The 72089-nt window shown below is 32.7% G+C and overlaps 1 protein-coding gene across 1 annotated transcript; it reads right to left on the minus strand.

The window, feature by feature from the left end:
- Window positions 1–3360: 3360 nt before the first annotated feature.
- Window positions 3361–46743, minus strand: LOC143067941 (globin-3-like). Its single transcript, XM_076241588.1, has 3 exons — window positions 46442–46743; window positions 21637–21868; window positions 3361–6152 (listed from the first exon to the last, which is right to left on the minus strand). Exons 1-3 carry the CDS (start codon window positions 46660–46662, stop codon window positions 6006–6008), a joined length of 600 nt encoding a protein of 199 aa, XP_076097703.1. The 5' UTR covers window positions 46663–46743; the 3' UTR covers window positions 3361–6005.
- Between the last annotated feature and the right edge of the window lie 25346 nt (window positions 46744–72089).

Here is a 72089-nt window from a genome sequence, read left to right on the forward strand (position 1 = left end):
AGCTACCACTTAAATGACAACACTACATGACAGGAATACAGGACACACAAACGCAAGAATACTGAACACACAGAATTATATAAATGAATTATATTACAGTACATTCCAACATGAACCACAGAATAAAAATGGATATCTCACATGAATAACGACAGCACATAACACTACAAACTGTGCGTCACATAAATGGGCCAACGCCTTCTACCTTTTTTTACGCAACACAACAGCCTTTTTCATACCAATAACAAAAATAAAGATGTCGCTGTTTATCATATGTCTTGTTTTAAAGCTAATTAGGCCGTTAGTTTTCTTGTTTCTTGTTTGAATTATGTTACATTTTTCATTTAATGACATTTTATAGCTTACTATGTCGTATGATTTTTACTCACTGTTGTTGACCTTTGATAGTTCTTCTGTTTCAATTGGTGACCAGTAGAGAGTTGCCTTATTGGTATTCATACCATTTTCTTCTAATGTGTATATTTAGTGTAAACAAAAGAATTGCAGTGTCGACCTCATGCCAATCGTGTATTTACTAATGATACAACAAGCTATATTCTATATCATATTTTATTCGTCTCTTTTTTTATTTAAAGTAGAAGAAAACTGATAGAGAATTTTTCTTTATTTTCTGCTGTATGTGACCTCTCAATTTGTAACCTTTGATGTTCGAATCATTCGTTACTGATATTGCGATGTCATTACTGAACGTAATTGAATTATTTGTATGGTCTTTTTACTAGTAAAGCATGATCGAATTTATGTTTATATATGACTATACATAGATTCTGTATACGTTATTGGGTAAAACGTAATTACATTACTGATCTAAATCAAGATTTTCACTGCTTTGTCAGCAAGGGACTTCCTACATTCTAACGTTTATTCGCGTTCTTGTACAGCCGTTACTAAATATAGTTAATTGTTTATTACATTGATATTGAAAATTTTTTAGTTATACTTTTTTTAATGTACAATCTGCCACTCAGGGAAATTATTCTGAGGTACAACAGAATGACAAATCTGACGAGGCATATGTTCATAACGTCTAGATCTACCTACTAGTACTTCCTATTTCCACCAAAATCATACAGCAAATGTAATCAGCAATAAAGATCTACTCTATTATTAAATTGTGAGCAATTCAGGATCTTATGAGCGTCATGTTTTTTAATTTAACAATTAAACTTGTTTCTTGAAAAATATGCACCTATTTACACCGCATTAACAACGAGATGTAAAGATTATAATTTTTCAGCAGTTCATCAATATTTCGTCGAGTTTAAATGGTGGCGCTGGCAAGTTTTTTGGTACTTGTATGTTAATTACTGATATACAATGTGATATATAACATACAAATCTTGGTTACATAACCAATTATATACGTTGCACTAATGCATAAATTATCATTAGATACAGCAAATTGCATTACACTAGAGTAAGCGGGTTTATCTACCACGAATCAAATTTAGGATATTAAATGTTCCTTTTTTGTTACATTGCGTCCATTTTTTTCTTCTAGTAACACTTATTCACATCACTCTTGCTGTTAATCATGGTTTAATCATTTATGTACGTTTAAGTTCAATAAATCCCCCGTTAATGTTTAGATTGCAGTGGTAATTTATTGTCAAATTCTTTATTTATGTAACAATGATAGTCAGGTATGATGACCGTTTGAGTGATCCATTATTATTCTTTAGGCGGACAATAGATGCCCGAATTACTTAATTCTTGTGTACTTTGACCACCATTGATCTTTCTATCTCGCTTTCGGTGTATCCTTTTTTTATATAATGTTTTTTTTTTATTTTTATCATATTACCTATTTACAAATACTTGTTCAAACTATATCAATGTCACAGATTACCAAGGATATTTAGCAGTTGTAGCCACAGTCTGGTTATTTTCCCTCGTTCGTGACATTGCAGAATATCAAAGATATGTGTACCCCTGAAGCTGAAAATCTTGTACAAAATATCAACTGTGAATTTGTATCACCTTGCAGGAACAGCTCGTTCTCGCACGTCCTTGTCAAACGCCTAGAACCAACCAGAGAGAGAAAAAAATAACAAACATCTTAACTGACACAATTTATACCTCAAAACAGATAGAAACTGGGGAGAACTTTGATCCAGTTAACGACAGAGAGTTCAATTAAAATTGCAATATTTCTTTAACTTAACCAATACCTAAGTGCATCTGCACCTATATAGTCAAGTGATTATCCATCAGGGCAGCCATTGTGCGAGTAATTGTCTCTTTGGAACATGTCTTGGGTTCATACAAGTCAAAATAAGCAAAATCAATTACTTCTATAAAGAGTTTTTCGAACACCGATAATTTAATTTTTAAGTCTGCAACACCAGAAGTTTATATTCGACGATAGTAGCCAACATCAAAGTAAAGACCAATAGTTGATCAAAATCCGTTTTCAGCACTACAAGAAGTTGACAGTATATTCAAATTTGACCTCGGTCATTAAAAAAACGAAGCATTCATATAGCAGCACCATTATTATTTTGACCATATCACTATGAACGTGGTCATATCAAAAATGTGCAGCCGGGTTGTTCTGGATCGTTGCACCGGTAAATCTCTGAAGATTTTTTTTTTCACAGATATGTGAAATGCCATTAAGTCGGAAAAAAGACAAAATTAATTTTTAATCGATTCGTGTCTCACTTACCAAAAGTCCGATAAAATAGACACTTCCGTCTTTTAACGTTGGAGAAAGAGCGTTTACTACGGTTTTGACTCAATCCGGTAAAGTTGATCTGAGATGGATTTGACTATTGATTTTGGTCCTTTTTATCTTCATTGTTGCTCTTCTTTTTTTATACTGGTTTTCGAACATTCGGCGGCTTTTAGCATTCCAGATGAATATTAATACTAAAAAGCGTTTCGGACTCATAAAGATTTTTTGTCGAACATGGAAAGATATTGTTGTGTGTGATGATGCTTAAGGAAAGTAATTTAACAAGTTCCAATGTGTGGAATATGTCATTTACATATGAGTAAAGGAAAACAATGTTACACTGAAATCATTCACATTTTTCCTTGAATCTACAAATTGAAAATTTACATCTTTAGATAAAATATCAAGACCAGTGCAGACAATAAAAAAAATAAACAGTATGTCTAAAACGTACAGAGAAGAAAATACCACATCAGTATTTTCCATCTTCATCCTTTCCTTTTCCAAAACTAAAAATATTTCAATTATAACAACAAATAGTTGTTCCCTGACACACTTCAAACCAAACCAAACCAAACATGATATACACAAATCAGATGAAACCGTAAAATTGTGCTTATATTTTCATGAAATTGTTTGTTAGGTTAGAACAACAATAAAAAAAAACTAATGTACATTTAATTCTATTATAGTTCAAGTACATTATTCAAACATACAGTTTTCACAATTTTAATTGTTACTTCAAAACCAATAGCAACACAAATAAGTATTATTCATTCAAATATAAATACGTTGTATATATATTCATCTTCATATAATGTTTGTATAATATAATAATATGACACGAAAATGACATCAATTACGTTATAACGATAACCAAACGGAACTTATGATGAGATTTATAAATTAGAGAAAAATCATATAACTGAATATTCTAAGAAAGTGTATTTGCATTCATCACATCTGTATCTAGCAAAAAATGCCAAAATAATGCCAAATTTTATGAATTAAACTGCAATCATAGATTTCGACCAATGCCGTTTAAAAGATTCTTATGGCTGAATGATTATTGTTGTAACGGTGGTTATTGTACTTGTTTTTTTCGTGAACATTTTGCTTCCCATTGTTTCATTCAAATCATGCATTATTGAATTTGTTCTTTCGCTTATTGTCAAATCATTTGAATTTAAACTTACATTAAATGTGCTTAAAAAAAAACCAAGTTTAAAACAAGACAATCTTCCCAGAAATGTGTTGTCTATTACTCAAGCGATCTCAGTTGGGCTGTATTCTTGTACAAAATGCCAAATGTGTACTATATTATATTATTTACAATTGTTTCAATAAAATTATCCACCTTCTTTGAATTGGTGTACACATACTGTTTAATCTATCATGCTTTTAACAGTCATCAAAATAACAATAATATTGAAACTATTACAATGCATTAGTCTTATCCCATCTCATCATTACTAGTAGAAATGAAGACAAGTTTATAATGTACTTTTGTGGATTATTTCATAATCTTTCACTTATAGATCACGGAGGATAAAAACATTTTATTGAAGCTATTTAGATCAACAATTTTACGATGGTACATACATACAAGATCTGTCATCCAACGTTCCGATGATCAAGCTGTATTTCAATACAAAACATTGAATAGCTCCAGCTTACTTTTATAGAATATCAATTTCAGTCGAAACTTGCTAATTAAGCAAAGTAAACTTTTAAAAGACTAAGGTGAAAAATTGATTGCAGAAGCGATTTAGAAAAGATCGATTTGCTTCATTAAAGTTTAAATCGGTATCAAGTTTGCATCTTCGTATTATCCTTAAACAGAAAGATCAATTATGCGTTTCATTTTTGATGAATAATACACCATATAGCAGTAAAACTACTAAATTTTAAAACCATGAATGTATGAGCTGCATCGATCACGTGTCCTTATAACGGACACCATTTTAAGATGGCGTTCAATTAGTGAATGAATAAATGAATGAATGAAATAATGAATGACAGATTAATTACGCAATGGCAATCAAAATCAAAACGTACAGATATGACTCTTTAAATCTCTTAAACGATTAAAAACCGAATACTGATGACATACAACTTGAAGGTCACATGGTTGCCTATAATTACCTACATCAACTTTATTTGAACTCTGGTGGATAGTCTCATTGGCATCATACCACATCTCTTTATTTTCATTTTGTTAAGACACCTACCTATTACTGAAGAAAGTCTTGCCTTAGCTGTATATTCTTAATTTAACCGTACTTGTCGGTCTCTTGAAAGCATGTGCGCCTCTAGGAGGTCTTGGGATTTATCCCCGACAAGGCAAAGCAAATGACTTGAAAAATGCAATGTGCTACTTCTAAGCGCAACACGCAACAATTTGAAGTAAGAGGAAAACTGATCGGCTCTAATCATTAATTATGAGTTCGTGTGCCACGAAATTTCAATGTACACAAAGAATTTTAGGAGGTGATTATGATTCCAGAATATGTTTTTTTTTCAATTCCATGTAATGTTTGATTTAAGCTTCCGTGAATTTAAAAAAAAAAGATCTTATTGCTTTACATATTATTGCATAACTTTAGAAAGGCGTGATATTGGTAAACCCTCTCAATACTTTATTAAGATTAATTGAAGTTGTTACAATAATGTTGTGTGTTTATCCAGCGACCTTTCTATACATGATCAGGCATTAATAAAAACAAATGTAAAAGTTTAAAATTCAACCAAATTTTGACCGATATCATTCCTAATTAGTTTTATCAACTTCCTGACTGGTTAATTCCGTGAACAGATTTAATATGTCATGGATAGATGTAATAGCTTGGCAATTATTCAATAAATTTGTTTACAAGATGATTAAATTGATAGTTAATAAATAATGAATAAAAATTGACAATATTCACTTTTTCTTAATTTACACATTAAATATTCATCTACTAATAAGATAAATGCTTTTAAGTTTTCGATCAATATTAGGAATTCATTCTGTTGTTATGTTAAAACATAACAATTTACATATTTGAAAGATTTGTTTCTAAAATCTTTGATTTTAAAGTATTGCAATAGATACAACATTACCGTTGATATTAAGGCATCAACATTGGTTTGTTACAATTATCACATTAAATTAACAGCAGCGCCACCAACACCGATAAAGATTAGATTTAAGCATTCCTGTGTGATCTATAAGATTCTATGGCAATATGCACTGTCTGAAACGGACTTCAAGGAAATACTTGTATATCCGAATACATTCATCTGGTAAAAGGGAGAATATAATTTGTCAGGAAATCCCATTTGCTGATTCTGCTCCTTTTGTTAAATTTTCCAGTATAAACTTGATAGTTATTTTGTAGATGCCATCCATATTGTCTGTATATCTGTCACTTAGCGTTATTTTTACAGCATCTAAAAATGGTTTCTCAATAAACTGAAAAAATGAAAAGAAATAATTAATAGCTTATCAAATTACTATATATTTATATATATTATGTGCCAAGGTATACGTTTCTTTATATATATATATATATTTTATATAGAGTCTAAGATAATAGTACAATGGTTCTTGTTGTACCCATATTTATTACATGTATACCTATTATGTATTATTTTTGTTCACCCATCGGTGTCAATATACTGGAATTTTATGTTGCTGTCATACAAATGAGCGGTTTAGCTAGCTACAAAACCAGGTTTAATCAACCATTTTCTACATAAGAAAATGTCCGGATCCAAGCCAGGAGTATGACAGTTGTTATCCATTCGTTTGACGTTTTGGTTTTTTTTTTGCCTATTCGATTAAGGACTTTCCTTTTTGAATTTTCCTCGGAGTTCAGTATTTTTTGTGATTTTACTATCTATATATATATATATAATGAGATGTCTCGTGGTAACCAACCAAAAACAATCTAAGGCAGTACCATACAATTTTAACTATATATATATATATATATATATATATATATATATATAAAAGTCTATAAAAAGGACCAACCAGCAAATTTACTATGTACCGGATCGTCTAGAATAGGCGATACTATGCAGATAAGGAAAAAATTATATCAGTCTAAAGATTTGCACAACGGTACTGATATAAGGTGTTATTAAACGAAAATGTTGTTATAAAATCGTGTTGACAAATATTTCGGCTCAACAAATGGCCTTCTTCTTGTGTCACAAGTTTTAACAATACTGATACATAATGTATAAGGTGTGAAAATAGATCAGGTGATAATACAGGTAAGTTTTGGTCGATTGATTTTAATCCTGAATATCATAATTTAAACAAAACACTATAAATCAATATACGTGACTGTGTATATTAACAATAAAAATAAGTGAAAACAAAACTGTTAGTATTTCTTATTGATGCCGTTTGGGTGATGTACATTAAGTTCCTTTATCCAAAAGCTTTCCCGAACCTGTCGCTGTGCATCACTCCAGTGAATGTTCTGTTCAATCACTAGAATTTTCATGCGGTTAAAGTCATCAAGTTTGTGATCTGACTGTCTGAAGTGCTGAGAGACTGGAAGAAGTGGCTTCTTAGATATATCACTCCTATGGCCATTGAGGCGTTTGTGGAAAGGCTGCTTTGATTCACCAACATATTGGAGGCCACAAACCGAACATTCTAGTATGTAAATAACATTCATACTTTTGCAGGTAACATTGCAAAATATCTTATAGTTATTTTCGGTTGCCTTACTGTGAAATGTTGACGAATGCTGCATCTGTAAACAGCATTTGCAGCGTTTTTCTCCACACGAACGACATTCTCCAGAAGTACTTCTATTATCAGACACTTCAGCCCGCACTAGCAGGTTCCGTAGACTACTAGGTTGCCTAAAAGCTATCATTGGAGGCTCAGGGAAAATCTTGGACATTGAAAATCGTGAGCATTGGAAATCAGTTGAAAAGAATTCCAAACTGTCCAAGATTTTCCCTGAGCCTCCAATGATAGCTTTTTGTACATCACCCAAACGGCATCAATAAGAAATACTAACAGTTTTGTTTTCACTTATTTTTATTGTTAATATACACAGTCACGTATATTGATTTATAGTGTTTTGTTTAAATTATGATATTCAGGATTAAAATCAATCGACCAAAACTTACCTGTATTATCACCTGATCTATTTTCACACCTTATACATTATGTATCAGTATTGTTAAAACTTGTGACACAAGAAGAAGGCCATTTGTTGAGCCGAAATATTTGTCAACACGATTTTATAACAACATTTTCGTTTAATAACACCTTATATCAGTACCGTTGTGCAAATCTTTAGACTGATATATATATATATATATATATATATATATATATATATATATACTAGTATATAACTAAAATTGTATGTATATATCTTAACACTCACAATTGTAAAAAAGGAGGAAATTAATTTGAGCGAAAACCAGGCCATTTAAAAATTTTCAAGGTCCATATAAATTGGCTACATTATGGAAAATCTCTTACGACAGTTCTCGGGACAATATCTGTTAAAATGGTATGGTACTGCCTAAGATTGTTATTGTTTGGTTACCATGAGTCCTCTCATTTGAATGAAAACTTCGATACCAAAGTGTGTTTTGGTCAGCCAAACCTAAAACTGGATTTGACTGTCATTCAAATGAGAGGTATTGTATTAACATATATTGTTCAACCCAACAATTATAATCTTCCAATTAAAATTCACATTATCATTTTTTAATATTTACAAATCTTGTACAAAACCAATTATTTTTCCTATACCAGTGTAGTATTTTCAAAATAGGCTAAACATATTTTCTTCAGAACAGATCTCTCAGAAAAGTAAATAAAACATTGTCTAAGCCTACGTAGCAAAGATTCATAGACTCACGCCAATTACGCACGGACAAAAGTGCAGTTTAATCATTTCTCATTGAAAAAGTTGAAGCCTCAAATAAACTCAATAGTTCGTTATGATCAATTGTTTTATAAGATGGCTGGAACAAGTGCCAATTAGATATGCACAGGACTTTAGAAACCTCGATTGAAACCATATCAATTACCAATACAAAAATCGATTAACTAGGAATCAGTTATAATTTTCTTTTCTTTAATTGACAATAGTTCTACAACTGATTACAATACACATTGTCAAAACAAAAATATGCAGCCGATAAATTTCGAAAATAAAATTCACAAATAAGGGCCTGGTTTCTTTGAAATATAACACCATTATTTTTACAATAATTCTTCAGAAAAAAAACTACATTATATGGAGATGAATATGGCCTTTAATTTTATATCTCTATTGGAAGGCGGTGGTTACATTGTATTTAAGGCAAAGTGACGATTAAGTTTATCACATCTTGTTTTCTTATTTTCATAAAAGATTAAAGAGTATCCAGTGTACATATAATATAAAATTACAGGGACTTAGTCTCCTTTTTTGGGGGTTGTAAAATTGCATGTGAATATAACAATTGAATTTTAACTGTAAGTTTAAGTCCAGTATATACAGTTTTACATTGACAAACAAGAGTGTGTCCCCAGTACATGGATGCCCTATCTGCATTATCATTTTCTATGTTCAGTGGACCGTGAAAATGGCAGAAAATCTGTAATTTGGCATTAAAATTAGAAAGATCATATCACAGGGAACATGGGTACTAAGTTTCAAGATAATTGGACTTCAACTTCATCCAAAACTACCTCGACTACAAACTTTAACCTGAAGCGGGACGGACGAACGAAGGAACGGGCAGACGAACGGACGGACGAACAAACGAACGGTCGCACATACCAGAAAATATAATGCCCATAAATGGTGCATAAAAATATATGTTTCGTATTTGGAAAGATTTATATTTCAGCAAAACAATAAACTAGCTGATTTTGGTTACATCTTCTGACATCAGACTCGGATTTCTCTTGAACTGAATTTTAATGTGCGTATTGTTATGCGTTTACTTTACTACATTGGTTAGAGGTATAGGGGGAGGGTTGAGATCTCACAAACATGTTTAACCCCGCCGCATTTTTGCGCCTGTTCCAAGTCAGGAGCCTCTGGCCTTTGTTAGTCTTGTATTATTTTAATTTTAGTTTCTTGTGTACAATTTGGAAATTAGTATGGCGTTCATTATCACTGGACTAGTATATATTTGTTTAGGGGCCAGCTGAAGGACGCCTCCGGGTGCGGGAATTTCTCGCTACATTGAAGACCTGTTGGTGACCCTCTGCTGTTGTTTTTATTTGGGCGGGTTGTTGTCTCTTTGACACATTCCCCATTTCCATTCTCAATTTTATTCTTTTCGAAAATTACAATAAAACCTAATTTTGAAGGAATTATAATATACTGACCGACTTTAGAAACGCAACATTTATTTTTTGTTATTTTTAAATGAATGTGTCACCGTCCAAAACAATGACTGCCTCTTACAAACGCCAAAATGATTGTCAGACAGGTCAACAAATTCTGTCTGACGTGTAATGGGTTCTGTGTTACGCCTTCTGATTTTGCATTTAGTCAACAAATTAAGTGGGTTTTGGCAATTATGCAGTTGGAATCTAAGGGCTTCAAAGGTTTTCCTTCAGTCGATTCTTTGGCAGTTCAGTTGATAAGAAACATTTATGGCATGAATCTGTACGCAATGGCATTCGGCAATTTGATTAGCATTTGACGTTGCGGTCGTAAATATGCATCGGAAAAAACGTTGCGTAATCAAATTCTATGGGCGTTGCATTGTCACCACACGTTGATCTGGTAATTGATGGTCAGCAACAAATCCTGTCTACCTGTATTGTTGTCGGAAGAACAATAAGCAAGCTTTCGAAGTCATACAGTATGGTTGCAGCACGTTTATGTTTTTCTGTTTGCAGTATTCTTATGCGCTGATTAAGATTTTTATTTCTCAGTCTTGACAATATGGAGATGCAACGTTTTTAAACTGATTTAAGTGTGACCAAGGATTGAAAGAACTGTTTCACAAAGCAAAAAAAAAAACGAAACAATATTTTATGGGTCCCAAATTTCGCTTTAAAAAATTCGTGCGACTTCAAAAATTCCGTATGTTCAATAACCATAGGTAAGTCAGATGTATATTTTTTGTAAAGAGAAAGAAGTATGGTAAAAATGAAAAGTAGTTGTAAGAGAATCAAACAAGATTGGGGAAAATCAACAAAATGAGTGTTGCGTTTTTAATGTCGTTCAGTATATATCCGTACAAGTCAAAATTTTACATACTTGAGTGAAAAATATTTCCTACAAAATATAATAAAAATTAGGAACAAAACATTCAATACAACTTATTTAAACCGCAACTTTTGTCTTACTTCTTCATTTCATGCTATTTTGAGCTTTTGATTTTGTTGTTTGCTTGCAAATTTTCGTCGGAGTTCGGTATTTTTGTTATTTTACTTTTAAATTAGTTTGTTTAAAAAAATGATCACGTGTAATCGTACAATAACTGAAAATAGACAATGACGATCAATGGGGCTTCAATAATGTGTTGAGGCATCGTATTGTACAAGATCGGTAAATATGTTTTATTGCTCCAAAAATGGAACCGATTGTCTGTATAATTAAAGCACTCCAATATAAATTGAATTTGTCAATCTGAGTAAGGACTGTTTATATCAAAATTCTAGTGCCCAAACAATAGTCTGATAAAGTAATTCGCGAGGTGAAAATAATATTGTTGAACATCATTTTTTATTACTTTCAAGTGATTTCCTTCAAATATGCATAGTGTTTTTAAGGTATTTGTTTAAAACTACATATGTGTTTCGTATAATTCTTATTTTCTGGCTTGCAGATTATATCTTAAGTAAGCCCCAATTAATTTTGTTTTCCATATTTCAACATCAATATCATAATAGCTCCTTTCTTGATATTTCTAAGTCCACCAAAATAAATCCGGTTTGGTCAAAATGAATTTATCATAAAGACATATTCATCCATGTAAAAGACATCTAATATCGTCGATTTAGTGTTTTCATAGTCATTTTTGGCATTTTATTCGCCTTGTGCGTATTGATTAGAATGGCTTTGTCGAGGTTCATCAATTTAGTACAATTATCTGTAATGCATCTTCCCATGACTACAAATGTTCTACTTGTCAAACAAATCGATCAAAGAATAAAGTAAGTTCTATATAGATAAAGCCTTTGCGATACTCAGGATGGTTGCATATAACAAGTGGTAGATTATTTTACTCATAAAATGATAGAACTTATTAAGATATAAACGGCTGACTTATGAAAAATATTTTAATGAGTTGTTCGTCTCGAGTTTTACTATGCATGCAGACGAATACACAGTCTGTTATCTTTGTTTTAAGAGTTGTGTTTCTAACTTAAGTTTTTTTTTCTTCTCCTTTTAAAAACACATGATTAATTTTAAAGAATATTTTAGGATTCTATATCATATGAAAATCGATCGGTTTGGCATATTGAAAGAAAAATACACTGAATGAGTTGAACAATTACTGCATTACAGGCAACTATACTACTCTCAGCCATTAAAGTAGTACTTTTTTATGGAGAACATATAGATTAGATATTCTTGAATTTAAAATTATTTATCACTATAAACTTATATTTTTATGCGTTTGGCGAAGAGCTTCATTTTATTAGAATGGTTATCTTCATGATAGTAGAAAACGCCTTTCAGTACCATTTTGTTAAATTCACAGACAACATTATACAACAATCATGACGTTATGAATAGCAACATTCTGAGTAAACATTTACTATAATAACAATGAAAAGTAAAATAACATACATACTGAACTCCAAGGAAAATTCAAAACGGAAAGTCCCTTATCAAATGGGAAACCAAATACTCAAACGAATATTAATTAAACAAAACAAAAGACATAATAGATAAACATTTCAAAAATAGGGGTACACTAGTGTTTTATAATCTGATTTACTATAAAAAGAAATTGCTAACAAAGAAAAACTAAAATGCTCATCAGCATAAAATGAAAGAAAAGAATACCTAAAATTACCATAGCACAATGACACAATGATGTGATGTATATGTCACCAGCTACGCCAAATGGATACTAGCAAAATGAACTTAATAGTAATTCACAAAGACAATTAAAAGAACACAAGAATACGTTTTTAAGATGATAAAAAAGTCAGCCATGATCTACACTTATAGACCATTAGTTTTATTTGTGAAGTTGGTATGGAATATTTATCGATAGGGGTTTGAATACATATAATCTCTTAGGTAATCACTTTCTGTTTCACCATTGCATTTTTATTTAAGTTGTACCAGAACACACCCGTGATATCGCGGGTCCGTGACTGAATTATAGTATATAACTATGCGTAAGCCTTATTTTAGTATTGGTATTGTCATCTGATAAAGTTACGTCGATTATAAGATGCACAGTTTTCTCTGCTTTCAGAATCTTTCTATTTGAGCCCGTCGACCTGGAACTTATCACTTATTGGTAATAATAATAATTTGGAAAACAAAAGGGCCTGGAATGGGGTATTTTTTTAATCACAAGCATTGTCCTATATTAGTTATAAATAGACGTGAATTCGTTGATTCACTGTTTTACGTCATGCCGGCTAACAAAGTATATAACTATGCGTAAGCCTTATTTTAGTATTGGTATTGTCATCTGAAAAAGTTACGTCGATTATGAGATGCACAGTTTTCTCTGCTTTCAAAATCTTTCTATTTGAACCTGTCGACCTGGAACTTATCACTTATTGGTAATATTAATAATTTGGAAAATAAAAGGGCCTGGAAGGGAGTATTTTTTAATCAACAGCATTGTCCTATATTAGTTATAAATAGAAGTGAATTCTTTGATTCACTGTTTAACGTCATGCCGGCTAACAAATTGAAAACTGTACCTATACGCCTTATTTTAAGTCCAGAATTTAATTTTTAGAATTCGCTGATGTTCATATGATGAAATCATAATCTTTCAGTCAGTTTAATGGAAGTCTGGAGCTGGCATGTCAGTTAACTGCTAGTAGTCTGTTGTTATTTATGTATTATTGTCATTTTATTTATTTTCTTTGGGTACATGTTCTGACATCAGACTCGGACATCTCTTGGACTTAATTTTAATGTACGTATTGTTATACGTTTACTTTTCTACATTGGCTAGAGGTATAGGGGGAGGGTTGAGATCTCACAAACATGTTTAACCCCGCCGCATTTTTGCGCCTGTCCCAAGTCAGGAGCCTCTGGCCTTTGTTAGTCTTGTATTATTTTAATTTTAGTTTCTTGTGTACAATTTGGAAATTAGTATGGCGTTCATTATCACTGAACTAGTATATTTTTGTTTAGGGGCCAGCTGAAGGACGCCTCCGGGTGCTAGAATTTCTCGCTACATTGAAGGCCTGTTGGTGACCTTCTGCTGTTGTTTTTTTTTTTTTTTTTTTTCTATGGTCGGGTTGTTGCCTCTTTGGCACATTCCCCATTTCCATTCTCAATTTTATGTATTGTAATCTTAGAAAGTCATACTGATTACAATAGGGAACAATGTGACAATGATTGAATTTAGCAGTGTCAATCCTGTGATTTCGACCCGTGTATATAGCAAATATAGCAAAATCCTAAATACACCGTTTGGTGGTGCGCCTGTCAGATGCGAAACAGATAAGGTAATAGGAAACAGGTGAATATACTATTGATATCGGTATTGGATTTGAGCCTGAACTTGTTAATTATTGGCAATATTAATTATGTTGAAAACAAAAGGGTCTGGAGTGGTGTAATTTTTAATCAACACCATTGTCCTATATTAGCTATATATAAAGTTGAATTCTTTGATTTGTCGTTTTTACCCCATGACGGCTGACAAATTGGACCTTGTTATTTTAGTATTATAGGTATTATGTATGTTTATTTGTACCTCACATTTTTTTATTATAGATTTGTTTTTAATTTCTAGTATAAAAAAAAACATTTGTGCTTTTAACATTTATTGTCGTTTTAGAATAACAGACTCTGTCATTCTAACCTTAATCTGGTTAAACGGAAACAACCAGTATTAATCGATTGGGATTCCTTTTCATATGAAATTAAGCATGTCATATCTTTCTCTGTATCTCAATGTATAATAATTGTTTACTGTTATCTGAAATATATTCATCTGATTTGTTCTACTTCGACTAAATGTATGCGTCTGCAATAGCCTCGAGGCACACTATTATAGTTCTTTTCGAATGTAGCATTTACTTCCTTTTTACTTTGATATACTATGACTTGGTGGAAAACAACTGGTAGGCGATTGCTAGTTCAGAATGAAATTCTTTACCAAGCAGTTGCTTTTTAACATTTTCATGATTTCTAAAGTTCATATATCTTATTTTTATTTTAAATAAACTAGAACACACCCGCGATTCCTTGACTGAATAAAAGTATATTATAACTATATGTAAGCCTTATTTTGTATTGGTATTGCCATCTGATAAAGTCATGATGATTATAAGACGTACAGTTTTCTCTGCGTTCAATAGCTTTCTGCTGTCATGCTAATTAAATACTACAATGGGAAACAATGTGACAATGACTGAATTTAGTTGTGTCAACCCTCTGGTTATGACCCGTGTGTATAGCAAATCATAAATACATCGTTTGGTGGTGCGCCTGTCAGATACGGAACGTACAGATAAGGTGGCAGGTACCAGTTTTGGTGTACCAGAACATGTGTCCCACGTAGAAATTTTGTTATAGTTAAGTATTGGGTATATAATTGCATCATGTGGACTGAAAAAATAAATGAATGTAAATTCTAGGCTATTGTACTACACAAGTACGTAGTTGCATACACAGGTTGGGGATTTCCTTCACATATAGGTCCATTCAGATGTCAAAATTGTGGTCTCCTCACTTGACGGCATCCAATCAAAGTAGGGGAAAAATCAGTTTTATGTACACAAAAATATCTTGAGATTTTGATGGTAAGGATAGGTTCGGACAAGGCTCTAATTCACTGAATATCCTTTCTCTCTTGAATTTTGGCTAAAATTCTTGTCGGCTTTAAGCAGGTGAGGATTAGATTGGTATCAGAGCATCACATTTTTGCCTTATTTGCAATGCATTTATAAATTTTAAAATCACCATGCTGAACAGACACCCAAATTTAAAGGTTTTCTATATATTTACATTAGCACGCACACATCATAGTTCCTTAAAACCATACATTATATTTGTATATAAGCTTGAATGAATTTTCAAGAAAATAAAATTATAAATCCATGAAATTCTAAAGATTTATTGTAAAATAACTGGTTTCTGTCACCTAAGGTAAAAGGTAACAGGTGAATATGCTATTGGTATCGGTATCGTATTCGACCCGGAACTTGTAAATTATTGGCAATATTAGTTTTGTGGAAAACAAAAGGGTCTGGAATGGTGTAATTTTTTATCAACACCGTTGTCCTATATTAGCTATGTATAGAGTTGAATTCTTTGATTTGTCGTGTTAACCCTATGACGGCTAACAAATATGACCTCGTTATTTTGGTATTATAGATATTAGAAATCAATGTTAAAACAGATAGATGCAAATTCATTCATTTTAATTGATTTTAATACATAATTATGTTTTGCTTTTTTGTCTCACATTCTTTCGCGATAAAGCTCCCCAATAGTAACTTATCTTTGGTTTTCCCAATTGTTTTACCTTCAACGCATCATAAATATTTGACAGGTTCTGCGCTATTAAGGTAGTGAAAATATTAACATATTCCCTTATAGGCATTCTGATCATATTGCATAGTGCATAGTGCGATATTTAAACACATTTAACAACGGCAAGAAACTGCAACATTGTAGGTGTGTATAACGGTTTAAAATAAACTAGAAAGAGAGTAGAGCGAATGGTGATTGAAACACGGATGTCCATCGCTTAATAATAAAAGCACCCATGAAAAGTTTCTTCTTATAACATTAAAACTCAATACAATTATAAAATGACAAATGCAAATCATTATCATAACGGTTTTAAGAACTCTGGCCTAACTTACACACATCTTTAAACTGTGAACTGGTCTAGTTAGTTCACGTAATGACATCTCTTAATTGAGTTATCGATTTAGTGTTCATCCAGAATTTTTGCTCTTGTGGGATATTAAAATGCTGATTGGCAGCTAGACTACGCATTTCTCTTATAATATCTGTCAAGCATTATTGGAAATATTCACGCTAGAGAGTATTTGTTGAGAATTGGTAAAGCATCCCTAATTTGCTGAGAGTGACAGTCAGATTAGCTATACGATAAGAGTTTACAAATTTGAAAATTTGACAACTGAAGAAAAACGTATAAATCTATTTTGACATGTACAATACTATAACAAGAATGACAAGAATGACCAATACTATATTCATGAGATGCGAAGGTGTTTATTTTTGATAACTAGAAAGGATATTTGATTACCTATTACTGAAACGTTTAATCCGATTCACATCTACAAACTGATAAAATAATACCTTTTGCTCAATCTTTTAGTAAAAGGTTGTACGCTTGTAAGAGCAGTGAAATAAAAATGTACACACTATCCAACTCCAGTGAATGATTATTATGTGTCGTGAAATTATATTCAAAATAAAAACTGATTTAATAAGGAAAACTCGTTTAAAAAATGACTTAGTTATGTGAATGAAAATTTATAAGTAATTAATTCTTAACAGTATTTTGTATGGCCAAAGGGATAATGCTTTTATATCTCAAAAGGAAGTTTTTTTTCGATATTTTCTCTACAATAACTACTGATCTATAAAGAGAACTAATTTATATTTAGTCATTGTATATCATTCGAACATAATCTTTATGTTAAGTACAAATTTAAAACAATTTTATTAATTTTCTATAATCATAGAAATTAATTTCCGTGATCTTTTTAGAACACATGAAAATAATTAAATAACCACGGAAACAAAGAGTATAACAAAATAACTTATAAAACTCATTACGACGAAAGAAAATAGACAAATCTGCCTTTTTAAAAATAAATTTCCTTATAATATGCGGTGCTCGCAATTATCCTTAGGTTTTGTTTATCATCAATGTCAATCACAGGAGTAGGATCTTTAGTATTATTTTTGTTTTACGGCAATTGCTTCATACTAAAGCCTCGGTCACACCTTACCGGATAGCACGAACGGACGCCTAACGGATGAAAATAAAAGTTGTCCGTTTACAAAATTATTATCCGTTGAGAGTTCGTTGATGTACTGACCGAATAAAACGGACGTGTAACGGATGCATAACGGACACACACCGGATATGCAACGTACGAGAAACTGACACGTACCGGACAAAACCGATGTCGAACGAACATCCAACGGACGGGTACCGCATAAAACGGACAACTAACGGAAGCGTACCGGATAAAACGGGTGAACAAGATATACGGAAAAATCAAAGGCGACAATAATAATACATGTAAATCGCATAAATATTCAAAATGTTTCTGTTACTGGTTTTGGTTTGTTCCGCTAAAGGACACTGTCTGGCCTAAATAAGAACTGCTTGATTGTAAAAACGTGTCTAAACTCTAAGATCGATTATGAATAGTAAGAATTCATGAACCTTAAGAAATCTGACATGCCAATAATTGGTATTTCTGACGCAAAATTTTCAATTGGCATTTATCCATTTCAGATCCGTTCATCATCCGTTTTATCCGTTATACGTCCGGTTGAAGTCCTTTTCTCATCTGTTCAACATCCGTTTTATCCGTTATCTTCCAGACCTCCAACGGATGTATAACGGACACGTAACGGATACAAAACGGAAACGAAACGGACGAGTACCGTACAAAACGGACGCCTAACGGACGTTCAACGGACATTTTATCCGTTGGACGTCCGTTCAAAGTTTTGAACATGCTCAAAATTTTCCGCCGGACAGAAAAGACGTTGACGGATAAAACGTACGCTTAACGGACATGCGACGGATATGGACGGACGTCTAACGGATAAGAACGGACGTCTAACGGACATGAAGGGATTGAAAAAAGTTATCCGTTAGGCGTCCGTTCGAGCTATCCGGTAAGGTGTGACCGAGGCTAAAGCGATGTTCAAAGCTCGTAAACCAATTCACATGAATACATCAAAGTAACAAACATAAATCGAGAAGTTTCATGTCCTTTACAAGGAGAGAGGCCGATTGTGTCGACAAGGTTAGCGTTTCCTGCTACGAATGTAACACACGCAATGCGCATTTACAATCAGTAAAAATGTCGTTATTAGGTATAAAGTAAAATCACAAAAATACTGAACTCAGAGGAAAATCAATTCGGAAAGTCTATAAACACATGGCAAAATCAAATAACAAAACGCATCAAAAACGAATGGACAAGAACTGTTATATATAAAGGCAACAGTAGTATACCGCTGTTCAAAACTCATAATTTATAGGACTCGATCGGTAAAATAGTAGACGACTATCCTGGCTCCATATAACTATTGGTAGAGGGTTTTTACCAGGATATCACCAGAACATTAGTCAAATCTTTTTATTGACATGAATTATCTTTGATGTTATTCGCTGTTAATAGAAATTTTGATTTTCAAAATGCTAAGATTTTAACCACTTGAATGAATTGTCTACGCTTTATTTTGCAAAACCTTTCTGAATATAGACTACTCAATGCTCTTCAACTTTATACTTTATTTGGGTGTTTAATCTATATTCAAGCGTCAACAATGGGTACATTGTAGATTAAACAAGAGTCTGGAGTACATAATTTTAATCATGGTATTTTTATGAGTTTATCAGAAGATGTTAGACCACGCAAACATGGTGCGATTGAGTTGAAACACCGATACATTGCCTCGCTCAACCCATTCGTGAATGTGACCGTAAAACAAAGTAAGTGTCTATTGCAATAACATTTTTCTATAACTTCATTTTAGAAGTAAAATACTAGATGGTATGTACAAGTGCGAGCGTAGAGTATTAATTGAGATATGAAACACTCCATGAATGTTACAAGGTTTAACATGTTTGTAAGTGCTTAACCCTACCCTTACCGTACCAGATGTAACAACATAACTTAAAAACAAAGTTGTAAAAATCAGTGTAAAAGGATTCAATTTCAGATCGGTAATATTCACAAAATCAAATAACGGATTCAGTACTAGTGCAAAGATGTCATAAGTAATATAACAAGAATGTGTCCCTGGGAAACGTTATACAATGAGTAACGATGGTTAGTTTTTAACATCCAATTGCAACTATTTCATGCACATCAAACCACTAAAATGAATATGCAATATAAAAATGGACCATATTTTTTCTAGATTGGCACAGTAAGTCGGATTTTTACGGGCTTATTCACAAGGTAGCAGACGCAGGAAGACATTTTTCATTTTTAAGGATCGAATTATGATAGCCGATTTGACCTGTTTAACTGTGTGGTAGTTTTGCGAGTCCTGTTTTCATCTTGTATTAATAATAAAAGATCACATAAGTATATATGCTCGTCCTGAATATGCATGAAATATTTGCCAATGGACGTTAAGCAACCAACAATCAATCAATCACGTAAGTATATAGGACCTAATGTATTAGCTCTATAAACAACATTAACGTAAGAAATACAAAAAGTTATGTTCCGTTTGGAATAAGATTTCAAAAATTTCGACCAAACTTGCAAACCAAATTCACAGAAAGATGGAGGAATGGGTGAAAGTAATATGTTGCAACAGCTTCATAGTCATATACTGCCATGCATGTTTTGGGTACAAACAACCATGGGTATGTTATATTTATTGTACTTTACTCCAATATGGAGCCTCGGCTATATGTGGTCCAAGTAGTTGATTTACTGTATCACTAGCTTTTTACCACTGAGATTGAGTGTTCGAGGCCATCACGTTGCAGGTGTTATCGGCTTCAATCTTTTTTGGCTAGTACTACTAGTTTTCCTGATGAAGTTCGGGCGTTATCTTTGGGCACTACGGCTTCATTCACTGAATTAAAACTAATCACTATGACATAACTAACAGTGCTGAAAGTGGAGTTAGACACTATTCAATGAATGCAATCCCCATCATCTAAATCACGTCACCGAATGTGTCTTATAATTGTTTTACTTTTCACGGGCACCACGACATTAAAATAAGTTGATCAAGAACGATATCGCTCGTAATTGTTTCCAAGTCATTCCAAATAAAACCAAAATTCCATAGCAGAAATCTTGGGATTGTATTCTAATTCACTTTGGTTTCGCATGTCGTTCAATACATTCTTTAAAAAAAATAATTGAAACTAGGAAATAGACATTGATTTCTCCAGATCAGCCAATCATTGACAAAGAATACTGTGAGCACACGTTGATTTAATTTTGGTGACGAGAAATGTTTGAATCTTAGAGAAAATCAATAAACAAGGAGAGTGTACATACAAATGTAGCAATGTAGATCTGACAATATAATGTAGACATAAAGCAGTAGTCGAGCTATCAACATACTGCAATAGAGTCATCATTAAACAGTGTTAATAATGCATCTACTTTCAATTTAGGAAGGAATTTTAGCTATAGATCTGAACTCTTAGGATTAATATTGGGGTAGATATTTGCTTTCCAAACTGCAATTAAGTGGTCGTAAGTACATGAAGCCTGGAATTAATAATATCATATTATTATCAACATGCCCTGATTTGGTTAATTCGTAAAATAACGAATAGCAATCGTCAGTCAATGAATTTCATTTTTTTTTACGTTGGTTGGCATTTTTATTGTTCGTCAACAAATTGCTAATCTGCTGTTAGCGGTTAACTACTTGCATTTTCATCAATTGGTTATATGTGCAGCTGTATTTTTAAAAGAAGATTTATTATAATTATTAGATGTGTTATTTCATCACAATATATTGGTTAATGGATAACAGAAGAGCGTGATGGCTATTATTTGTACGTGATTGAAATATTCATGAGATGAACTAAATTCTTACCCAGAAGAACGGCGGTGAAAATCCTTCATACGAACTGTGTCTTCTTCCATTAGAGTTCAATAGTTCAAATACATAGTCCACATTTTCTATGTTCATTATTGCATCGTCTATAATATTCATAACTGCTGTAGCATGTTGTTCTAATGTTTCACTCACACGCAATTCGTCATCACTTTTTAAATCTTTGAATTGTTTGAAAATGCCTTTTGAGTCTGAACTCGTTCTAAACATCCTGAAAAATAAATTAAAAAAGTATTAGATCGAAAGAAATAAATTTGATTAAGTTTATTTTGTATAAATAAAGGCAATATTGCTATACCGCTGTTCGACAGTCCGAAAGTCATAAATCGGTTAAGAGAAAACAAATCCGGGTTACAAACTAGAACCGAGGGAAACACGTCAACTATAAGAGGAAAATAACGAAACAACAGAAACAATGAAGTGAACAAAAAAAAAACGACAATGCAACACTCATAGAAACAAACTATAAGAAGACAACTGCCATTTCCCTGAATTGGTTCAAAACATTTTAAGAAAAATGGTGGTTTGAACCTGGTTTTGTGGCTAGCCAAACCTCGTGCTTTTATGGAAATGTTAAAGATAACACTAAAATGACAACATTACATGACAAGAATACAGTACACCCAGGACAGAAAATTACACAAATAAACAATACAACATAACATTTGGACATGATAACCACAGAATAAAAACTAACACGTAAAACAACATAAACTTTTTTGTTTGTTTCCTTTACTGTCATCCTTTTATAATCCAAAAGTTTATGATTTATACTAAAGCTAAGAATTGGTTTCACTCTTTCAATTGTTATCTTTTTCTCAAATGTCACAGTTTTACAGATTCACTAACATATGCTTTGAAATGCATAACAGTTTGATTTATAAGAGAGGTAAAAAAAGAAGTTATTCCAAAGCAGTGGTTACTAACGCAAGATAACTATAAATTAATAAATATTTTGACAGGAATAATTAATCAATGAATAAATATATTACTTCTTCCCTTTCATCAGTTAACTTCAAAGAATATAGATAATCAATCACCATCTGCGTTTTAAAATCTGCTGATGCGTTTCTAAGGAACTGTATGATCAAATCAACTGTCTTTATTAACTACGGCGTATATTTCTTTTTTTTTTTTTTTTTTTATTTATCTTAGAACGTGTGACTGAAATGAAGCATTTAAATGTTCCTACCATTATATAAATAACAAGTGAACTGTGAGCATAGCTCACTGATGATACCCCGCCAAAAGTGGATAAACTTTATAGTGTAAAAATATGTAAGTATTCGGTAAACAAGAATTTGTTGAGTGATGAATCTGAAAACGCATCACACGGTATAGCAGACTTATATAAAGACTGAAAACAGATTTCAGAAATCCTTGTAGTGTAGTTCCTGAGAAAAATGTGACGACTTTTTTTTTAACATGACTATCATGTGTAAAAGTGTTTAATAAACAGGAAGTTGTCGAGTGATGTATCTTTTAAAACGCATCACACGGTAAAGATGACTTAAATAAACCCTAAAACCAAATTTCAGATATCCTCGTAGTGTGGTTCCTGCGAAAATTGCAACGAAAATATGCATGGGACAGATGGACAGACAGAGGTAAAACAAAGTGGGGGTATAAAAAGAGATGTGTAGTATACGTCTTTATGAGAAACTTGAATCAGCAAACATGTGTAGAGGTCTTAGATCTATAAAGGCTAACATAGGACATAATATTATTGGTTTTCGAATTATAAAAAAAATATCACTATGAACAAAATACGTATTATACATTATACTCCTTTCTTAATTTGAATAACAAAATACAACTCTTCCTTATAAGTTATCTGAAGCATGAACTGTCTTGGAGTAACAGCTTAAACGGCATTTTCGATTAATTGGTGTTGAGTCAAGTTCGAATTTTACTGTTCCGAAAGTCGTGATTTCTGAAAGTGTATTGGATTGAAACCACTGCTTAATTAAAATTTGTGTAGTGTGTGCCATTTAGAATGCAATTATGGGTTTGTTGTCTATTACTTGAAGATTAAATGAGATCTGAACTATTTCATTTAAAAATACAATTTACATTAGCTGGTTCTAAAAAATTCACTTTTCATTTAATATAATATATGCAAACAGTATGCTAAACATAATTATTAGGTTGTTGCACTGTACCTTTTTGATACAACCATTGTTATTCATGTAGTTTATCAATATTGTAACTGTAATACACTATCTAAATACCAGATAATAACCATTAATAAAGTGTCAAAATTATCATAACAATATTATAAACGGGGATTGCTCGTGGGCGGTAAAAACATGAATAGACAAGAAGCGTGTCATTCACCTTTCGTGTCAATTTCTAGTACCAAGTTCACCATATATCATATGAGATGGTGTAAATGATTTTAAATGAAACAGCAATGAACCAAAATTTTAATTTACTTTTTCGTTATAACTTTAACCCCATACTTCACACCCAAACAGTAAAATAGGTTTTATCATTTTATAAACAAAACATTCGAGCTGTGTTTTTGGTTGTAAGGTCGTGCTTTCTGCTGAATATTCACATCTCAGAAGGCATTAGTAGCTATTCTGACTATTCACTGTTTAGCTCTCTTAAAAGTCGAATTTCTGGCAAATTATATATCTAAATATTTACTTTTTTCTACCTCTATGTCATTCAATACAAAATATCTAGAAAAAAACATAGTTTTATCAGCATTAACTTTAAATTTCCATTTTATACGGTAAACTTGAAATGAGTCAAGTTGCTTTTAGTGCACATTTAGTGCATAGTGAATGTTCGTTGGAACATTTACAGTCATTTTAAATCAGACGTATATATAAAAGTTAAAAATCGTAAAGTGTATATTGCTAGACAGCTATAATGAAAAAAAAGCTGGCATATTATCAAGATTTCTAATCTTGACTTATAATATATATGATAGAGATATCATCAAAATCAACGTATTATCAAAATCCAATAAAACATCATCAAAATACACAGTATGCAGACATTAACATTTGGCCTCGAGCATCACTGAAGAGACATTGATTGTCGAAATGCACACCTGCTGCAGAAAAATTGGAACCGTTTTTGTTATTACAGATTGCTATTTAAAATCCATTGATATCACTCAGGGTTTTTAAGGCAGCTTTTAATACTTTTAAAAACGGGAAACCTACAGAAGTATAATAGACAAACAAACAATTTATATTATATTTCAATGATTTAACAGACCAACAGTCCACAATACATTACACAAGAACAGTATAAATTAAACAACAGAAACCTCGTCAAAATTCCAAGTGTAAAGGCGTTTGCTTTTCAAGGGAAAGAAGTTGTATTTATTTGTTTGTGTTTTATGACCTTTTTTTTTTTTGCTACTTTTTTCTATTCTATGACGAAAAGTATTTGTAAGTGGATGAAACCGGGGTTCTGGAGAGAACCTCGACCTTCGGCAAGAACATTTGCAATCATTGTCAATTCAAAGCAAGAAATTCTTTTTCAACTATTAGCACCTACAAAAGTTTTCGGTTTGAAAGATCTCTGTATATGCTTTAACTTGTGGTCTGACATCTACGTGTTGCCTTTTTGTGTTTTATATACGTATTAAAAAGGGATATAAGTATATATTAAAGGTTTAAAATAACATTTTAATTTTTTCAGTATACATTGTAGCTAAATTTGATACCAATTACCCAAAGCATTTTTAATAAATTGTCCAACTTCTCTAAAACTGCCTTATCTCTAGACATAAAAGTACACATTGTAAAGTTATTTTATAGCGTACAGTATTTCTATCGTGTTCGACGAATACCATATTTCCTTGATAATAACGATTCTTGTTCTCATTTTCCACAAAAGGAAATTAGTTGCGTGCGTAAATTTCCTGTCTGAACTGGAACCAACATTAATGTCAGACATGTTGTCAATGGCAGTCATTCAATTGGTAGTAATAAATACTGCTTTAAAACGACGTATGATGTCATCGGTAGCTATCATGGATATATTAAGTAGATGCATGTCGGAACAAACTGTATCGATCGTTATAGGCCTACGTCAAGTTCAAAGATAATTCCAAACATTATGTTCTTTGATAATCTTTGATACTTTAGGGTAATGTTTTGCAAACAAGAGGGAAACTTAATTTATTCCATGATATTGCAAATATTGCATTTAGCGATACAGAAACATTACAATCTTGATTAGCAAGTCAAGAATGGGTATTAAATTATTAATATCAATCATTTTTATCAACAATTATCATATAAAATCTCATAATCATTAACTTAATGTAAACATAATAATCGTATGTTTTAGACAAGGGCAAGATCGGTCAATATTTCCAGTCTATTATGAATACTTCATAATTATAAGTGAAGTGGTTGATCAACAAAGCATGTTGCTAACAATCTACTGTTTGCTGAACAATTATGACGTAAAAAAAGTGTCGATTACATGTGTCATGCTGATATTTAAAATACTATACTTTCATTTTGAGTCATACTACTTCTGAACTGTAAACTGAAAATCACTTTACACCATTTACATACACTGCAAAAATAAGTACTGAGATTTACACCATGATAGCTGGCTGGATATACGAGGATATGGTATGGGTGCCAATGAGACAACTCTTCTTCCAACTCACAATTTGTAAAAGTAAAACATTATAGGTCAAAGTACGGTCTTCAACAAGGAGCCTTGGCTCACACCGAACAACAAGCTATAAATAGCCCCAAAAACTAGTTCTTAAAAGCGAAAAACCTTTGAATGTGAACTTTATTACTGTACCAGTATCTAACCGAAGTATACCAAGTCATAACAGCAAACACTACCAAACTTTTGAAACTAATATCAGTTGGTCGAACGGTTTCAAATATATATCATGGTATCTATTTACATATTTATTAGTCTCTTGATTTGTGTTTTTCCCCGCTTTGTATACTCAATTTTGGTATCTTCTATTCACCTTAACTCTCAAAGTTATTTTACCCTTGTGCATTTCAGTACACAGTTTTGCAGCAACCGAAATTCACGTACAGCTGCCAATTTAATTATAAAATACGGTGCTGATAAGGTTATTATTTAACATATTTGTATACCATGAAAACTTTGTATGCTTAGTTAACTTATTTGTTTAATATAATTATACCATTATATAAATATTTTTTATCTCAGTTCTACGAACGCAATTATCGTGATTTTTTTACTCACTTAAAGATTTTTAGCGATACATGTATCAAATTAAAAAATAAATAATTGGCAGGATTTGTCCCAATTGGAAGGTATTTTATGATCTTTTTGTCTAAGTAACATTCTATCTTGAGCTGTTCAATATGTCTGAGCGTGATCTGACTAATCAATAATACCAATGAATTTTGTTGTCAATTTTTTATTGAAATTGATTAATCTGTTGTAGTCACACAAAAAGCATCTATATTCTATGCTGTATGAATCGATGGTCTCATTGAAATATCTTAACTCCCAATTTTTAGTTCGTGGTTTTCCTATGTCTATCGTTGAGAATTAGTACGTATATATATCATATGTTATAGTGACATTGATATGTTATGTGTAACGTTTTAAACTCAACATGCACAGTAATCCCCTTTTATAATTCTCGTTCTAAAAGAAATATTGACACGAGAACGCCCTCATTAATGAGCTTTAACATGATATTTGTCTCATTAAACATTTAACGCTGGCATAAAGTAATAAAATTGTTGAAAAACTTAATAACTATCACCAAGCGACGGATATAAGATTATTATTTTATAATGACTCTGAATTTGACAATTTAATAAATAAATATATCTTTATATGACACAACATATCCTTTCAATAGTCGAGGAAACACAAGGATAATATAACCTTTTGTTATTTCAATGCTAAACATATGGATACTTATTTGTTGATCTGCAGCCTTTCCCCTTGTACTCCCATACTTGAAAATTCGGTGATTTATGTGATTATTACAAGCAGTGTTAGCAACGATTTCCCTTAAACAGGTGTATAAAAAAAGATATTGGTAAAAACAAGTATAACAAGGTCCTTATTCAAATACACCTTCTATAGTGCGCTCGACTTTGGCACTCAGCATCATTTTTTTTTTACTTTAAATGGCTATAAGATGGTGTAGTATGAGTGCCAATGAGACAACTCTTCCATTTGAGGTCAAAGTACGGTCTTCAACACAGAGCATTAGCTCCCACCGAACAGCAAGCTTTAAAGTGCACCAAAAATTACGAGTGTAAAATCATTCAAACAGGAAAACAAATGGTCTAAACTATATATTCTTGTGCCAACCTTCACCCTAACCTTAAGGTTGTTTGGGACTTTTTGTAGAAAATAAACGCTAGCAGGTACACAAGTGAGTAATCTGTGTTAACAATATTATAACGAATATCTCTGTAATATAGTCTGTTGGTTTCTTACGAAAATCTTGGCTTAATTTGCCACCTTATCTCCAGTTTCTATTAAATGCAATGAACTATCTAACTATATTGATTTGTACAACGTTTCCCCTTGGGAAATGGAACAAAATGGCACGTCACTTTCATTCTGTATTTTTACCGTTTTAATATTGTAGCAAAATTTAGTACTACACGGCCTAGAGAGTGGGTCATAAACCTTAAAGTGTGTTTGGAAAAGAAAGCGCAACAAATATCCATTTTAAGAGGCCACACATTTAGCTTGTTTTTTCATGTTTCTTTTGCATATCAAATAGTCTTGACGGTGTTTTATACAACCTGCACTCAAAGAATATTAAAGATATGCTGTCCAATTTGAAAGCAATAATAAATTATCGCTTGTGATCAGTAACTGTTTTCTTACTATGTTAGTACAGTATATTGGAATAAGAAGATGTGGTATGAGTGCGAATGAGAAAACTCTCCATCCAAGTTAAAATTTTTGAAAAGTAAACAATTATAGGTCAAAGTACGTAATATAAAATTAAAACATGTATGTTTAGAGGCCCATTATAGCTTATTGTTCGGTGTGAGCAAAGGCTCAGTGTTGAAGGCCGTACATTGACCTATAATGGTTTACTTTTATAAATTGTTATTTGGATGGAGAGTTGTCTCATTGACACTCATATCACATCTTCCTATATCTATATGCTATAGCATTGGACAATATCTTATTTAAAAAATAAAATGTAATACTATTTCTTCGAAGCGACAGATGTTAATAATCAACCGTCGAAGCGACAAATGTTTAGAATCATCTTTTCTGAAATTGGTTAACCAAGATTGTTTATGCTTTATCATTTACTTTACTTTGAAGTACTTTAATTAAATTTTATTGAAAATAATCAATGTTATCCAGGTACCGTTTTAAACCACGAAAGACATACTTTGTTGCATTTATAGCACGAGAGAATATTTTTGGTTTTAGTAATTAAACTGAATTTACAGTGTACAAGTTCAACGCAATTTGTTTTATGGTCATGTACAAACAAACTGAATTTGTATATACGGCTAGTAATGAGATGTTTTTTTTTCAATCATTTTCTATCAAGCTGATTAATATTAATCGAACAAAGTGACTCAATCATTATTAAATGTTTATATTTATGTTTTATATATAAATCTACTGCCGCTACAAATGAACGCTAGCAGCCTTCGAAAATGTCACTGAATAAGTATAACTCTTTTTAAAATGCATGAATCCTTAGCGCTTTACCTCAATCAGGAACACCCAAACTAAAACATTTAACTACCAAGGACAGTTCATTTAAAAACATCCTCATATTTCAACGTACAATTGCAGCAACAGTTATTACCTTTGGTTTCTCTTGTTTTAGGTTTACTGTTGATAATTATATCCGAATACTTTCATCTGTTTTGCATTTATATGTCATGATAAAATTTTCAATATTACATGTAATATCTTTGAATTCATCATGTCTGCTCAATTCACGCATCATTGTAAATATAACGGAATTTGATGAGACTGTCAACAAAGTGAGAGGTTTAGCGCTATAAAACCAGGTTTAATCCACAATTTCTATCGGGTTTTAATTAGATTGAAAATACCTGTACCAAGTCAGAAATATGACAGTTCTTGTCCATTCTTTTTTATGTGTTTTGTCATTTGATTTTGCCATGTGATTATGGACTTTCCGATTAGATTTTCCTCTGAGTTCAGTATTTTTGTGATTTTACTTTTTTTCAGTCGTGGGGACTGGTCAAACTCAGGTGTTTGAACCGAGAAACACATTTCATTAGTGCCATTCTTCTTCACTTTAGGGAAGCTCTTTATTGGAGTCGATAAGTATCTTTAGTAAGACTTTACATACCCCCACCCTCATCAAATACGTCGCTAGCTATAAAACCAAGTTCTATCCACATCTTTCTAAATAAGGAAATTTCTGTACCAAGTCAGGAAAATATGACAGTTGTTTTCCAATTCTTAAAGCTTTTGGTTTTGTTTAATGATAAAACACTGTATCATACGAATATTTAAAGTGTAATATGTAAGGACTTTTCGTTTTCAATTTTTCATGGAGTTCGGTACTTTGTTATTTTACAATTTGGCAACCAACGCAAACAAAAACTCAATCCCAAAATTGTTCAGTATTAATATTTCTGAATATGCATTATAACAATTTAGCCACTTGACATTAAACAAGCTTCAATAAGTTTATCAATCTTTGCATGTACATTTCTTGTCGTATACATCATAGTCTACATACATTTAAAGTTTGATTAACCACGCAAGTCGTAACGGGAGGTGTGAAGCGCCAATATTTTCACAGATTACATGAAGTATAAAACAGCAACATTGTAGCAATAAATCATTTGCTGAAAAACTATATTGTGAAATCTCATTTAGCACGTTTACAATTCCCTAATTGATTAAATTGTGCTAAAATTGGTAGTTACTGAAAACTGTCAACGAGTTCAAAAGGACAACAGTTAAACCAACGTACAAGTTATAAATGGTGATGGGTTTCAAATAGAAAACTCAGCATATTAATGAAATATTTAAAATTGAGAATGGAAGCGGGGAATATGTCAACGAGAGAACAACCTTACCAAAGAGAAGACAACAGTTGAAGGACACTAATGGGTCTCCAACGAAGCGAGAAAATCCCACACCAGGAGTTGGTCCTAAGCTGGACCCTAAATAAAATTGTGTACTAGTTGAGTGAAAATGGAAGTCACACTAAACTCCAATACATAATACTATGTTAATAAATTAGGAAATGCCTGTACCAAGTATGGAATATGACAGTTGTTTTAAATTGTCTTGACGTATTTGAGCTTTTGATTTTGCCATTTTTTGAATGAGTTTCCGTTTTGAATTTCCCTTGGGAGTTTGGTATTTTTGTAATTTTACGTTTTAGACATCTTTTCATCTTTTAAGGTCAATATAACAAAATATAATTGTACCAGTTCTGTGTAAATCTTATTAAAAATTAAAACAAGTAATGACGTCAAGATAAATCTATACAAACGCATGCATCGTGCCGTCTTATTGATCGTCTTCATTAATTAAGGCTTTTAGGAAAATCTTCCCGTTCTCTCCATTAACATGGTTCATTTAAATTAAACCAGGAATGTTCTTTGCCATTTAACAACTAAGAAAATGTGTATTTACTATTCAGTTTACCCAATATTATATTATTTGTTGTATAATCTTATAGAATGAAATTCAAAACAGTGTGGCTGTGGCCATTGATTGACACATTAAATTCATCCATTGACTGGGACAATTTAGGTGAACGTTTGTATGTAACGACCACTGCTCACTATGTACTTTTTAAAGACACTTAAACTATGGAGTCACCAAAGGTTCTCAACACCTTTATTAAGTAATCCGAAAAATTAATCAGAAATAACACGATGTTTTGATGTATATCAATTATATAAATCAAAACATAAAGGTTATTCCTGATTAATTTTTCGAATTATTTTATAATTAAAAGCGTTAAGAAACCTTTGGTGACCCCACAGTTTAAATGTCTATCGTAGGTACGTCGTGAACAGCGTTTTGAATTTCATTCTAATTGTTGTTCAAATACATAAGTAATTGCGTTGGAAACTACAATTAATCATTGGAGGAATGAACGTTGGGTTTTTTTAAAACTTTTTTATGAAGAAATTTTGAAAAAATAATATTGGCATATTCAAAAGATTTTTATATCATGAACCTTACTTTTTGAACAAATAGTCTTTTTCAATTTAAGAGAAAGTAAAAACACTGAACTCATTAGACAAGATTGTATAATTACTACCATTATTACTCTAGCAATGCTATAACAAGTGAATTGGTTCAAAAAGTAATATATTTTGGTTATAAGAGCTTTCCCTTTAATATTCAGAATTTAATGACAAACATATTTCTGCTTCATGTAGAAAGAGTTGAAATTTTGATTATTATTCTTAGAGTTAAGGCCCTAAATAAAGTGAATGAAACACGAAAGAAGAATGGTAATGCTAGTCTGGGCATTTAGATTTTTTTCCTTCAAAGTGTGACTTATTCTTTGAAAGTAAAACACATGTTCATGAAAAGGTTTCCATTAAGAACAAATTTTTTAACTTAAAAACAACCAACTACAAAATCATCAAAGACCCAACTTACAATAAGTAAAGAATCCATAGATATGTTTTGTCCCGTAACAGTCTGTTTGTTCCTATCCAAAATCGGAAGCCTCTACTTCAATGCTTGTCGTTTCTTGGTGAGTATTAATTTGTCGTTCAATTATTCTTTTGTCTGGTGGAAAGTTGTCTAATAGGCAATCATACAACGTCTTAATATTTTATATCGATACTAACATACGAAGGTTGAAAAGTATTTAAAAATGTGTTGTTGGTTTCAGAAATTGAGAGGATGATACATGTTGTGTCTTGTGTACTACTGTGTGTCTGTTTGTCTTTTTAATTTTTAGCCATGGCGATGGCGGTTTATTTTCGACTTAATATGAGTTATATATAATCTTTCTCAGGTATCTTTGCCTCTCTTGTAAAGATATGACTTCTTGAATATAATCGATAAAGTATTCGTTGAATTCAATGGATCATAGATTTTCCAAGAGACGATTAGCACCAATTATGGCTTTCAATTGATGTATTTATTTATCTATTCGTAAGGAGCTAACAACAATATAAAGGCGTGAAGAGTATCTATCATGAATTGGTCGAAAGATATGCTTCATATGTCATACCTCTCTATGTGCTTCAAGTGTTTTCGTCGATTTGAAACAAATTTTGATTTTCAATATTGGTATTCACTTTTCAGCATTAAACGACGGATATCACATCAATGCAAGATATTCACTGTATACCCACCCTACCCAACCCCGAGTGAATATCTGAGTGACAGAAACAAATCAGTCAACATTGTTCATTGCTATGGGTTTGTTTGTATTTCCGTACATCTGTTGCGTTGCTTCCGATTTGTCTGTACTAATATAATACGTTTGAAATTTTTTAACTTTCTTTGGTTTAAAACAGTTAATCCGAATGATTATACCCTATGTTTAACTTAGGATTACTTATTTTACTACACCAATGTTATTAATCGAAGGTACCAGGATTAAAATTAAGGGGGTAGACCTTTTATATGGGCGACAACTCTTTCACATGTATTGAAAGTCATTCGTGCGTTTTAAGGGGGCTCCTGGGTATAAATCAAAATGTTTTTCTAATATAGGATTTCGCTATATTTTTTTATAAATAAACTTTATCATATACTTAAAAGAAAAATGAAATAATTAAAATGGAGTCCCCGTTCAATTAAGCTCACTATCTGCCTCCGGAAGAAGCAAACATTTTTGTTAACCTAATTACAGAAATCGCTTAAATTTTACAATAATTTAGTTTATGTACAGCTTATATAAAAACAATAATAAAAAATATAGGTCACCGATGAGTTAAAAAGATATTTCAAATTTAATGCCAAAAAATGGCATTTTTGCACCAAAGGGAGATAATTTCGAGCTTTTTCAATGATATAAACATTTTAAAAGTCATCTGGGGCCAAACCGAATCGATTATTCGGGTTGATTTTTTTACCATATATCATAAAGTAATAACTAATAGTGTAATAAATAAAATTTGTAATAAAAAAAATAAAGGTTCAATTTTTTGCTGAAATTTTTGTACCCACGAGCCACCTTAACATAGCAGTAAATTAGAATGAAATTCAAAACAGTGTGGTTGTGGCCATTGATTGACACATTAAATTCATCCATTGACTGGGACAATTTAGGTGAACGTTTGTATGAAACGACCTCTGCTCACTATGTACTTTTTAAAGACACTTAAACTATGGGGTCACCAAAGGTTCTCAACACCTTAATAAAGTAATTCAATAAATTAATCAGAAATAACTCGATGTTTTGATTTATATCAATTATATAAGTCAAAACATAAAGGTTATTCCTGATTAATTTTTCGAATTATTTTATAATTAAAGGCGTTAAGAAACCTTTGGTGACCCCACAGTTTAAATGTCTATCGTAGGTACGTCGTGAACAGTGGTCGTTACAGACAAACGTTCACGTAAATTATCCCAGTCAATGGATGAATTTAATGTGTCAATCAATGGCCACAGCCACACTGTTTTGAATTTCATTCTAAACAGTGATCAAGCATATCTGATGTTTACTTTTTGCTGTAAGAATGATGCAGACAGATTGCAGAGTACATGTTTGACACCACCAAACATTAAACTAAAGAACATCTTTTTTTAATGATGTGGATGAAAAGGTAGAAAATTACCATTACATGAAATGCTTAAAGAAAACACCAGTAAACTGAGTCTGAGGAGTTCTAGAGCAACTATACTGACTAAAGGACCTTGTGGCATCATTTAGAAAAAAATCTTGGAAGTTTTGGGAAATTCGATTTGAACATATGAATTAAAAAATGAAGTAATATGGTTTTAGTGATAAGTCATTGATACAGAGTTTGTTCTTACTGTTTGTGGGGTTTTTTTTTCCAATATAAAAGTCACTCTCCTAGAAGATATGATCTGAACATCAATCCTAGTACAAGAATATGCTATAAGATAACCTACATTAACACAAAGATAGAACTTTGATCGTGACAGACTGTCAAAAAGATAAATTCTGATAGCGTCTGCTATTGATGACAGGGGCATTTTGTAGTCTGGGGAGAGAAACCAATTTAAAGTGTTGTGATGAAAAATCATATCAACTCGTCCAAATGATACTCGTCCCATACTGAATATTACTGTTTTTCCTTATAAAATTACAGTGACTATTACAATTAAAAGAATGCAAAGACAGTCTGTGGGAGTTTTTGTAAGGGAAAAATGAATTTTGGCCCAAAATTCTACCTTTTTCATGTGCCTTGTTAGCCAACTTTTTGAAACATTTTGAAAATTTCAAACGATCAAATTCGATAAAATTTTGTGATTTTAATAAGATTTAAAATCTAAATTTTAAATCAGTTATCGGTTGTGCTCAGGCACCATGTCCGTTATACTACTTCGTCAATTATTATTATTATTTGGTTTTTAATTGGATTATCGATCTTCCCAAGTGATTGATTTACCCATAATCCTCCTTTTACCGTCGACATTTGGCAAAAGAAGACGCTTTTTTGAGCAAGAAGAAAATCTGCACAAATCTGACACATAAGTTGTTAAAAACGTTATTTATTTTTAAAGTATTTCAAACAATTTTGTTCATGGAATTGATTATCGTTTAATTTGACTCGATTGATACAATTGTCGAAGCGCCAGGGCGAAACAAAAATTTTCATGCAGCAGACGGCATGGCATGGTTTTGAAAATTTTGACTTTTTGAATAAGTTTATATCTAGCAGAAGTTTAATTTTTAAACATTATATTGGATAGATACAGTGAACACATCAAATATTGGAGATAGCAGAATTCCAATATTATTTGTTTGAGGTGGATGCAAATCTATTTTTTTTTTTTTTTTTTCATCGATCGGCCACAGCAGAATCGGGCAATTGTCTTTCTTTTACATTGTCTTATATCATATATTATCTGTCATATAATCAAATATTTACATAAGTTAACATATTGTGTCTTTTTCAGTTTAAAATGCTTAGAGCTTCTAAAAGAAAAAGAGTGGTGCCCAAGGGAAGAGGAGATAGCGTGGCTCCGGCCGCTAAGAGAAGTGTCTCGCGTCGAAAAGTTGGAGATGTCCATGAAATCAGATCAACAGGGAGTCCAGTGGCAACCAATACACTAGATACAGAAGTGATGACTATGGCTCCGGTCCCAACAACCGCTACTGAACCCATTATGGTCCCAACAACCGCTACTGAACCCATTACACATTCAGGTAATTGTCCAGTATTTCAAAACCCAATTCCTTGCATTACGGCCAGTGATGACCTTGCTAGAAATGTCACTGTTAGCTTGAGGCAAAAAATTATTGCTGGAGAGTATATTGACCTGGCCTTACTGTTAGTAAATTCACAAACCTCTGCAGGGGATAAACAAAAAGTAGTTATTTCGCAGGGAGAAATTTTGCTACAACCACGGCAGCAACAACAAAAAATTGACTCCATCGATACTTGGACAGACGCATATTTAGTGTATATAAGTATTTATTGTACTGCTCACCCGCATGTATTTCAAGAATTACTGAAGTACATGCATAGTATTCGGTTAGGTGCTAAGCGGTGCGCACTAGGGTGGAAATCGTATGACGATCAATTCCGCCTCAGAATGTCACAGGATCCAGCAAGGTCTTGGGCTGTGGTTGACCCTGAGCTATGGCTGCTTTATATGTATCCTCCGTCTTCTAGTAGTAATGCGCCAGTAAGCACGGGGCGCTTTAAATGTTACGCATTCAATTACCAGGGCAATTGCGTGAATCAATCATGTCCTTATAATCATTCTTGTTTAAGATGTTCTGATCAGCACCCACTTATACAGTGCCCAAGACAAAACGTTTTTCCTAATAGGGTAGGTGGAAATGCAAGATTTCAGCAACCTAGGCCTCAATTTAGACCGAGATTTCAAGCACGTGGTGGCAACCCAGTGCAGTATCCCAACAATACGAAATCGTATTCTGGTCACTATATGAAGTGATTCTTTAGCAGAATGTAATTAAAGTTGTGGCACAATTTTTTTTTTTTTTTTTTTTTTTTTTTTTTTTTTTTTATGGTTCTATGTTAAAGAGATGTGTAAGAATTTATGACATTGTTCATATTGTTAATTTTGTATAGAATTAAGATTGTATTACTTTCAGAGTCCAAACTATTGCGCCACCTATGGGATAAAGGGTGGACTCCAATAAACATACTTGAATTAAACACGTATCTAGGTGATTATGCAAATAGGGTGGATGCTCAGCTCCTGCTTGAGGGGTTTACTTTTGGATTTAGGATACAATATGAAGGTCCACGTATTTCTACTACCGCAAAAAATTTGGTTTCTGCAGAAATACACAAGTTCGAAACATTAGCAAAGTTGCACGACGAGGTCAAACTGGGTAGAATTTTGGGTCCATTTTCTAAAAAACCTATATCGACACTGCGAATTTCTCCAATTGGACTTGTTCAGAAACCAGATAAAGGTTGGCGTCTCATATCTCATTTGTCTTATCCAAGTGGAGGTAGTATTAATGATTTTATACCCGAAGATTACTGTAGTGTGAAGTACTCATCATTTGACAATGTTTTAAATATGATTGCAGCTCTCGGAGAGCGTGCGAAAATCGGTAAAATCGATATTCGCCAAGCATTTAGGCTTTTAATCATAAATCCTGCAGATTTTGATCTTATGGGTATCAAATTTCAGGATAAGTTTTACATAAATAAATGTCTACCCTTAGGATTAAGTAGTTCATGCCAGCTTTTTGAACGATTTTCGACCTTTTTACACTGTGTTGTTCAGTCCAAGTCCGGTCTGGACACTTTGGATCATTATTTGGATGATTTTATATTTGCTGGACATGAGACAAATAATAATTGTGAGTTGTTAATGGACACTTTTATGAAAGTTTGTAAGGATTTATGCGTGCCATTGGCTGACAACAAAACAGTTGGTCCTACAACAACCTTGACATTTCTTGGTCTTGAAATTGATACTTTACTTATGTTGGTAAGAATTCCGGAAAACAAGGTCATAAAGTTAAGGTCTGGTATTCTATACATGGTTGGTCGAAAAAAGATAAAATTGAAAGAGCTAGAGTCAATCATTGGGCTAATGGCATTTTGCTCACGTGCAATTCCGTCATCAAGGGCTTTTACTAGAAGGTTTTATGATGTTATTTCAAACCTCCAACACGGGAAGTCGTATTATTATGTAAAAATTAATCAAGAGCTGAGATCTGATGCTTTAGTCTGGTTAGAGTTTTTAGAAAATTTTAATGGCGAATGCTTCATTTCGGAAAGTCTCTGGTTATCAAGTGATACGCTTGAGCTGTTTACTGATAGTTCTGGAAATGCTGATCTTGGTTGTGGGGCTTATTTTGACAAGCAATGGACTCAGTTTCGATGGCCTGTCGAGTGGAGGGATAAAGAGTTCATGTCCGATATATCTTTTTTAGAGCTGGTGCCTATATTATTGGCCATGTTAATTTGGTCCCCTCAATTTTGCAACAAGAAAATTTTATTAAGAATAGATAACCAAGCACTAGTTTTGATAATTAACAAGCGAACATCAAAATCGAAGTACGTAATGAAGTTAATTCGTCCTCTAGTTTTGTTATTAATGAGGGAAAATATTCAGGTACGAGCGTTGCATATTCCAGGCGAAAGTAATGCAATTGCAGATTCTCTGTCTCGTTTTCAGGTGTTCCGTTTCCGTACATTGGCCCCAGAAGCAGATCAAACTCCATCAGACATTCCTGTGGAGTTTCACATGGTCATTTCGGAACTGAAGTAGATTTTTTAATAAACAATTCGGTAGCTCCTAGTACAGCAAAGTTGTACACCAGGGCTTTAAATTTTTTTAACAGTTTCAGGAAAGATATCGGTCTTGCTAATGTATGGCCTGTGTCACTGCACGACATTGTTGCTTTTATTGCATATATGTATAAATCTGGATTCGCTCATTCAACAATTAATTCGTACACATCAGGCCTAAGTTTCTACAACAAACTTAATGATTATGAAGACTATACACAAAAATTTATTGTAAGGAAAATGATCGATGGTGTAAAGCGTACAAGGTCGCCTCAGATGGACACTAGACTGCCTATTTCAAGAGAGTTATTGGGTCGTATTTTGTCCATATTATCTTGTATCTGCAGTTCTGCATACGAGGTAAGGCTATTCAAGGCAGTTTTTTCCTTGGCCTTTCATGGTCTTTTTAGGGTTGGGGAGTTGACAGTTCAAACTATGAGTAATACATGTTATTCAAATCATGCTTTAAACATGAATGATGTACAAATTTACAAAACATATTTAGAAATTCATTTAGTTTCGTCTAAGACCGATCAGTTTGGTAGGGGCGTAACCATACACATTCCGGAGCAATTAGACAAATGTATTTGTCCGGTGGTTTTATTGCCTTGCTATTTGCGAGACAGACCTGTAGTAGAGGGACCGCTATTTTGTCATTTTGACGGTAAACCATTGACTAAATACCAGTTTTCTGCAATACTCAAAAAGTCACTACATGCTTTAGGTATTGATAATGCTCGTTGGTCGTCTCACTCTTTCAGAATAGGTATGGCTACAGCCTGTGCCATTGAAGGGTTATCCGACGAAAAGATTAAAAGTTTAGGTCGTTGGAAATCAGGTGCATATTTGCGTTACATACGAACTCCCGTTTAATTGTTTATTTATATTGCTGTTAGTTTCAGATTCTCCTATAAGGGTTTGGATTGTTGGGTCGTCAATTATTAAGAATGCGTTTGTGGAATCAAGGCAACGCCCGGGAGGAGCTAATTTGGCTTTGAATAGGTTGGGAGTAAATATCTGGTGGCAAGGAACCGGTGGACTAACTCTCTCCAAGATGAAAAATCGCATTAGATTAATGCTGAGATTTGAAGATCCTCCCAGCTATATTATAGTGCACATTGGGGGAAATGATATAGGTAATATCAAACTAGGTTACTTGCATTTACAGCTTGTTAAATTTATGTCATGGTTATCAAATAAATTGCCTGAAACGACTTTAATTTGGTCGCAAGTATTACCAAGATTGCAGTGGAGGTATTCAACCAATGGGAACTGTATGGAGAAGTGCAGACGTCGGTTAAACAGTTCCATTGGTGTCCACATGATAAAGCATGGAGGCTGTTACATTCGGTATCCTGACATAAAAGCTACACATAAGTTCTTGGCAGAAGATGGGGTGCATTTAACTAAGATTGGAAATGAAATTTTTCTGAATATAATCCAGGGAGCACTAGAAACAATTATTTCTAGTAAGACGGGTGGCTTTACTTTTCCAGACGACTATTATACACTTTGAATTTTGATAGTTGACTCGTTGTAAATATTATATCTGCTCATATTATGAACTTTGTAATTAGTTTAGATGAAACATCAGCGTTACTGATGCTCTTTTATGTATAATGTAAATAATTTCTTCCTTGTTACTCTGTTCATTTATTAGAAATTGTTTCATTCAAATTTGCTTGAAATGGCACAGCTACGCGCAGCTCCCCCCAATTTTATTGGCGGTTGACGGTTCTACGAAACTTTTATCTGAGGACTAAAACTGTCGCAGCACCGTCAATTTGGCAGATTTCGCTGCGCTTAAAGAACATATTTGCAGTTTACAGACTTATTTAAATCGTATGATAGCATTAGCCTCTGATTTCCAGGGTTAATAGCTTATCTTGAACTTGCCCCTTTTCATATATGGTCTGCCACCTCGAACATATTCGGCGATCATCATACAACATTTTCAAAGAAACATGCATTTCTATCACTGAATTTTAGTTCATATCATATCAAAAATTGCATTTCATATAATAGTACATATATCATATTTGTTAATAAATGCTGTGGCCATTTCCTGCCAACTCTAATTTGTTATTTTTTAAATGAGCATCTAAGATAATAAGATTTAAAATCTAAATTTTAAATCAGTTATCGGTTGTGCTCAGGCACCATGTCCGTTATACTACTTCGTCAATTATTATTATTATTTGGTTTTTAATTGGATTATCGATCTTCCCAAGTGATTGATTTACCCATAATCCTCCTTTTACCGTCGACATTTGGCAAAAGAAGACGCTTTTTTGAGCAAACCCGCCCACCCTCCCCTTAATTTGTTAGAATTCAATTCCTGCGGAAGATACTGCTGTTTGGTTTTTGTTTGTTTATTTCAGATTTGTATTGTCCACATAGATTATATCGTCATACCATGTTGAACGCTGTTCAGATTCTAATATAGAGACTGTCAAGCAACGAAAAATAGATGATTATAGAGGTATACTGGCCGTAAAAGAGTGGACATACACAGAAATTGAAAGGATAACTTGGAAGTGATTAATTATGGATTTTATTACATTCTACAATGTTCTAACATGTGAAATAGTTGCAGATTTGAATTAATCAATGATAGCGATAACTTCTGATTTCCAGAGTTAGTCGTTTGATTTATGGCAGATTTCGCTGCGCTTAAAGAACATATTTGCAGTTTACAGACTTATTTAAATCGTATGATAGCATTAGCCTCTGATTTCCAGGGTTAATAGCTTATCTTGAACTTGCCCCTTTTCATATATGGTCTGCCACCTCGAACATATTCGGCGATCATCATACAACATTTTCAAAGAAACATGCATTTCTATCACTGAATTTTAGTTCATATCATATCAAAAATTGCATTTCATATAATAGTACATATATCATATTTGTTAATAAATGCTGTGGCCATTTCCTGCCAACTCTAATTTGTTATTTTTTAAATGAGCATCTAAGATAAAGATTAATAACCAATAAATGTTTAAACAACTTTTTGCAGGAATTAAACGACAAATTTTTTTTGTGTTATCTGAGCTGGCCAGACTTTCCCCGTATTCATTATTAAAAACGGGTTTTTTTTACATTCAGGCTATTTGTATTACCATGATGTTTCAGATTTACTTTAAAGTATGTTTCTTCTATGTAATTTAACAGTCAGGGGTACTTCTAATGACAGCATTTGCAGAAACACTCAGTGAGTTTTACCTACTAGTGTTTTCGACCGTTTTCTAGGGTACCCCAAAACTGGTCATATTCAATATACCCTACACATAAAATGAAACAGTGAATTTCCTTAAGACTTTGGCAGATGATGCATGGACCCCTATATTTTCAATGATGTAAATATAAGAAAAATTAAACGAGAGGAAAATTTGTTGTAACAAAGGCCTACCCCCTTAAGTACGCCAAACGCGCGTTTCGTCTACATAAGACTCATCAGTTATGACATTTCGTGTGTTTTTACACAAAATTGCTGTGTTGATTTCTAAGAAATGAAAATAAAATGTGTTATGGATGTTAGACATGCACTTCGATTGTATACTCAGCTCAAGACTCAAGTAGATGAAAGGTTAATTGCATAGCCTTGGCAGTCAATTGATTTCTTATAAATAAAATTCTGTTTTTAATCAAATATTTATGTAATAGGGTAGAAAATAGTTTACATGATATTTTTTATTGAGCATAGAACAGACATTGGCTAAGATGATAATTTTGAAAAGAAGCACTTGCGCTTGGCTTATCAAAGTCTGTAAAGGTTTATCGTACAGGAAATATTTACTATAAAACCAGATAAACATTATTTACAGCTGGTACTCGAGACAATATTTGATTTAACATTTATAACAGAACCAGAATATCCGGAAGCATATTGAAATAAGTAACAGATGCTGCAACATATAGTTCTTGTCATAATTAAATCGTATATCATTTGATTGAATAAAAGGTTTTTATACTATAATTAAATGCTTATTGCTATGAGGGGAATATTAAAAAGCTCATTATAATATTAATATAACTTATAGCTATTATTAAGAGAGAACTGTGTTTTGAAATAGAAGAGTATCCCAATGATACAATTAAAATTATTTTCCCCTAATACGTGTAATTAGTAAAAAAAAAAATTCTCTCTCTCTATCTCTCTCTGAAAAACTGTTAGGTTATGGAACAAAACATGTAATGTAACTTTATTTCACGTCAATTGTTATTTTCATTATAAAAGGATAAGATAATATAATCTCCAAAAAGAATTACGAATTTCAAATTTAAAGCGTCCGAACTGCTTTACTGGATTTATCTTCATCAGAAACGGCCAAAGCCAAATAATTCAAAGTCAAGAAAGACTTTGAGACGAAACACGCGAAGAGATCTATGAAAGGGACACACAATAATAGTCAAGTCCATACTTGGCTGATGATAGAGTCCACAAGCAGAGGTTTCAATTCAGTTTCCGAAGCATTTTTTTTTTTTCATTTACCTGATCAGAACTGCCCAAAGCTACATAACTGAAAGCCAATGATGTATGAGTACCGGTACCGTAGTTAGAACTGATGAACAACAGACTTCACACGACCACGAATAATTCCAATGGTATCAATATTAACAACCTATTTTCCAGCAACATGCACATTTTTCGCAAGCTACCTTGTTCATTAATTGATATAAAATGGATTTCAAACACTTCAAATAGGAACTTAAACTTTTGTGCACATAAAAGTATTGTATTAAAGCAAGATTTTAATGTTTAATCGATACAGAACTCTCCGAACTAGCATAAATATTATAGCATATTTTAAATACATGTATCTTATCACATATATTATACATTTGTATATACCGAAAATCGAAACAGAATAACTATTCCGAAAAAAATTTAATTACCAAACACTAACATAATGCATGTACGGCTGCATCTTTTTATTGTTATTTCTGATTTCATTAGTGTTGCATTTGTCAGTTTCTGTAAGTTAATTCACCTGTGATGTTGGCAATGAGAGTGCAGATACTTCTTCTTACTTTGATGATTTGAATGTATTATTATGCTTTTGTTACTTACAAAAACCAGACTGGCATGTACCGGCACATGTGATAGATCATCATTTGTACACCTATAATAGTTGTAACGACAATGATAGACGAATGTTTGACGTCCTCTGTGGCAACTTTAATAACATACATATTTATGGTAATAAGTAATAAGTGTTCATGAATCCCTTTTTGTAAACTCAAAGGACACATGTATGATATTTTTAATAGTGAGCCCGGCGTTAAAATCCATGGGAAAACAGTCATCATAGCCAGAAATTTAATTCTAACCGTTCTTTAAGCTAACTCTCAAATGCAGCTTGCTTGACTGAGAGAGAGAAAAAGAATCATTTTCTTAACCATAAAGGGCACCGAACCCATGACCACCCTTACAAGAGGCGCATATAATGCTGCGAGACCATATGGCCATGGGAAATTATACATTATACATATTTATAAAGAGGTTTGAACTTTCACTATGTGATTCTTTGATACGTAATATACGATTACAAAGTTAAACTCGTCCGAAGTTTATAATATGAACCATAACTTTCAGACAGGACTCAAATTTAATTTAATGTGAAATGGACCTAAACTTTGTGGTCGCTCAGAATCTACCATCAAAAACTTAATTCAAGTCCGTGAATCGTAAAACATGGCTCAGAATGTTTTCTATTGCAGGATGACTTTTACCCCTAATATCAAAACTTATATTGAGTAAAATGATTCCAGTACCTAATTTTGTATCCTGGATCTGAACATAGGCGCAATATATAATCAGAGTAATTGATGTTTGAAGGTAGATCAGAGTAACCTCAATTTTGTAACAAGCTTGGAAACCCGTACACCGAACCCTACTATATGATTACTAGTACTCGATAACTGGGGTATAGAAATCGACTTCTTCCATTCGACAATGTGAGGAATGCCTAAGTATAGGGTCATGCACGTCCAGTCAGACTGGAACATATACAATGTACATGTAATATGTTGTCTAGTTCAGTAAAAGTCATAGTTTTTACGCTCTGTATTTCTTTACAGCCCCTTGCAACACATCTTTCGTGGTTCCGTATTGCGAATGATACAAACAAAAGGTCTGGTCATATCCAGCATCATTAAGATCGCTTAAGCAAGTGATATATAGATATAGGAAGATGTTGTATGGGTGCCAATGAGACAACTGTCCATTCAAGTCACAATTTATAAAAGTAAACCAATATAGGTCAAGGTACGGTCTTCAAAACGGAGCCTTGGTTCACACCGAACAGCAAGCTACATTTGTGTACATAGTCTACATTTCCCGCCGTTCATCCAAGTTTAATCTCTTGTTCTCAAAACTACTAAATTGTTTATAGGTTTCTTTAAATTTAAAATTCTTTAGACATTTGTGCGTTTAATGTAAATCAAAATACAACACATATGATGTTAAACAAGACTGTACATACATCTCGTAACAAACATTTATTGTACATTTAATCCAATTTCTTTTAATAATTGAGGAAGGTCTCTATATTTGCTCTATAGTATGAACTATGAAACGCTTCAAACTTCATGCTGAAGACCAAATATAGCCTGAGACCTTCCTCAATTACGAAAAAAATGGATTAAATGTTCAATATGTATATAAGCTTTTGTTAAGAGATGTATGTGCAGCCTTGTTTAAAATCATCCTTAAGGAAGGCAATTTTTTAAGAATACTGTAATTATTTGTCCAATTTCCTGTCATATTTGTTGAACTGTTTCACAACTTGCAATAACCCTGACAATTCAAAACTTATAATATAGTTAGGTTTCTATATCTTTTAGATCTTATATAAAAAAATATATTGACTACTTTAAAAATATATGTATGTATATGTCATTTAATATATTTATTGTTTGTTGTTTCCCGAATTTGCCTCTGTCATATCTTTTTCTAATCACGTATATCCCTCAAAATTAATTCTATTTTTGTCCATATTACGTATGAATGTGGGAAATCCTTTAATAAAACACCAAACAAAGAACACAATTAACCCAGAAAAAAAAATTAAGGAGTCAACATACGGTCATAGATTGATTTCTATTCAGAGGATTTGCTTTATACAGTAAAAATAACGCAACAAGATTCTGATATTAAAATGAAAATAAAATCAGTAGAGTAATACCTGCGATGCTATGTTAAGTATAAAAAGCAAAGCGATTACATTAATCGATTTTCTTAGGATACTTAAATTGATTATATGGTTGTATTTTCTAAGATCAATTTCTGTTTATTTGGTGTGAAACTAGCTTATTTTCCAGTGTGTTAAAGTGTCACATCACTTGATCAATAATTTAACACATCTATGTTCTGTTGATGTTGTCAGCTTAATTGACTGAATGCTAACACTTTTTAAACCATTGCAAAAACAAATATACAATTATCCTCATAAACAATGTGAAAATGGTTTGTTCAGTAATGATAATTTGATATGATGAGGGAAGTGATGAAAAAATACACACGTACGTACGTATAGTTTAGTTATGTTGTCATTTTATGAGAAGGGTACGATTTAACAATAGAAAATATGTAAACCAAGTGTTTTCCTATACATTTGTTGGTGAGTTATACACTTTAGATGTGTGTAAGATATAAATCTGACTAATATAATAAAATTCGTATTTCCTTCAATGTACAACTAAAAAATGTTTATACATATATACAAATAACCACTGTAATACTCATTTAATTATTTAATTAAATTATTTAATTAAAAGTAAGAAATGTATTGCACCACTTCATAACTTATATTATAACAAAATATGTGAACTATTTATTGTATTAAGAGGGGACGTGTCTAAAATATAAGAGTTGATAAAAAAAAAAAAAATACTACATATATAATTAGACTAACCTGATAAACATCTCTACTCCGGTTGATTCGATGCATCTCTTTATTCCTTTCCAAGACTTTTTCAATTTAAATACTTGTCTAGCATCTAATGGTAGTCGTGGATCGGTAGGAGCTGGTGGAGGCGGCTCGGGTATAGAACCATCCGCCATTACCTCTACATCCTCAGTTATTGTCGGCCTCGACTTGATTTCTGTTTGTGAATACTGACAGCCCATTATCATATCCTCGTAGGTCGATAATCCATTCAATTCTGTTTTACATAAATTTCCTTCACCATTTAATCAATCTTTATGATGGTAAATTTTAAATCTAGTAAATAAGATATTATATTATGTATATTATGTATATTTTAATTATTAATAGTCCTAGTGATTATCTTTAAATATATGAAGTATATTCGCATATAAATTACTATATAAAGGATAATAATAAATTCATGCTGTGTGCAATATAGATGTATTTCGATTATCACAGTTTTTACGAACGCAAGGCTATAAAACTAGCAAAACTTAATTATCTACAATATTAGCAATCTGTGTATATAGATGATATGAATACAGTTGATAAGAATCTTCTTATTGCTTATAATAAAAACAAGAAAAAAAACAGGAGCGTCACGATAAGAAATGGCTTACAACAAATGTTATAAATTCCAAGGTGATAATAAAATAAGAGGAAGCCAGAATAATTGGGAAAACGGGAAAAAAGTTAAAAAAAACATGCATCACTGAATTGATTGGAGAAAGATTGAAAACTGATGTGCTCAACTAGGTTTTTTTGGTCGAGCCTTCGATTATTTCAAAGCATTATAAGGTTTCACGAGTTGAAACCCCCTGAACAAATATATACAAGTGATAAAAACACGATTCAATGTGGATTATCATTCATTTATCGAATCACGTCGAAAATGACCAAAAACTGACTGCAGATATCTAACCTTAGCTAGTACTCAGTACATAAATATATTTTGTAATTCTAAATAAGTAATATTGTCACAGAAACCATGCCTTCAACAAAGATTCTAACCGTTAGCAAAGCTGTTACCATCATGCTTGATTTACATTCGATTCGATGCTTTTCTAGAACATATCAATTGGATTTAGGCAACTAGTTTAATCGATAATGTCGTAGATCGATTTCAATGCTTGTCGTTTCATTACATGTTTTTGAGGTCCTTCCAATTTAGTATACTTGATTTTGGCTTCAAAATGTTTCGTTACGAGCGCAACTGATAAGTTTTGTGTATTCAAACACAGTTTGGTAAGAAAATATTTAAATTAGTCTTTTGCAAAAGAGGAGCGAAAGATACCAGAGGGACAGTCAAACTCATATATCGAAAATATATTGCAATTGCTACTCTGAGGAACAGCCAAACCTGACCATTTCAGGACTGAAAACAGTTTTTTTTACAATTCAAGAGCCTAATGCAACCCTGGAAAGTATCAGAAAGTATCAGAATACCGTTGTTCTGCATATAGATAACTAAAGCTTTTCGCGTATTATTATTAAGTTTAACTTTAATTGTTTGCATTATGCCTTAAATTTTGCATATGTGTCTCCCTTTTTATTTATGCTTAAAAAAGTTTGTTGCTTAATTTTTAGTTGTTTTTTAATTTTAATTATGCTTCAGTTTTTGAAATGTATAGATACATAGTTTTCAATTTTCAATTACAGCTAAAAGGATAGTATCACGGGATTATCTTGTATAACACCAGTATTTGTAATTTTTTGTGTTCAAACATTGCTATACTTAACACACTTATCATACCAATAGAACTATAATCCAAAAAATGTTAACATTCAAGATATTTGCCATGTTTATTTTCCGGGGATCGATGATTATTCATATGGTAAAAGTGTTCTCTTGATAGTAGCCATTTTGATTTTTGTGTTGTTTTACAATGACTTGCTTAATCCACGATGGCACCGCAATAATAACATATTGAGTGAAAAAGGCACATGTTTCGATTTTTGTTAAAACTGCAATGAACATTTAATCAATTATAATTTACTCAGTTGGTTTATAAAATTTAATTATTTTAATATGAAATGTCAAAAATATTAAAATGGTATTGAGCTTATAACCAAATAAATATTCTTTTATTAGAAAGTAAAAGGATAATCCATAGGAAATTGATCATGAATATGTAAACATGTTGAAATTTTATTACATCTAATGCCAATTGTTTTATCAATAAACTTCACGATACCAGATTGATAATACAGAAATGAAATTAAATGAACAAAAAATTGTGTTGCATAATTGAGTTCGTTAGATTTCTCGTTTTAATTGTTTCACAGATTTCATGTCGTGTCCTATTATATATTAGATAGAATGCAACAGAACATTTTGATACATAGCACTTCTATGAAATCTAAATAGTTCAGCTTTATGAAATTTATATCCATAGATTAGGCAGGTATTACTGTTTCCAAAAATATAAAAAATTTTCTTTAACTTTTCATAATAGTTTCAAATAATGATACAAATGTTGCCAAAACGTCAAAAATATGCGTGTATAAATTAACAAATTATTCACAAAATATCTTTTGCTGGAACTTTTGTGGTCTAAAAAAGAGTTTAAAATCCGCGAAAATTCGCATGAATGATAGACGTCATATATAATTTATTATGTCATTGCTGTTTTTTGTGTTGATGGAACGGTCAAAGCTGATTTTTTTCAAAAATGAATAATCCTCGCCATGGTCAGGTTTCGGAAAATGGTAAGTTATCAAAAGTTATCGCTTTTTAAAATATCAGATGATATAAAATTTTGTTTTCATGAATTATTCCTACAAAAGTGCTTAGATAGACCATTTCAAATCCGGAATTTTACAGCACTCGCACCACAAATAAAAACGCATTGGCTTCGGGAAAATGTATTGCAAGATTGTCCAATGTCGAATTTCGCCGCTTTTTACCAAAACACTGTCAGTTTCAACGTCATTATATTAAATATCTTATTTGTAGCATACCAAATAGTGCTTTTGCGTAATTGTGCTTTCACCCCACAATACGATAACATACTTTTTGATAGGCTGTTAAGTCGAAATGACTTCGTTTTTTAACAAATCAAATGTCTTGCAAGTTTGTCCACTGAACAATTTTCTTACGTTTTGAACGTTTTCGACGCTATACATATATGTATTTTCAAATTATTTCTAAAAGTTTGTTCTTTGTTTTGGTGTTAAGCACCACTACATCATGTACATGTATAAACGACATTTGTTGTATATTAATGACCTGTCATCATAGGTAGGAGAAGCCGGACATCAGGCGACCTTAAGTTAAAATATTTGCAATAACTGTCGATTAGGATCGGACTCGAACAAATCTCGCCACGAGCTTATCTTAAAATCGCCGTAGGCTTTTTATCACTTTATATGAAATCATTAGGCCAATCACACTCCTTGACCATCGAAATTGAAAGCAGTTCGTATTTTCATATGATATATGAACGATATTTCATTGTTTTTAAATAACAAGTACGGTTCGATTTCATGTTTTAAGATCAGAGGACAAAACAAAATAACCAAATTACAAATTTCGAAAATAGATAGAATCATAGAAATCACGATAAGAACTGTAATATATAACAGTAGTTATAATCAAATAGAAAATGAATAATTATCTAAAATAATAATAAAAAAAAAACCATACGGTAATTTGTCTATAAATAGGTAAAATATTTCAGATTACTGGGGTTGTTCATTTAACCAAGATTCTAAAGTTGTGAAAGGGCTATATTACGAGAGGATAAAAGATCAACCGTTTATTTTCAAACTTGTGAAGCGTAGAACTGCGATTTGCTATTCATCTGCAATACGGTTCATTTGTGCTGAAATTGAAGAAGGCAGTAAAATTGTTGTACCTGAGGAGTTACACCTCGATATTATACAAAGCTTGTAAACATATCAGATGAATATAATTATTTTTTCACGCAATCATTCTCTTTCTTGATTTAATTACTCCGTTGTAAACAATAGAAGTCTTTTTCCTTAAAATCCTTTCACTTATCATCACACACACCCCACTGCCCTCCCCCCCCCAAAAAAAAAACCCACAAAAAACAACAACATTACAAAAAGATAAAAGATAAAAGCACAAAACACAAAAACTATGTTATTTAAGCAACATGAATTGCTTTCTCCTTTCCCTCTCTTCTTAAGTTTAAACGGGTGACCAACACATTATATAATATACTATAGGCACTATTCTCTCAATCAAATACCTATTTTGTATTGTTTATTTTTGCTTGAGTAACTACCAGTAGGAAATATTTCATACATATTCAAGACTTTGAAGTATCCATATCGATCAAAAATGATTACAAACAAAACGAACAAAGTATACTCGATTACCGACGTAAATAGTCAAATGACGTTACCAATTGGGACGCAATATCGTGCGTAACGTCTATACGGTATGTGTTATTGTCATTGTTGAAGGTCTTATAGTTGCTTTGCCTTCGTCATGAGTACTCTGGTAGACAGTTAGCTCATTGTCAATCATACCAATAGTCAGAACTTCGACAGTATCCATTATTATTCGTGTATACGACATGGGTTTCGCACATTGTTAAAGGAAATAAAATGACCTGTAGTAGTTTATATCCTTGTAAAATAGACCCTAGTGGAAAATTGAAATTTCTTCCGATACATTTTAAAAGCGGCGGAGTGCATTTTAACGATAGTCCTTAAATTATAAAGCTTCATTCAAAGTAACCAGACGCAATCTAATATAATCGGTCTAAGAAATATGCCATATATAGATAGCTATGGTATTATTTTCTGTTACTGATATTTATACTCGGGTTGCATTCCCTTTATGTACAGCTATCTATATAATATTAACATGATTTATATTTGAAAAAAGTCCGCTACATTACGGACAATTTAAATAAAACGTATCAGTATAAAGCTGTATTGAAGTGATTGTGACAACAAATATGCATGTCAGTAGCTCAGTTATCGATAAGAACAACAATACGGATAAAAAAGTAATCATTTCACTTGTTACAGGAAGGAAATCGTGTTATTTTTATGCACAGTATGCTATAACCGATTTTTTTTTTATTCATTAAAAAAACAACATTGGATTTAGAGATTAAACACACACGCAATAACACAAACTGGACAAGTATGGATGACGTCATGATATAATAATTAATTTTTATTATTGCTATGCCATAGTATGGTATGGTGATTTAATCGACTAGAACACATGAATTTAGGCAAAATAATCTGATAACGACCGGATAGAAATTCGAATGTCCGCAACTATTTATATAAATAAAAAAGAAACTGAACTGTGAATTTCAGGTACAATTATTACATTAATTAAAATACTTTAATTTATTATCTAATCAAAGTATGAGAAATTAGTTGTAGACTAGCTCAGTAGACTAGAGAAAGGTATACTCAATTTGTAAAATTTTTAAAGTGCCTATAATAGAATATTTGTCGATATTTTAATTAATCATTATACAGAATCGTACATTTATACATGTAGTTTATGACACGTTAAATACCATAGGAAAGGGATGACACATTCTACATGTTCTATTTTAGAAGATTAACACTTTCATAGTTCGGTATGTTTATATGCTGTTCATATCATGTTTACAACATTAGAATGAAATTCAAAACAGTGTAGCTGTGGCCATTGATTGACACATTAAAATCATCCATTGACTGGGACAATTTAGGTGAACGTTTGTATGTAACGACCAATGCTCACTATGTACTTTTTAAAGACACTTAAACTATGGGGTCACCAAAGGTTCTCAACACCTAAATAAAGTAATTCGAAAAATTAATCATAAATAACACGATATTTTGATTTATATCAATTATATAAATCAAAACACAAAGGTTATTCCTGATTAATTTTTCGAATTATTTTATAATTAAAGGCGTTAAGAAACCTTTGGTGACCCCACAGTTTAAATGTCTATCGTTGGTACGTCGTGAACAGTGGTCGTTACAGACAAACGTTCACGTAAATTGTCCCAGTCAATGGATGATTTTAATGTGTCAATCAATGGCCACAGCTACACTGTTTTGAATTTCATTCTAACATGTTTTCGTCCTAAATATGCATTTAAATTGCTGCTCGATATCTTCATCTATACTATTGGTTTGCAGTGGGAAATCATAACGCAGAGACTGCTGTCCAAACGTCAAACTGCGTGCTCAGTATTTACAAGTGCAATTAGAATTGGATACAATCAGGTGGTTTCTGTTTACAGCTGCAGTCTCCCAAGTTGCTCCTTGAGGCATCCCAGAGATATAGATTGGAAGGCTTGAACAGACAGGCTGTTCCAGTCGGTGATGGTGCTAGGTATATATGTCTAGTAGCTGTAATTGTAGGCATCTGTGGAGGTACTGATCTGAGTAAATTTTTTTAATCGTATTGCGTGTTGAGGTAGATGCATGGTCTTCTCACTTATGATGGTATGTTGACAGCCGCCTGTCCATGTGTTGTTTTGTAAAACAGGCTCAGTATACTGGATTTCCGTCTAGATTCTAACGGTTGCCATTTTAGGGTTTTGATGATGTTTGTAACTATCACTGGTTCTCGACTGTATGTTGATATCGCAAACCTGGAAGCTTTTCTTTGGATCATTTGTAGGGAGTCAATGTGATGTTTTCAATACGTATCCCATATTGCAGAGGCGTATTCAGGATGTGGGCGCACTAGCGATACATAGGCTTGCGGTTTGATGTCTTGTGGACACTTCCAATACGTCTTTGGAATCCTAGTACTCGGTTTGATTTTGTAATGACTTTCTTGATGTGTGGATCCCAACTGAGATCTTCTGATAATTTGACTCCGAGGTATCGATATTGGTGAACTTTGGATAGTAGTTGTCCCATCATTTCATACTCTTTTATTGTTGGGTTTTTCTTTCTTGTTACCATCAGTCTGTAGCATTTAGCTGGATGGCATGTCAATTGCAACCTCTCCGCCCATTTAGTCAATTTTGTGAGATCTTGTAATTGTAATTCAGCTGTCCCCACCCACTACTCCCCTTGATGGATCGATATAGTAGCGAGTCGTCAACAATTAGACGTAGGATTAATTTTGTTGAAATTGTTTCTCCCATATCGTTGATGTATTTTAGGAAACAAAGTGGCCCCAGTACTGTACCCTGTGGAACACCTGATCAGATTAGTTTGATCTCACTGGCTTCTCTATCTAGATAAAGTTATATTATTACCCTCTGGTGTCGCTGATTGAGCCATGTCGAAATCCATTGTAGAATGTAGTATTCCATAGTGTGACATCATCTTGAGAAGTCTTTGGTAGGGAACTCTATCGAACGTTTTCGAGAATCAAGGATAAGCATGTTTTTGTCCTCGATGGTCAGTTCTCTTGTAACTGTTTCTATGGTGTTTATGAGTTGGGTTTCACGTGATCGCTTACGTCTGTCGTAAAGGACTTAATGTTCTTCAAAATGTTCCATGATGTGCTTATAGATTATGTGTTTCATGACTATACAACATATTGTAGTTAACGACACAGGACGGAAGTTTACTGCCTGACTTCTGTCCCCCTTTTTTTGCTTCGGGTTAAAATATTACGACTCGGCATTAACGAGTAAGAGCAAAGAATGTTCAAATAATGTGATCGGATAGGATGACATGTCTTCCTAGCGAACTGATACCTTGTGAACAAACTTAAAAAATTCGGCTAAGAAAGTCAGTCTAGTACAATTCATGGTTAATATTTATGTTTCTCGTTCTGAACATGCATTTAAGACCCATTGGTGGTTTTCGGCAGTTATCTGCTCTTTGGTTGTTGTCTTATTGACATATTCCCCATTTCCATTCTCAATTTAATATTTAAATTGCCGCAGGGTGTTTAAAAGGTAAAGCTACCCATCATCAACAAAATATATAACACACACTGACTATAATTTCAATTGAAAGAATATGTTAACTCGTAATAATTAATAAAATATGTTTTAATTGTTTTAAGTCCCTTCTTTAATTAAATATCACTAGGTTTCATAAACCTCCCTATCAAGGCTTTCTCGATAAAAACAAAATGAAAAAAAAAAACAATTAAAATTTGTTATACCACTTGCAATGAGGATAAATCGATGAAAAAGTTCTAAAAGTATTTTATTAGTTTAATACACTACTAAGTTATTATCCTTTTATTTTTTGGGTTGCAATGCGGATCTCTATATACTATTGATAAAAATCCTGTCCAATCTGATTTTTTTTCAGTGACATATTAGAAAACCCTGTAAACAAATAACAACGTAGAATTGAGGTAACTCGTGTATTTGGATCACCTAAAAGTATATAATTCTCAAGATTTCATTAGAAAAAACGTCCAAATTTTATCAAAAGTATTAGTTTTTTCTTTTTCTTCTTTTTTTTTATTACCTTCTGATTAACACCATTCGATCAATTAAGGGAAATTGAATTTCTTTAAAGAATGACCCTTAAAAGTTATTTCTCGGCCTACCTGTTTAAAGTAATAACTCGCATTGATATTAACATATCCGCATTCTTTCTACCCGGTTTATTTCATTTCTGTAAGTTTACTAAGGAAAAATATGTTTTTCGGTATGAGGAAATATTTTCTTATCATTTCCACTTGTGATCTTATCTTGACTTAAGGTAGCACAATACAAAGATTTTTTCACTCCCAATCAGATAACTTTAAACTGATGTAATTCATTTCATCCTTCTTTATATTTTATAAATGAGGTACCAAAAGAAAGAAGAAAGATTAATCTTTAAAATTGTGATAATTTCATTATGACATAATTATTACATAATCCATTGTTATGTAATTAGTTGCTATATTGTGATGTCCACACTTGAATGAATTTATCGTCTTTGTTCTTCATAGCATCCCAAAATATTTTATAGATTCTTGTACAACACAGCTTGACCTCCAAAACTGTGTCTCAGATTTTTCCTATTGTATTTCATTCTCAAAGATGGACATACGAAGGTTAACCGAAGACGGGTTTTTGAGCTTCAAATCTCAGCCGAAGCCTACACGATGGATCACGAAGGCTACACGATGGATCACGATGATGGCGCGATGGCCATACGATGTCTTAAAGACGTCGTGTACAGCTTACGATGCATTTAAATTATATGCCGAAGGCATCACGCGTTTTAAATTGTTTGATCAATATTGAATATATATTGTATTGTACATTTAATTTCTGGTTTAATCATAAGACGGAAGACCGTGGGCGCTTGAAGGGTAAAACTTGACTCTGCATGTGTCATATACTAATATAGTGTCCATATTTGTCCCCAATATGTTACATACGAGGGGATGCCACGCTCGGCATTGCCTTGTTTGAACTGTAAAATGTGTGCACTAGTCTGAATAATCACCCATAATTATGCCCATGTTTACTGATCTATCTTAAAGGTAAGGTAATGGGTTCGTTGATCCCTTTTATTTAAAAAGAGCTCTTTCCAGGAGAATATCATAATAATATAGACAAAAGGAAGGATGTGGGGAAAGCAACAAATGCGGCAAAATATGACATATAGAAAACAAAATGGTAATGGAGTAAACATTCGTGTGACAACAACTCAGACGATACATAAAAAATCAGAATAATGAAGAAAAAGAAGGTTTCCCTATATACGTGTACCTGAAGTGTTGGTGTATGAGGCGCGTTTATGATTTTCATTATGTTACTTGATATGAAAAATTGACAAAAAATAATATTTTACTTGATAAATCCTGAGCCTGTAATAGCTGTTCCATTTGAATTAATAGAAACAACGCTGTCGCCTTTCTTGTTCTCATAGAATCATGTGATATGAGCTCCATGTTTTGTGAACGTCTTTCTTAATGCCCGCGTCACACTGTCCCGATTTTTATAAACGATGGACACCCGAATGCGAAAATTGTCAGTTCGTACGAAGTTGGTCCCGATCTCGTTAAAATACCAAAAAGTGACCGCAGCAAGTACGATGAATAACGAAGTCTATTATGGTGCCGAAATTATATACGATAGCAAAAGATGGACATACGAAGGTTAACCGAAGACGGGTATTTAAGCTTCATATCTCAGCCGAAGCCTACACGATGGATCACGAAGGCTACACGATGGATTACGATGATGGTACGATGGTCATACGGTGTCTAAACGTCGTGTACAGCTTACGATGCATCTAAATTATATGCCGAAGGCATCACGCGTTTTAAACAAGATAAATAAAGGTAAAATACATGTATGTACATAATACAAGTATACAAACGACCTAAAATTCGTTCTACCTGTTTTGAACTTTTTTATGATAAGAACAGAATTTCGACAACATATCGTTTCTGTACAAGTCTGCCATGCATGGCGGGAAATCGATCTTTTTGTCTAATTCTTATAAAACTTAGTTTATTATCCCCTCGCCTACTACATGTAAGCTGCGTGTAGATAAATTTGTTATGGAAACTCTAGAACCAAAATGCTCAAAACTTGGTATGGTGTTACTCGTTAAGAATATCTTAAGCGCTATTGTCTTTAAAGTTCAGAGGTCAAGGTCACAGTGGCAGTTGTAATACAAGGCAATATCACCCTTGTGGACACTCTAAAACCAATATGCTTCAAAAGATTTTAACCACATTTGGTATATTGTTCCTCCTTGTAATGATCTGACATTTTTTACGTTCAAGGCCAAAGGTCAAGGTCATGCAGATGGACTTGTTTTTTCTCCTTGAAATAGCATAATACACAGGAAATTGGTTGTTCATTTTTTTACCTGCTGGTTCTAAAGACAATATTAAAGGTATTTCCAGTTACTGAATGTTTTGGTTGATTTCTAAATAAATAGTTTATGTATCAAATATGCGTATTCAATTTACCATTTTCTGCATGTGTCATATACAAATATAGTGTCCATATTTGTCCCCAATATGTTACATACGAGGGGATGCCACGCTCGGCATCGCCTTGTTTGAACAGTAAAATGTGTGCACTAGTCGGAATAATCACCCATGATTATGTCCATGTTTACTGATCTATCTTAAAGGTAAGGTTGATCCCTTTTATTAAAAAAAAGCTGTTTCTAGGAGAATATTATAATAATATAGACAAAAGGAAGGATGTGGGGAACGCAACAAATGCGGCAAAATATGACATATAGAATACAAAATGGTTATGGAGTAAACATTCGTGTGAAAACAACTCAGACGTTACATAAAAAATCAGAATAATGAAGAAAAAGTTGGTTTCCCTATATACGTGTACCTGCAGTGTTGGTGTACGAGGTGCGTTTATGATTTTCATTATTTTACTTGATATGAAAAATTGACAAAAAATAATATTTTACTTGTAAAAGTAAATCCTGAGCCTGTAATAACTGCTCTTCTTGTTCCATTTGAATTAATAGAAACAACGCTGTCGCCTTTCTTGTTCTCATAGAATCATATGATATGAGCTCCATGTTTTGTGAACGTTTTTCTTAACTGTCGTATTAGACAGACCAGCGCATGGCACTTAAAATGTATTTTAGCGCAAAAATTAACTTACATTTAGCTGGATTTATTGCCGTCGTAGTTCCATCTTGTCGCCTTCGTACTTTTATTCGATGGCAACACGACGGGATTACGAGGTCTTCACGAAGTCGTGTTGCCATCGTAAGACCTTCGGGTAGCTTCGTGATTCATTCGTGTAGACATCGTAATGTCAAAACTGCCCGATGGAAACGATGGAAACACGAATGCAATACGATGTTCAAAGATGCATTCCCGGTGACATTACGATGGTGAGGATGGTGATACGAACTCAATACGAACCCTCAACATCGGACGCACCTTCGGGGATTTTTTAACATGTTAAAAAATTTAGAACCCTTCCCGAAGTTGTCCCCGAATGCTTGAAAAAGTGGCCGATGGTTAAAGATGGTTAAAGATGGCACTACGAATAGCCCGATCTGGATACGATCAGTCCCGATTTTGAAAATTTCCGTAATCGTGTTGTCATCGGCGTTAAAATCGGGACAGTGTGACGCGGGCATAACTGTCGAATTAGACTGACCAGTGCATATCGCGCATGGCACGTTAAATGTATTTTAGCGCGAAAATTAACTTACATTTAGCTGTATTTATTGCCGTCGTAGTTCCATCTTGTCTCCTTCGTACTTTTATTCGATGGCAACACGACGGGATTACGAGGTCTTCACGAAGTCGTGTTGCCATCGTAAGACCTTCGGGTAGCTTCGTGATTCATTCGTGTAGAAATCGTAATGTCAAAACTGCCCGATGGAAACGATGGAAACACGAATGCAATACGATGTTCAAAGATGCATTCCCGGTGACATTATGATGGTGAGGATGGTGATACGAACTCAATACGAACCCTCAACATCGGACGCACCTTCGGGGATTTTTTAACATGTTAAAAAATTTAGAACCCTTCCCGAAGTTGTTCCCGAAGGCTAGAAAAAGTGGCCGATGGTTTTACGATGGTTAAAGATGGCACTACGCAGAGCCCGATCTGGATACGATCAGTCCCGATTTTGAAAATTTCCATAATCGTTTTGCCATCGGCGTAAAAATCGGTACAGTGTGACGCGGGCATTAAGGTTTGTATTCGAAACTGCATTGATTTGAAGGTCAGTACACATGATGTTTCCCGCTTTTCCCTTTCTTGTTTTAAAGGCAGATAACTTATTGAAGTTTTATGTACATGCTGTTTTGTATGGTCGTCGTTGATGTCTTTTTCTGTGAGTTAATTTCATAGTTGCACTCCACTTTTCCAATCATACTTCAACATCAATGAAGAGTATTAATTTCACAATTATGGGAGTTTTCTTGATTTTTAAGGGGGTTACAAACTGGTGAAGCCCCAGCCCAAGGACATATATGTTTTCTTCTATTCTAAAAGTGTCAATAAGGTGGTGATGTTGTAGTTGACAGTGTTTTGTTGAAGGTTGCAGCTGGAGACAGTAAAATCATTCTTGGTGCTGCTGCTTTGACATGATTTTGCTGTAAATATTTCGAGATCTCATTTTGCATATATTAGCAAGGAATTAATTTAGTTTACACATACAATTATCTCCATTTAGATTACGGGATTCAACCCTTATATATGAGAATGCTTTATTTAAGGTCATGCAAAAATCCTACTTAGTGATGAACCACATTGATTACAAATAGAAAAACTTCGATGACGATACCATCAAAATGATGGATTTTTTTTTTTTTATCGAAAGCATATTTCAATTGTTGAATTTAGTTGATATATATTTTAGCCATTAGTTGTTATTTCAATGTGTTTTTATTGTACGCCCTTGCTTATCGACTTGCCTTTTGTTTAGTCTCATCTGGAGCAGAATTCTTACAGAAAGCTCAGGACAAAACGAAAAAAAAAGCACTTTTAAGATTCTTTAATTTCACTTTCAGATATTGATGACGTTCTGTCGCTCAATAATCTATAATTGTTCAATGAGTGCTTGGACAATTTTAAATTTCTGTCTTTTTCTTAAATTAATTCTAACATACTTTTGATTTTTTAACCCTGTATGCCAACATTTCCTATGTGAAATTATAAAATTGTTTTGTATTATAAACATTGAACGACAAAATTTCTTCCTATGTGACATGTAAATTTTCTGCGTCATACACGCGATGCAATGCATGTGTTTTTAATTTGATAGATGCTTGTGTGCTTTTATGTAAAATTGTTTGTTTTAAGATTGTATTACAGTGATGACTGCTGTACCCATATTTCGACTATTTTATTTATTATGTCTGTTTTGTTCACGCATCGTTGTAAATATAACGGAATTTGATGAGACTGTTGTAAAAGTGAGAGGTTAAGCGATAAAAATAACAGGTTCAATCCACCATTTTTCATTAAATACTAAGCCTTTTCACTCATAGTTTACCTTAGCTGTATTTCGCAAAACTTTTAGAAATTTTCGTCCTCAATGCTCTTCAACTTCGTACTTTATTTGGCATTTTTAACTTTCTTGGATTCGAGCGTCACTGATGAGTCTTTTTTTAAACGAAACGCGCGTCTAGCGTAAATACAAAATTTAGTCCTGGTATCTGTGATGAGGTTATTTACATCGGGATGTTTTCAGTACTGACATAGATGAACGCCTTCAAACTAGTTTCATTGACAAACGTGATGACTTCAACTTTTCTATTGTCAACGTCCTCTTTTATAACATCTTCCACAACATTTAACACCCATTCTCTGTAACCGTCAACCAAAGTTGGGCACGGGTGGGCACCGATTTTTTTGAAACTTTCTGACAACAAACATTGATATAAAATATGTAAAAAAATTCTGCACATGTCACCCTGAATTATGTATGGATACCATGGCAACAGGCTTTAAAATGTTGAAAATAGCTGATTTTTACTATTCTCGGCTTACAGTGACTTATATACAGCATAATATGTTTGGTGCAGTTTGTATCATATCAATTTCTTTTAAATACTTGTTCAGTGACAATTTTTCACTTTTTCTGATATTAAACTCAAATTGACATTTTTAATCTAGGTTATTAGTATGAATTTCAGCATATTCTAATGCAATTATGAACCAACTTTTTTCCTAATTTATAAAAAAAAAGCATCCACTCCTGAATTAACTAAAACATAGTTTTTTTTAAAAAAGATTGATATTTCTCATTTCTGCAAAAACATTTTTGGGGCTCATTAGATTTTTTTTTATAGAAATTGGATAAAAATGCCAAAATTTGCTTGAAATCTACAAGAGTTATTTCCCTTTTTAGAACTCACCAAAGTTGAAAAATAGAAAAAAAGTAATTTGTTTATCTACACAAAAAATGGTGACAGACGTCTGCAACATGTTTTGCTTCTTTAAATCAACATATTTTACACTTTACATCTAATTCTAAAATATATCTGTATACATGCTTCATACTGGCTGGTCAGTTTTATAACAATGATAAGTCTTTACTATGTCAATGTATGTTCAGAGGACATGAAAGTCATAACAAACTTGAGAGAACATGTGAAAGTTGTGATGATGACCATGATGAACAAGATGCTGTTTGTATAGAATGAGATTCCGTCACTTCATGAAATTTACAAAGATGTTCAAGTCATCGTTCAATGTACTTGGAAACAATGAAAAAAGAAAAGGGGGAAACTAAGTGAATATAAAAAAGAAGATGAGGTATGATTGCCAATGAGACAGCTATCCACAAAAGACCAAAATAACACAGACATTAACAACTATAGGTCACCGTACGGCCTTTAACAATGAGCAAAGCCCATACCGCATAGTGGGCTATAATAGGCCCCGATAAGACAATGTAAAACAATTCAAGCAAGAAAACTAACGGCCTTATTTATGTAAAAAAATGAACGAAAAACAAATGTAACACATAAACAAACGACAACCACTGAATTACAGACTCCTGACTTGGGACAGGCACATACATAAATAATGTGGCGGGGTTATAAGTGAAGTTCCGTTTTGATCAACTCCTGTGACATGAACCGTCTGATGCTAAACAAATGATGTGACAGAGAACTGTCACTGTCTAATGTGGAAACTATAAATATACTTCATGGACTAGTCCTTCAAATTGAAACGGGTAAGCATATTTTTAACTAAATTATAAATTTCTATTTTTTGCAAAGACATGTGTTCCTTTAGGCATAAGCCATTAAGGGGGGCTGTCCCATTTCTTTGCATGTTATATCTTTGTCCAAATTGTATAGGCCTTGCTCATGATCTAGGAAAGTTGCAAAAAGCTTGTTTTCCAGGTGGAAATGCTGACCAATTTGTTTAGTGACTTTTTCAATCTATTTCCATGACCATGATGACCAAATTTATTTTATTCAAAGTGTATGTTTGCTTCGTATACAGTTCTTTGCCAGGGAAGTACATTTTTATCTTCATTAAATATAAAATATCTAACAACCACAAGTTTAAAATTCTATATGGACCTTTATGAGTGGGTTTTAAGTCACTTTCTTTGAGAATGCAAATATGAAAAATTGTCTACATATGTAGCTCATTTATATGTTCATGATGTACATGTTTGTATAAAAAAAGAAGATGTGGTATGATTGTCAATGAGACAACTGTCCACAAGAGACCAAAATGACACAAATAGGTTATGCTTCCTTTTTGTGTATTTGAATTAAGATGCTGTGCTGACCAGGTCAAGTTGTAACCACATACATTTAAGTGACATGCTAAATTAAATACTGTATATACTTTTTGAATAAATCCTAATTAAACAATAATTATAAAAACATATGACCATAAAAATGTTTATGTAAAACAGTTAATGATTCTTTTACAATTCCAGGTAGATGTATTTGCAGAGACTGTAGACAAAGGTTACTAGATTGCCAAAACAAAGCAGTGCAACATTTATACTTCTTAATGTAAATAAGGTTTGTATTACATACAGTATATATGGTAATGATTTTACATTTGATGCATGCATGTTTATTTCTTTTAAAAAAAATTATGAAGAAGACATAATAATGAATTAATTTTGTTGAATTCTATGCAACTGAACAACAGTGTATCTCCTTAAGTTGCATACATGTATGTTGTCTTTTAAAAATTAAAATTTAGAAAAAGTTCTTATTTAAATGTGGCTTGTGCATGGTTATTTTAGGATTTTAATTAGAAATACAGACTAATTGATAATTATGATCTCCACTGTACAAATATGCATTTTCTTTTTTTCTTTCTTTTTTCAAATAGATAAAGTCACAGCTTTAGATGATTCAGGTCCAATCAAAAGAGCAAGACGGGTAAAAAGCAGAACACTGTTACAGCTATTCTATAAAAGCATGCAAAACAAAATTTTCATAGACTTGCTTGCTATATTTGCTTGAATGTTGCAAACAAAATGTAGGCAGAGATTCAGTCTGTTTTATATTCTGTGACTTGATTGGACAATACAAATTGACATCAAATTCCAGTTTTATAGTAGACAGACTGAAACAGACTACATACCTGTTGTTTACAAACAAACATAAATGCAAACATACTTCTGCTGTTGTCTGCTCTATGGTCGGGTTGTTGTCTCTTTGGCACATTCCCCATTTCCATTCTCAATTTTATACATAAATACAAACAAACATAGCAAGCAAGTTGATCAAAGGTTTGCTTTGCATGCTTTTATAAAAGAGCTGTAATTAAGATTCAGGAGTAGATCTAGTACACTATGAAAGAATAGTTCCAGTACTTCCCAATTAAAGAAACAAGGGGTTACCCCAAAATTCTCGCACTGCTTCACCGGAATAATCAAATCTGACCTCTCTAAGATCTACTAGCAGTATTGATGTCAATTAAGGAGGCTGAAAAATACTGACTCAAACAAGTTTTGTCATTTATAATGAAAATTGTGAATAAACATTCTAATATTGTACAGGCCTAAACTTAAATCATAGGAATAGATATCCTTAACATGAAATCTGGGATTAATTATTATTAACATAAAACATGGGAATATATATCCTTAAAATGAAACATAGGAATAAAAATCCTTTACATAAAACAAGGAAATAATTATCCTTGATATGAGACAAAGGAATAAATATTCTTAACATAAAATATGGGAATAAATATTCCTAACATGAAACATGAGAATAAATATCCCTGACATCAAACATGGGAATAAACATCTCTAACATGAAATCTAGGAATAAATATCTTGACTATAGATCATAGAAAAAAACATCCTTTCCATAAAACATTGCAATAAATACCTTTCGCAAGAAACATTGGAAGAAATATTCTGCACATAAAAACTGGAAATAGATATCCTTAACATGATTCAAAGAATGAATGTCCTTAACATGATTCAAAGAATAAATGTCCTTAACATGAAACCTAGGAATAAATATCTGTAACATGAAGCATAGGATTTTACATCCCAAGTAAGAATAATATGAATAAACATCCTTAACATGAAACATAGGATTTTACATCCCAAGTAAGAATAATATGAATAAACATCCTTAACATGAAACATTAAAATACATATACTCATGATAATTCAATTGAAATTGGAAAACAGAAGTCCTCAAGAGGAACAACTGGAATAAACATCCAATAAATAAAACATGGCAATACATATCCTGGAAATATTGGAATAAACAAAAAACTTAAAACAAATAACTTAAATATAGGGACAATTATCCTAATCATGAAAGCACTTTATGATTTTAAAGAAAAGTACTAAACAGTCTTTAACTTTCTATTATAACGGGTACATATCTCAATAAATACGCTGTACTCCTGCTTGTTCACACTAAATGGACTACATAAACAGGAGTGTGTTCTTTACTTTAATAAAGGCAACAGTAGTATACCGCTGTTCAAAAGTCATAAATCGATTAAGTGAAAACAAGTCCAGGTCACAAACCAAAACCGGGAACCATAAATGTAAGTGGAAAACAACGGAACAACAGAAACTCTGAACTGAAATAAAACAAAAGCCACCATACACAGAAAGGCTAACGCTAACCTTAAGAAATTGGTTGACCAACATAACGTGTCTGAATCTCAACTCACAAGTGACATGTCTTCTGGGTTACCATTAATTATGTTACATTACAGTTTAAAGACGGTTACATGATCCATTCAAATCATATGTCTATATATTTCATGTTCGTATAACGGAACATCAAATTCAGTTTACAGACATGTATCAACAGAATGAATTAGAATTTTACGCTTTCCATTTTAAATCGCAATTTAAAGTTGTAGATGAATTTGACGCAAAAGAACACATTCTTGTTATTGCGTTTCGGATTTTTTTGTCATTTTGTATAAGAGGGACGAAAGATACCAAAAGGGACAGTCAAACTCATAAATCTAAAACAAACTGACAACGCCATGGCGAAAAATGAAAAAGACAAACAAAAACAGCACACATGACACAACATAGAAAAGTAAAGAATAAACAACACGAACCCCCCCCCCCCCCCAAAAAAAAAAAAAAAAAACTAGGGGTGATCTCAGGTGCTCCGGAAGGGTAAGCAGATCCTGCTCCACACGTGGCACCCGTCGTGTTGCTTATGTGATAACAAATCCGGTAAATAGTCCAATTCGGTAGGTCACATTCATGAAAGGGAATGGGATTGTAGTTACGACGTAAGGAACATATCCGATATCATTTGTGAAACGGTTATTCCATAACGGTCAACCAACTCGTGATGGCGTCCGTAAAATTTACGAAGGGATGATTTCAACTTCACCATTGGGAACTCTTGGTTTAATAGCTTCCTTGTGAGCAGCAACCTTCTATCAAGAAAATCATGATAGGAAATGCAAGCACGGGAATATCGTATCAATTGGGAGATATATACCCCGTATGCAGGTGCTGCTGGAATGTTGCTACTTAGAAATGGAAAGTTCACAATTGGAAAGCTGAAATCATCTCTTTTGTCGTAAAGTTTTGTTTTCAACCGACCCTCATTTAGAGTGTATGGAGTTTTTGTAATGTTCATTTTCGTTATTAGTGAACGATGATTTAAGGATATATTAAAGTGACATTTCAAAAAATCTAGAATTTTAAATCGATACTTTAAATCAGAAGTGCATAAGTTAAGTAACAAAATAAGCTACAAATATTGACATGTTACGAAACTTTCAAACTTCTTTTCGAGATATTTGATTTTGATAAAATGTCGGATAAAAAGGATTACTTGGACTTTTACCTTATATTTACCATCGACATTACTCGATTGTCTCAAATCGTAAGAAAAGAAATATGTTTAAAATTTTGTAATGACATTTATTGGGCTATTGCAGTTCTCTATGTATAGTAGGGGAAAACCAAAGCAGTCCGAACATCTGACAAAATTCTCAAACCTGAAATATTACATGCTTAAACGTTTTATTTGTCAGTGTAAAAGCAATGGTAACTGTTTTTTTCAAGGCCTTAGATCCAAGGGGATTAATTTATTGTAATGTTATTCATTGTGTGAATGTCGTATATTGCAAGTACATATTACATCATGACAGGCTTTGGAAACAAACTAAGCAGACCTTTATGGCATTCCTCCATCTCGTTAATATTTTACACAATTAATCAAACGAAACCATTAAATCCATGCCCATAGAAAATCAATTATTAATACAATACCATTCAATGATTAAATGGCTTTTTTACGCAAAAAATAAAGTCCGAAGTGTTTTGTTGCGTGTAAAGTTGTATGTCTACTCAAAAGAATAAATGTTGGAACCTGAGAAAAATGTTGTTTTTTTTTTTGTTTTTGTTTTATCGATCAGCAGTTTTAAAGAACATTTACAGAATATTTGGATTATGTGTCACAGCACAATATTCAACCATATTTTTGGCAAGTTCTCTGGAAGTTTCACTTCATGTGGTATGATTGCCAATGAGACAACTGTCCACAACAAACCAAAATGACACAGAAATTAATAACTATAGTTCACCGTACGGCCTTCAACAATGAGCAAAGCCCATACCGCATGGTCAGCTATAAAAGTCCCCGAAATGACAATGTAAAACAATCCAAACGAGAAAACTAATATACGATTTATCATATCCTGTTTTTACGATTGACACATGTTGAGAGTGTTTGCATGGCAGGTGATTAATGCATATTAGCAGAGTCTAACCATGTATACACAACATTCGCTCTTTTTGAAGTTCATACAATCTCTCATTTTTAGTTTGGTTTATCTTGATGTGTCTTCTTATGAATTATCGGAATTTAAACATCGGTAGAATAGTGTTGCTTATATATTATAATGGGGATTGATTCAGAATTACATTTTAAAAGCTAACAAAATCCATAATTCATTACAAGAATGTGATAAATGGCTAAAACAAATAAGAGAGCCGTTGTGTAATGGTTGATGCATCTGACTATTAACACAAAGGTTCCTGGTTCGATACCCGTTCCGGGATGAAAATTTCAGGGACTGAAATTTTCGGCTCTCCCTTGACACCATTTGCGAGTATGGTCTTGAGGAAACGATGATAGTTCGTCTGGAGTGGACGTTAAATAGCTGACCCGTGTTTAGAGAGGGCACTATCTCTTGCATGTAAAAGACAATCTTGTCGATTTCTAAAAAGAGCAGGTTAATGCCGCTACAAGGCAGCACTCACACCAGTGGAAATGGATTAATGTAAGTTGCAAAACTTGTTTTCCAATCCACTATAAATAAATATGTTTAAAAAAACAATGGTTATACTTTGAATTCCTTAAAAAGAATTATTTGCCAAGTTTCCTTCAACCTTATTGATAATTTTCCCCTTTTTCTTCAATAATAAGTTATTGCAAGACATTGAGTTTTGAGACAATACTAGAAATTATTATGTCAGGCCCATAAAACAAATCCATATTTCTTTGGTCAGTTATTAGACAAATTCATTTTGGTCAACTATATATTTCGAGGCAAAATAAAATCTAAGCTTCTATTTACTAAGCTTTCTGCAAATAATCTATTATAGTGCAAAATTATTGTTTTAAGTACCAGCTTGATTTATGTAGACCTATACAGGCAGACAACGCATGTTGTACTTTTTAAGTAATTTAATATTACAAACCGTACTTTTGCAATAAAACTGCTGAACTGAAAAAAGTGCAAATTAAGGCAAAAGTAGTTACTATTGCTCCATTTCGTTAAACGATTCATAATAGACAAAATTAAGGTAACAAACAAAATTGGAGTAAATCGCATGATTTAGAAAAGGATATTAACGGACTTCCAAATCTTCCAATACAACTATCTATCATGTATGCGAAAGACCAGGCCTACAGCCATGAATTTCCAATGGAGGTAGCTTTGACCCGCGAACTTTAATTTTAACATTCAAAATTCAAACAGAACGTTGACTTTAACAGTGCTTTTTTTGTTTTCAAGGTATAAAACCACTAATTCATAACCCCATTGCTTTCTATGTTAAATTCTGCAATTTCAAACATAACGATTTATGGTTTCTTTGTCTTAAGTTCAAATAAAGTGGCAGTTATTTCCTCTCAAAACTGTACCTTATCTTAACTTGTGCTGAAAGAACCAACTTACCTTTAATTGCATATTAGAGCATACTGGTTCCCGGAAGCTTCACAGTACAAAAACAGGAACTTCTGATCTGGACAACAAGCCAAATGTGCCCTCCTATTAAAATTTCACATACTTCTTTATTATTCAAGTAAAACTTTCAACAAGGGTTTTACAGTGATCTCATGTCCCCAAACTTTCATTTGATACAAAGACTACCCAAATATTCCCACTATTGGCAAAGATACAGCTATGCGTAGGAACTATTTTGTTTAAAATATGTACTACTTTCTTGTATGTTCTTTTCGACCGGGCCTGAATTAGTGGTTCTATACCTATAAGGAGGTCGTACGAGTTTATTCATTGTCAAAACATGACATAGTTTTTATGATTATTGTTTTATAAAAATGTCAGCAAATAAAAACGTTTTTACTGCATTGGACATCATAATTTCCACATCATGTAATAAAAAAAAAAACTATATTCCCGTTTCATAGAAATGGTCAACAATATTGCTAGCAACAAGATTAATTGTTGTTCAGTCAATTTCATAGTGAAGATTTATTATACGGCATTTTTGTCTTTCGATTTGAAATAAATTTGTATACTTTAACATAAAATATCCCGATAGGAATAAGAAAGCGAATGTACGTTTACACATAAACAAAATTTAGGTGATATATTTAAACCATTGAATGTGATAATTCTACTCAAATATTTATTGGAAGAAAATGTATTTATCCCAATCGTATGCCTTCGTTATACAGTTAGATTATCCAAAAAAAATGAACTGCAACAATTGCTTTATCAGAAACCACACATCAAAATGGTGAAAAAGAGGTACAAGACACAACTGGGACGTTCAAACTCATAAAAGATGGACGAAATATACCAAAGGGACTGTCAAGCTCATAAATCTAAAACAAACTGACAACGCCATGGCTAAAAATGAAAAAGACAAACAAAAAACAGCACACATGACACAACAGGTGCTCCGGAAGGGTAAGCAGATCCTGCTCCACATGTGGCACCCGTCGTGTTGCTTATGTGATAACAAATCCGGTAAATAGTCCAATTCGGTAGGTCACATTCATGAAAGGGAAGGGGATTGAAGTTACGACGTAAGGAACATATCCGATATCATTTGTGAAACGGTTATTCCATAACGGCCAACCAACTCGTGATGGCGTCCGTAAAATTTACGAAGGGATGTTTTCAACTTCACCATTTGGAACTCTTGGTAAGTGTTATATAAACTTACAAAGCCATGGCAAAAAGCAAAATAAAACAAAAATGGTGAAGTCATAAATCATTTCTAAAATTGCAAAATTATACATAATGAAATGAATTCCTTATGCCATTATTGTAAGTTAAACACATGTTTTAAATTGAAATATGAAAAAAAAATTATATTTTTGTATTTTTGGCTGCTAGCCATAGTTTCATGCCAAATCCCCATTACTTCATGACACTAAGCAATACAGTTCTAATTGAACAAACTGTAATACAATGTATCGATTATTCAATTATCACATTATAAGTCATACATGTACTTCTATTAAATCGAAAAGGCTAACTAAGGTCATGCTTTTTAATGCTTTTGTCGTCAATGTTTATTGAGGCAAGTTGCATGTTTAATAGTTTTAGTTAGTTTGACAGATAATAATTATCTAAATGATAACTTATTTCCGTACGATAGTTTAACATCACGGAAAGATGACAGAATAATGTTTTATGTGATATGACACGTCAATAGTTCATGATTTCCATTCAATTATGACTTTATTTTAATAATGTTCAATATTATTAAAAAAAAAATTCTCAATTATTAGAACTTATAACTTTGATAGCATACCCAAAACTTTCATAAAAATGACTTCAATCTTACTATTAAAAAAACTTGATTCAAGTACATTTTGTACGTCGAAACCCTTTATCATTGAACTCGCATTAGGAAACACAAGTCCTTACGTTTTGGATCTTATTGAATGTAAATTATCCATTTGCAGGCGATTCTGAAATGTTAACACATAAATGGAGAGTTCACAATGCGAAATTTAAATAATATGTGTATCGTCAAAGTAAAGTTTTCAACTGGCGATCATCGTCAATATCAAGTTGTTATTAAAAATACGATGCAGACTCATCTTTATCTATATATCCTTTATTTCAATGCAAATCTTGCGATCAACACATAATCATACCTTGGATTTTAAGTGAGCCATTATCGTTATATAGTAATGTGAATCTTCATTTGAAAAAAGCATACATATAAAAATATAATTCATAGAAGGCTGTGTTGGTGTTGATACTAATTAGAATTAATCACCGTACAGCTGTATGAATACTCGTGCTCATCTCTATTTAAAACACTAAGGTTGCTAAGCACCTTAGCTTCCTATGACAAATTATTGTTCTCAGCGCAGTTAAATAAAGACAACAGTCGTATACCGCTATTCGTTAGCCGACCGTGCAAGGGCTGTATAGCCAGTCAGGGTCGTTAAAACTTTCATTTGTTTCTATTCGTACAACGTTTCCTTTTGTGTGCGAATCACAGTACATAAGCCGCTTTTAATAATGTAGTTAGATATTGGCAATTCCCTTGTAAACTCAGCATTTACTCGCTCGAGACTTACACACACAAAAAAAAAAGAAACCTTCAACAAGCATTTGTCTTGATCTTCCTTTACTGTTACATTATTGTGCATTAAAATTACAACTTTATAGTGCTGGTTCTGCAAAGTGATCCGTGAAACCTCTTTCAAGATTATGAGCACTAATTTTAGAAGCAATAACAGTAGGACTAAATACTTCCTGTTGAACTATCTACTCTATTGGCATGTGAATCAGATGTGGACAACAAAATGTTACAAAGGTCTGTTAGAGTACACACAATCTAGGTGTCTTTCCTCTTACAATTGTATAAAATCATTAGATTTACTTTCGTATCATTAAAAATGTATGACCAAAGTAAATACAAATATCTTGTTTCAGGACGGGAGTAATTATACCATGTTCAGCAGTTGTCGTTTGTTCATGTAGGTCAAGTGTTTCTCGTTTCTCGAGGCCCTTTTTAGCTTGCTGTTCGGTGTGAGCCAAGGCTCCCTGTTGAAGACCGTACCTTGACCTTTAACGGTTTACTTTTATAAATTGTGACAGGGATGTAGAGTTGAATCATTGGCACTCATACTACATCTTCTTTTATATATTTGTATAAAAATACACTGTAATTTATATAGTTTTTTGACAACTCATCGTACTTGTTACGCTTTGAATATTTAGGCCAAGAGCATCACTGAAGAGACATGTATTGTCGAAATGCGCATCTGGTGCAAGAAAATTAGTACCGTTAATTTTATTACATATATCATTCCGATTGTTTTTAGGTATTCGTGTAGCCAATTTAGTTTTCTTTGAAAAATTGTGTCCTGTTTGTCTTGTCGTCGTTTTACTTTTTTTATTTGTCATCTTGTAAATTTTTCCTTGACTTTTCTGTTTTGAAAGTCTGTTTTCATACGCAAAAGGGAACTGTCAACAAAATGAGGACACAGCCAGCTCTCATAGATATGCCAATGGTCGGTCTGTTGAAAATAATGTCCACTAAATGTAGCAACTATTTTATCAATTAAACAATCAATATAAAAATAAGGAGATGTGGTATTATC

This window comes from Mytilus galloprovincialis, chromosome 3 (genome assembly GCF_965363235.1).
Source record: "Mytilus galloprovincialis chromosome 3, xbMytGall1.hap1.1, whole genome shotgun sequence".
Lineage (NCBI taxonomy): Eukaryota > Metazoa > Mollusca > Bivalvia > Mytilida > Mytilidae > Mytilus > Mytilus galloprovincialis.

Coding starts and splice junctions, on each gene's coding strand:
- LOC143067941 (XM_076241588.1), bottom strand. CDS start 46,662: ATGATAATGGGCTGTCAGTATTCACAAACAGAAATCAAGTCGAGGCCG. Junction 21,869..46,441: donor GGAGTAGAGATGTTTATCAG/GTTAGTCTAATT, acceptor TTTATTTTTCAG/GATGTTTAGAACGAGTTCAG. Junction 6,153..21,636: donor TTTCACCGCCGTTCTTCTGG/GTAAGAATTTAG, acceptor TCATTTTTTCAG/TTTATTGAGAAACCATTTTT.